The sequence below is a fragment of the Pinus tabuliformis genome, chromosome 7 (assembly GCF_031772625.1).
Source record: "Pinus tabuliformis cultivar Carrire ecotype Pingquan chromosome 7, CPIR1, whole genome shotgun sequence".
Lineage (NCBI taxonomy): Eukaryota > Viridiplantae > Streptophyta > Pinopsida > Pinales > Pinaceae > Pinus > Pinus tabuliformis.
The window spans coordinates 232,781,287-232,853,375 of record NC_142293.1 but is presented as its reverse complement, the minus strand read 5'-3'; the positions used below and the strand labels follow the sequence as shown (position 1 = coordinate 232,853,375).

Sequence of the window (72,089 nt, the reverse complement as noted above, 5' to 3'; positions counted from 1 at the left end):
GACGATAAGTGCCAGTACGGACTTGTGCTCCCACGTACCGTCGAGTATATTTTGGGAGACCACAATAGGCTTAATCCTTTATCCATAGGAAGCCGTGTCTGCCGCCCTATCTATCGCAATGCACTGAACACAGCATTCGGGAAGATTGACTGTCGTACCGTAAAAAGTATTATGCAGTTTTGCGATTGGTTTGGTAATCCCTCTACCTAGATTTCCAGAGCAGTCCCTTTCGTTCCTTTTCAGACTCCTTAACGGAAAAGGTCCATCTGAGCACTTGTCACTTCAGGCTCATTAAAAATCAAAGGCGACTAGAGTCATCTTTTGTTTTTTCTCGACTCTTAAAAATTGAAAAAGCAAGTTGTGTCAAAGTGTCTAAAATTCATCTAATTCGAAAACATACTTCCCCTTTATTTTTAGTTGATCGAGTAATCCGCAATTGTGGAAGAAAGTCAATTGAAACCCCGTCGTTCGCGGAGGCTTACGATTCAACTGTCTTTGTCTCCGGAATCGAAGCTAGTACGGACAAAGCGAACCCGTTTAACCGGTTCCAAATCTCTTGTTAAAGTTAGAACAAGTGTTCCAACAAAATTAGAGACTCCGGTTACTCCAAACATTTCTAGTATCCTTGCCTTTACAGAAGAAGTTCAGTAGCCACAGAAGGACAGTAGTACTAATCCTAGCCTGAGGGTGAACACTTGTATCACTGAACCAGTTCCATCTACAACCGGTTCGTAGAGTGTTGTTCCCCAAACATCTGTAGCTGCAGATTCCATACCTTCTTCGGCACCAGAAATATTCTACGGACCTGATGGTCTACCCCTTCCACATGGTCTGATTGCTATAGAAGAGATTGTGGAAGATCCTCCATCTAGTACTCCATCGCATTTTGGAGTCGGGATCACTCAGTATCCTTCTTCATCAGAAATTAGTCTACCACCAGCGGAAGCTCCTGTAGAATCGCTAGGTAATCTTTTGGATAGACTAGAAATGTCTGAACAACCGTCAACATCTAGGACTATGTCGTCTGACACAGCGATGGCAGAACTTCCTGCTATCACTCCAAAAATGTTCGCTGGTATACCATCTGTCCCAACTAGCTCTCAATCGCTAGAAAGAGCCCACTCAGGGGCGATTTCGACGGTATGGTCTGTTCCTGTTTGTTCATCCGGAATAATATCCGGAAACTCTTATGTTGAGTCTCAACAAATTGATCCATTTGGAGGTAAATTTGGGTAGTCCGGCCCTCAAGGGCAAACTGTTCCCTTAAGTACCGGATTACCACCGTATGGGGGGCAGTATACCCTTTCATTATCCCTTACAGATATCTATATATGGATCCCTCATCCCAGAGATCCAGAGGCTGGAATTTTGCATATTGTAAGGAATTGTTGTTGGTTTCTTGAGACAACATCAGATTGTTGGGTGATCTAAGCTTTGTACGAGGTGAAGAGGGGCTTCCTTGCTGAGAGGATGATGTTGGGTCAGAACAACTGGTTGTAACTCCCTTGGCTCTTTCTTGTTTATCAATAAAGCTATTCAAGTTTTCCTTCATACTCTTTTGTCATTTATGTTTTATGCATTTGTATGGTCAATTTACATCTGATCCTAGATTGTTTATGATTATAGATCCATGTTCTTGTATAGTGCTATGCTACTGTGATCTTACAGGTACTCTGTGAAGCTGGGCGTACAAGGGAGCAAGTAGCGAAAGACTATCAAGAGAGAGAGGAATCGCACTAGGAGATTAGCGCAAGACAAAGGTTGGTCTTCTTTGTTCTTCTCTCATCTATATTTCATAAAGGAAAAATGAAAGTAGCTTTAATTTATTTGTTTCTAAGGTAGCTACCACACCTTAGTGGGATAAGCAGTTCTTTGTAGACACTTTTCCCTGTAACAGACTTGGCCCTTTTCCAGACTATATAATGAAAATGCTACCCGTTTCCTTTAAAAATATATATATTATACCCTAAGAAAATGAACCCTTAGATAAGTAAATCCAAGGGATCAATATTATAAACTCAAGGGATAAATAATAAAACCCCAAGGGATTATAAACCCAAGGGAATAATATTAAACCCAAGGGATTAATATTATAAATCCACATGTATAAAAATATTATAAATGTTAAAATAAACATGGTTGACCATGATTGATTTTCATATTGAGACAATATTTGTCACAATGCAGCATTGGACCATGGTTGACCATGATTGATTTTCATATTGAGACAATCTTTGTCACAATGCGACGTTGGACCATGGTTGACCGTGGTTGATTTTCATATTGAGACAATCTTTGTCATAATGCGGCGTTGGACCATGGTTGACCATGATTGATTTCCATATTGAGAAAATCCTATGAAAATCATAAAATAAATATTATAAACCAAGGTATATAAACCCTAGGATAAATATTATAAACGCTAAAGAAAACATGGTTGACCATGCTTGATTTACATATTGAAACAATATTTGTCACAATACAACATTGGACCATGGTTCACCATGGTTGGCCATTATTGAGTTTCATATTGAAACAATATTTGTCAAAATTATTTTCACAAATTATGAAAATTGTTTTCACAAAAAATATTTTACCTTAACTACACATTAAATTTACCTCGATTTAGACAACCTTTGTCACAATGCAACCATGGACCATGGTTGACCAAAATTGACCATGCTTGATGATGGTTGACCATGTTCGATTTTCATATTGAGAAAATTTTTGTCACAATGAGACGTTGGATCACAGTTGACTATGACTATAAACCCAAGAGATTTATATTAAACTCAGGGATTAATAATATAAACCCTATGAATATGAACCCTTATATAAATAAACTCAAGCGATTCATATTATAAACACAAGAGATTAATACTAAAAACCCAAGGGAATAATATTAAACCCAAGGGATTAATATTATAAACCCAAGGTATATAAACGCTAAGATAAATATTATAAACCCTAAAATAAACATGGTTGAGCATAGTTTATCATGGTTGATTTTCATATTGAGTCAATCTTTATCACAATGCAACGTTGGACCATGGTTGACCATGGTTGATTTTCGTATTGAGACAATATTTGTCACAATGTGACATTGGGTTGGATCATGGTTGACCATGATTATAAACCCAAGGGACTTGTATTAAACCCTAGGATTAATATTAAAAACCATGTGAATAATATTATACCCTAGGAATCTGAACCCTTACATTAATGAATTCAAGGGATTGATATATTAAACCCAATGGAATAATAAACCCAAAGGATTATATTAAAACACCATGAGATATTTTATTTCATAGTAATATTTTTAATTAGAATAATTTCGAATTCTGGAGCTTTGCAACCTGCGAGCCTCGGCTCCTTCCGCAAGATCCGCTCCTTGCGAGCTTTGAAGCCTGCGGCTCTGCCCGCTCTCTGCGACACCTCCTCTCTGCGGGCCTGCCTGCAGAAGACCTGGTTCTGATCTGAGATAGTCAGTCGATTCTCTGGCTAGGGTTTGGTCGTTGCTGCGTGGCTGCCCCTGTGGCGGCCGGCATCAGGCCAGATCATATGGAGACACAGGGCCAACCCACGGATCCGCCCTCTGATCCTGCCTTTGATGCTTTCAATCAGCTCCTGGCCGGCTTGCCTCCGAAGAAAAGAAGTGATGCTTCAAAATTCGTTAAGAAACTCGATGAAATTCCTGAGATCTCTTTGCCTCCGGAGACCCCCATTCAAGTAGCTTTGTCTCTGGTGGATCGTGGACTCATTGGCCAATTCACGGGACTTTGGCCCTCTCCGAAAACTACTGAGCAATGGGTTAATAGGAATTGGGCGCCTCTGATCAATCAAAGTGTTACCTCATACTTTCTGGGGCGAGGGTATTTTCTTTTCGAATTCACCTCCAAAGAAGACAAAGATCTGATCTTCCGAAATGGGCCGTATTTCATGGGTCCTCAGGGACTCTACCTGAACAAATGGACTCCGGACTTTGACCCGGCGGTCGATGTTCCCAAGGCTGTTCCGGTGTGGGTTCGTCTCCCAAATCTGCCAGTTCATTGTTGGAACTGGGACTCCTTGAAACACATTGGTAACTCCCTTGGGAAATTCATAGATCGAGAAAGCAACAAGGATCAGTACGACTGTGCTAGGATTTGTGTAGAGGTAGATCTAGAGGTGGGTCTACTAGAGGCAATCAAAATCAAAGTCGGCAGCTGGTCTCATGTGCAGATCTTGGATTATGAACAACTGCCATTCAAATGCAGGAAATGTCACGTTTATGGGCATTTTTCCAGAAACTGTCCGACCAATGCAGAGCCAGAGAAAGGGAATGAAGAGGGTTGGAACCAAGTCAAGCGAGCAAGAGCCAATCACAAGGGGTAGAAACAGGGTGGACCCTCTGGCAAAGGCAATCTCCAGGCTAATGTCCAGCGTCCCCCTCCCAAAAAGGCGCAAGAAAACAAATTTGACCCTCTAAGCCAGCCGACAGAAGACACACCAGAGGTAGAAACCCAAAAACCAGTCTCTCCAAGTAAAGGCACTCCATCAGCTTCCCCCAAAGAAGTTGAAAACCCCAAAGGCATGGCCTTAGAGGATGAGGAAGAAGAGCAGGAAACTGATGAGTCAGAAGAAGAAGGAGAAATAGGAGAGTCCCAAACCTCGGTAAGAAGATCTACAAGAGGCCATAAAACAGACAAAGAAAAAAGAGAGCAGCAGACCTACAAAGACAAGCTACAGGGCAGCCAACCAACTCTGGAAAAACTGCTAGCCTCAAAGCCCAAGATGGTGAAAAATCAGCCCCAAGGCTCCAAGGGAGCCCACCAGAAATATAAATAATGAAGGTCATCTCCTGGAATTGCAGAGGTATGGGGAGTAAAGTTAAGGAAGAAGCCATAAGAAACCTAATAAGAACAGAAGCTCCAGACATACTTCTCGTCCAGGAGACCAAGCTGGAAGACAAAGTCTTCCTGCAAGCAAGCAAAAATCTGTGGTCCAAAAGTGAAGCAAGAGCAATCTCGGCCAGGGGTGCCTCGGGAGGGATTGGTACACTATGGAACTCCAATAAATATGCAGTCATCTTTGAAGCGAGCAACATTCACTGGTTGCTGCTAAAAATGCAGAATCTGGACACAAAGGAAACCTTCAGCCTCTTCAATGTATATTCTCCAGTTAATATCCGGGAGAAAAAGGATTGCTGGGACACTATAAGACGACAGGCAGACTTGACAAATCTGGAAAATACAATCATTGCTGGAGACCTCAACCTCACTCTTCATTCGACTGAAAAAAGGGGAGGAAGTGCAGTCCGAGATCCGGCAAGAGAATGGGCGGAGGATCTTTTGCAAGATTGGGACTTGCTGGACATCAAGCCCTCATCCGGTAAGTTCTCTTGGTCTAACAAAAGAGTAGGTCCTAGACACATTGCTGCCAGGCTAGATAGATTTTTCATTCAAAGCTCTTTCCTGTTACTTGGTTTAGAACCCAGAATGCACATTCTTGCTAGCAGCATCTCGGATCATAAGCCTGTAAAGCTAGAGCTCCTTGCCCATCTAGATCTGGGCCCTATCCCCTTTCGATTTAGTCCCCTTTGGGTTAAGGAGCCTCTTTTCATGCAAACAGTCAAAGATTGTTGGAGCCAGCCTGTCAAAGGTTCACCCTTCTTCATCTGGGAGGAAAAGCTCAGAAGGGTTAAAGGAGTTCTGAAACGCTGGGCCAAAACCCTGTCCAATCCTGCAACAGAAAGGAAAGCCATCAAAGCCTCTCTTGCCTCTCATCAAATCCACATGGAGAGCGCTACAGTCACAGAGGAGATGATAGATCAAGAAACTCAGCTGCAACAGAGCTACCATAAGGCCTGCTTAGCTGAAGAAGAATACTGGAGATTAAAATCTCGAAACCTTTGGCTCAAAGCAGGGGACAGGAACACGGGTTTCTTTCACAAGCAAGCCCAGGCCAGGAAATGCTTTAACACTATTTCTGAGATCAAGGAAGATAATGACACGCACAAGGAATTCGCAGACATTAAGAAAGCAACCTTCTCTCATTTCCAAAACTTGTACAGTGATGATCAGGAGTCGCTCCAACACCAAGAGCTGCTAGACATTATCCCTCAAGCAATCTCTCCTCATATGAACGGGATTCTAGAGGCCAAAATCACTAAAGAGGAAGTTAAAAAGGCCCTCTTTGACATGGATCCGGACAAGGCCCCGGGGCCAAATGGCTTCTCCGCCAGGTTCCTCCAAGTCTGTTGGCCGATTGTTGAAAAGGACCTTCTCAAAATGATACAAAAGTCTCAAAATACTCAGAAAATAGGAGGCAGCACAAACTCTGCTTTCTTAGCTCTCATACCAAAGGAAAAAGGCGCCAACAACTTCAGCAGATTCCGCCCGATCTCATTATGCAACACTGGGTACAAATTAATCACCAAGGTCATTGCAAATAGACTGAAGCCCATTCTGCCTAGAATAATTCCGGAAAATCAAGGAGGCTTCATCCAGGGAAGGTAGATCGTGGACAATTTCACTCTCATTCAAGAGGCAATACATTCAAGTCTTCTCCAAAAGGAACAAGGTATGGTGATCAAACTCGATTTAGCAAATGCCTTTGATCGAGTAAATCATAGATTTCTTTTAAAAGTCATGTGCAAGTTTGGTTTTGGAGCAAATTTCATAAAATGGATCTGGGCATGCATCTCAGAGCCATGGATTTCCCCTCTTGTAAATGGAAGAGCCACTGAATTTTTCAAAGCCTCGAGAGGACTTAGGCAGGGATGCCCCCTTTCCCCTCTGCTTTTTGTCATCCAAGCCTCTGTCTTCAGCTTTCTGTTAGACAAAAAGATGCAAGATCAAGAAATTAATGGACTGTGTATTGCTAGAGGGGTCAAAAGCATAAACCATGCCTTATTTGCGGATGACACTCTGTTGTTAGGCAATGCCACCCTTTCCTCAGCCTCTAAGTTTAAAGCTGTTCTGGATGATTTCAGTGAGGCCTCAGGCAGCGCTGTTAACAAGAATAAATGTCATATCTTCAGCTGGAACACCTCGCCCAGGATTCTCTCTGCCATATCTAGATGTCTGGGCTTTGCAGCCTCCTCCTCCTGGACCTCATTCAAATATTTGGGCCTCCCTGTTTTTCATAAGAGATTTTCAATCAAAGACTAGCTCCCTCAGCTTGAAAAATTCAAGTCTAGGATCCAAACCTAGGGCTACCGCTGGCTCAACGTTGTTGGCAAGTCTGTCCTTATAAAATCCGTGCTCTCCAGCCTCCCCCTATTCCAATTTGTTGGACTTCTCACCCCGGTAACCATTCTAAACAAAATGGATGAGTTCATGCACAGGTTCTTCTGGAAGGGCGAAAAACAGAACGAAAAGCAAATTCCTCTCATCAGCTAGGAAACTATTTCAAAGCCGCTGTGGGAAGGTGGATTGAATTTTAAAAATATATGTCAACAAAATGTGGCTATGGCAGCAAAGACTATCTATAGGATCATTGCGCCCAAGCCTGGATGGGTCTAGCTGGCCCTATGGAAAAAATATTTCAGAGGACCTCGTTTAAGCTGTTTAGAGAATGTGATCTAATTGCAAAACTCGCCTTTTCTCAAGTTGTATGCAAAAGCAGCCCCATTAATCAAAACGCACTCCTACTGGATCCCTGGAAACGGCAGAAAGATCAACATCTGGACTGACAAAATAATGAATATGGATCCAATCGAAGACAGAACATCCATCAGAGAACTGTGTTACTGGATGGACAGAGAAGGGCTGTGCACACTGTGGGATATCTCTCTATGGTGCGACTCGGTATGGGCAGGCTGGAAACGCATTGAGGTGCCGGTCCAACTGCGCAGTGAATGGTCCACGTTGCTAGAACACCTTCACGGCCTGGCACCCACGCAAATGAGGAAAAAGGATTCGAAAGGCTGGGGATCGAATGACAGAGGATACACTGTTTCCATGGGTTATATTAAGCTAAACGAGAGGCCTTACGTTCCCCCTGACCCAGCACCTTGGCAAGGAGTCTGGCGCATTCCCTCATGGCCCAAGATCGATTTCTTTGCTTGGCAACTCTGTCATGGACGAATTCTAACGTATGACATCTTGCAAAGGAAAGGATTTCACGGGCCATCCATATGCTCGTTGTGCAAAGAAAATGCAGAAACAGATGTCCACTTAATTCTTGAATGCAAGTTCTCCAAGCAAATCTGGCTCTCCTTCACTCACAATCTGGATCCCAACTTCCTGATGCCTTGTTCCACTGTTGAGCTGTTCTCTAATTGGGCAGTCAGATACCCCGGTCCATCTCCTAAAAATCAGGTAATTAAAACAGCATGGGCCATTCTTCCAAAGATTATTTGTTGGCAGATTTGGCTTGAACGCAATAGAAGAATTTTCAGAAGCACTAACCAGAACAGCAAGGCCTTAGAAATCAAAATTAAATGCCATATAAAGGAGTGCTTGACTGATATTAAAGACGATACTAATCTCAGCCAACAGGACATTACTTGGGGTTCACTCCTCGACTTGCAATTCCAACCAGCAGTCAGAAACGCCCTCCCTATTAAAGACTGGCAAATAAGAAAATCTGAAGCTGACTTTCAAGACTGGCTCAAATCGCATTCAAGGCACTCTCTCTTCTTTGATGGGGCAGCAAAGGGAAATCCAGGCAAAGCTAGTGCAGGAGGTGTTATTGTAAATCCATATGGGGAAAAAACCCATTCCTTCACTTGGGGGCTTGGACATGCATCAAGCATTCAAGTTGAGGCTCTGGCCCTCTTTCAAGGCCTCAAGTTCCTCAAAGATTTAAATATTGATGAAGCTAATGTAATTGGTGACTCCCAGATCATTATAAATGCAATGATAACTAATTCCCCAGTGTTGGACCTCAAGCTAGCAAGGCTGATATCTAGAATCAAGGGCCTTGGAAAAGACTTTCAGAAGCTAAACTACTTCCATGTGTTGAGAGATTTTAATAAAGAGGCGGACAACAAAGCCAACAAAGCTGCCCTCCTCTCAGCAGGGGACAAGCAGAAAGACAAAGAAGAATCATGGGACCCCATCCCTTAATATGATCACTGCCATGTTTTAGTGTTTGCTCTTAGTGAAATTTGTTTGTATCTCCAAGTGGGGGAAAATTTCATAAATCGAAAATATAGACCCTATATCAAGGAAGAAGTCTACAAGATTCAGAGGCATGCTCACTCATAGAAGTGAGATGCACCAGGACACAAAAGTACTCTATGTAATCAGTTTTTCGGCATTCAGGCCAAGAGGAATATAAATACCCCATAACCGTTTCTGTCAAAAAAAAAAAACACCATGGGATTATTAAACGAATGGAATGATATTAAACCCAGGGGATTAATATTATAAACCTAAGGTATATAAACCCTAAGATAAATATTATAAACCCTAAAATAAATGGATGGACATGGTTGGTCATGGTTAATTTTCATATTAAGACAATTTTTGTCACAATGCGACGTTGGACCATGGCTACACATGATTGATTTTGATATCGAGACAATATTTTTCACAATGCGACATTGGACCATGGTTGATTTTCATATTAAGAAAATATTTGTCACAATGTGGCGTTGGACCATGGTTGACCATGATTATAAAATCAAGGGATTTATATTAAAGCCAAGGATTAATATTATAAACTCTATGAATAATATTGTACCCGAGGAATACGAATCCTTGGATTGATAAATCCAAGGGACTGATATTATAAACCTAAGGGATTAATACTAAAAACCCAAGGGAATAATATTAAACCAAAGGGATTAATATTATAAACCCAAGGCATGTAATCACTCAGATAAATATTATAAACCCTAAAATAAACATGGTTGAGCATGATTTACCATCATTGATTTTCAAATTGAGACAATCTTTGTGACAATGTGACATTGGACCATGGTTGACCTTGGTTGATTTTCATATTGAGACAATATTTGTCACAATGTGACATTGGACCATGGTTGACGATGGTTGACAATGGCTGACTGTGGTCGATTTTCATATTGAGACAATTTTTTTCACAATGTGATATTAGACCTTGGTTGACCATATATAAACCCTATGATAAATATTATAAACGTTAAAATAAACATGGTTGGCCATGGTTTATTTACATATTGAAACAATGTTTGTCACACTACAACGTTGGACCATGGTTCATCATGGTTGACTATACTAAGTTTCATATTGAGACAAACTTTGTCAAAATTATTTACACAAAATATGAAATTTATTTTCACAAAATTTATTTTATTTTAAATACACATTAAATTTACCTTGATTTAGACAATCTTTGTTGCAATGTGACGTTGGACCATGGTTGACCCAAATTGACCATGCTTGACAATGGTTGATGATGGTTGACCATGGTTGATTTTCATCTTGAGACAATATTTGTCATAATGAGATGTTACACCATGGTTGACCATGACTATAAACCCAAGGGATTTATATTAAACTCAAGGATTAATATTATAAACCAGATCCTAGAAATATGAACCCTTAGATTAATAAACCCAAGGGATTCATATTATAACCCAAGGGATTAATAAAAAAAAATCCAAGGGATTATAAACTCAAGGTAATAATATTAAACCCAACAAATCAATATTATAAACTCAAAGTATATAAACCCTAAAATAGACATGGTTGAGCATTGTTTACCATTGTTGATTTTCATATTGAATCAATCTTTATCACAATGCGACATTGGACCATGGTTGATTTTCTCATTGAGCCAATCTTTGTCACAATGTGACATTGGGTTGAACCATGGTTGACCATGATTATAAACCCAAGGGACTTATATTAAACCTTAAGATTAATATTAAAAACCATATGAATAATATTATACCCTATGAATATGAACCCTTACATTAATAAACTCAAGGGATTGATATTATAAACCCGAGGGATGCTACTAAAACGCCATGGGATTATAAAACCATTGGAATAATATTAAACCTGAGGGGTTAATATTATAAACCCAAGGTATATAAACCCTAAGATAAAAATGGTTGACCATGGTTAATTTTCACATTGAGACAATCTTTGTCACAATGTGACATTGGACCATGGTTGACCTTGGTTGACCATGATTGATTTTCATATCGAGACAATTTTTGTCACAATGCGATGTTGGACCATGGTTGATTTTCATACTCATAAAATCTTTGTCACAATGTGATGTTGGACCATCGTTGACCATGATTATAAACTCAAGGGATTTATATTAAACCTAAGGATTACTATTATAAAACCTATGAATAATAATATACCCTAGGAATATGAACCCTTGGATTAGTAAACTCAAGGGATTGATATCATAAACCCAATGGAATAATAAACGAAAGGGATTAATACTAAAAACCCAAGAGAATCATATTAAACCAAATGGATTAATATTATAAACTCAAGGTATATAAACCTTAAGATAAATATTATAAACCCTAAGATAAACATGGCTTACCATGGTTGATATTCATATTGAGACAATCTTTGTAACAATGCGACGTTGAACCATTGTTGACCATGGTTGATTTTCATATTGAGACAATCTTTGTCACAATGTGGCATTGGACCATCGTAGACCATGGTTGACAATGGTTGACCGTGGTTGATTTTCATATTGAAACAATCTTTGTCACAAGGTGACGTTGGATCATGGTTGACCATGATTATAAACCCAAGGGATTTATATTAAACCCCGTGATTAATATTATAAACCCTATGAATAGTATTATACCTCAGAAAATGAGGCCTTAGATTAATTAACACAAGGGATTATAAATCCAAGGGAATAATATTAAACCCAAGGGATTAATATTATAAACCCAAGGTATGTACACCCTAAGATAAATATTATAAATGCTAAAATGAGCATGGTTGACCATGGTTGATTTTCGTATTGAGACAATTTTTGTCACAATGAGATGTTGGACCATGGTTGGCCATGATTGATTTGCATATCGAGACAATGTTTGTCACAATGCGATGTTGGACCATGTTTGACCATGGTTGATTTTCATTGAGACAATATTTGTCACAATGCGACGTTGAACCATGGTTGACCATAATTGATTTCCATATCGAGAAAATCCTATGATAAATCTTAAAATAAATATTATAAACACTAAAATAAGCATGGTTGGCCGCCATGGTTGATTTACATATTGAGACAATCTTTGTCACAATACGACATTTGACCATGTTTCACCATGATTGGTTTCCATATTGAGACAATCTTGTTTCTATATTGAGACGATCTTCGTCACAATTATTTTCACAAAACTTATTTTACTTAACTACACATTAAATTTACCTTGATTATACATAAAAATTATTTTAATTTGATTTCACGTATACAATTAAAAAAATAAAAAAAAATCCAATCTTAGGCAATGCCACTTTGTTCTTGCACAATTTACTTGAAAACACATTAATTTTTAATTAGAACTTTGCAAGTTAGTAAAGAAATATTTTTACAAAAACAATTAAATTTTGCTGCAAAAATAAAAGGTTTGAAGTTTTTAAATAGTTAAAAACACATTAATTTTTAATTAGAACTTTGCTAGTAAAGAAATGTTTTTACAAAAATAATTAAATTTGGCTGCAAAAATAAAAGGTTTGAAGTTTTTAAATAGTTAAATATTGAGACCGTTTGTTTCTATCATGTTGGATTTGAAACTATTACACAATTGTTAATTAGCTATAATTTTAAGGATGAGAATTTATTTAAAAGTTTAGAAACTTTAGCAAATTTTACTAATTCCTAATATGCAAGTTGTAAAATGTTTAACTATATTTCTACAAAAATATTCAAATTTATAATGATTTTATAGAGTTGTAGAAGGTATTGATACTTTTTAAGATAAAATGATTTTATGTTATGAAATTTGAGTGATTATTTTTTTAGGAAAAAGATATTCCATTTTTTTTGGAAAAAACATGAGAAATGAGCTTATTTACAAGTATTAACCCCTAAAATTTTCCTACCTCTTAATCTCAATTTTATTTAGAGAAAATTTTATTGATAATTAAAATATTGTATTCTTTACACCCTATCTATTTAGATTAATAATTGAAAAATATCGTATTATAAAATAACAAAATATTTCACTAATTTGAATCAAACATTTAAAATAACAAGATATTTCACTAATTTGAATCAAACATTTAAAACATGCCTATTTACAAGTATTAGCCACTAAAATTTTCCTACTTGATCTCAATTTTATTAAGAGAAAACTTTATTGATAATTAAAATAATAGTTGAAAAGTATCATATTATAAAATAACAAAATATTTCACTAATTTAAATTAAACAATTAAAATAACAAAATATTTCATAAAACATTTAAAATAAATATTTCACTCATTTGAATCAAACATTTAAAACATTACATGCTAGCCTTATATACTTAATCCAAATATACTCCCACAATTGGTAAAGATCTTACTCAATCCAAATATACTATTACAACGGGTAAAGATATCTTAACCTACATATATTTTTAATTAAAAAAAAATAAATACAATTATGAAATTCTTAAAAGATACTCCTCAAACTTTTAAACGTTATTGTATTGGTCACAAGATATTTTGGGATGAACCCATTTTCTGATGGCTTAAACTCAGATGATCTTTGATTGAAAAGACCTTGAGCGCCGCAAAGGCAGACTTCACCTTGTCAACAATAGTGTACGCTCCTCCCACAAGAAATCCACTGGCTACCTTGAATAACCTTCTATGCACCCTCCTAGAAATCACAGCCGTTGATGTGCTAATCAGAAGAAGAATATTCGCTGAAAAATCCACTTGACCATTGATAAAAAAAATAAACTGGTGTTGAAATATATATACCTCCAGCTGTTGAAATATATATACCTCCAGCTGTTGAAATATATATACCTCCAGCTTAATTTAGGCTTTTAATTATACTTATATTGAAACTTTTGAAAAGTTAAATTTTTTTTAATTCTAAACTTTTGAAAAGTTAAATCATTTTTTTTAATTATTCTTTCTGATCGATAGATTTCTCACATTGTCCTGAAAATGAATGAATAACATTAATTGGCTAGCAATGTGATTATCCGAAAAACTTACTTCTATATTATGAATCACAAAATTCTTAGATTTTTAAATTTGTGTTAAATCATAATATTTAAAATAGACTTATTTTATATTTTTATATATCATATTTAAAACAGAATTATCGACTTATCTTTATATTTTTATATAAGTTGTAAGTTTATTTTAGACTCTGCATTAAAACGGAATACATGATTTTACTGCAAAATGTTGAAAAATAATATAGATAACACACGAAAATAAAATGCAAAAATTGACATGTCGATCCGATACCCTCCCTGAACAGAAACTTAAATGCTTGGAATTCATGGTGATTACTGAGAAAATGAATATTTTCATATTTGTGCGATAGTGAAGTTCAGTTAAAAACATTCAACCAGTCAAGCATATGCCGAAAAAGAGGGAAACATTAATCGTAACGAGAATAACAGGCAATCATTTATAATATAAGGAGACTTTGCCGCAATCTAGATTCTTCTAGCTATAAGTATATCTCACATCTTCAAAAATATGGTCAGTGTATCAGGAAAGGCTTGGAATCTCGAGATTAATAGGCAAATATTTGTAATAGTGAGAATTAGATATTCGCAGTCATCTATATTCTTCTGGCTATAGGTATATCTCAGATCTTTCTTCTGGCTATAGGTATATCTCAGATCTTTTGGGAATATCCTCTGTATCAGCAAAGGCTCAGGATCTTTGAATAGTTATATATCATAACAACATTTGTATGAGAAGAATCGGTATAACAATACATGTATCTATCCCATTCTTTTACTAAACATGGATAAAAGACTCTACTACACCAGGTGTCTATTGTAGCTACTATTCTATTCTTACTGAATGAATTGTGAAATACTAAGACCTGAGCTTACTTCACAGTAGCCAAAATCAGGGTTCATGGCTCTTAGGAATCCATATTCTCTTCATGGAAGCCAGCCACTTGCTTTTTAACGTGTTATACATATACCATGAGAATCCAGCACGTCCCAACTCATATCCATATACAAAGAAGGTATTCTGCTGAGGATTCACTCCACCAACATCAACCCCCCTTGAAACTGGAGCTGACACAAAAAATAGTGTTATGAGCACTGAGAAAACCCTCGAAAGACGTTCACTAACTGAAGATATATGATAAATTTTAATATAATCGTTACTGTTATAAAAACAATGTTATTAAGGATAGAAACTTCATGTGGCCTTAACTAAAACGAATTGTTGAAATCCACACACGAGACAAATTGAAAAAACTTGCTGGAGAAATCATTGCACTTGATAAGACAGCTTCAAAAAACTCCAATGATTTAAAATATTCCCAAAATTTTTGAATAAGAAGAAACTCGCAATCGCTCATCGCTTACCCAAAACGAATTGATTTGGGTAGAAAAAATTATGTATGTCTACAATTGCTGAAGTGGTCAGTGAAACAAGTTAGTGCAAACATGTTCAAAATCATAGCAAAAGCAGTGCCCATAACATCTTATGTGCAATTGTAATTATAACAAAATACAGGGCATCCTAAGTATAAATGCATTGCAGCTAAGCCAACAATTGAAACTGCTCAATTTTCTACGAAATAATGCTCAACTGATTTTTAAAGGCAGAAGGAAGCATAAGATCAGTGTTTCTATTGCACGTGGTTAAACGACCCGTGCACCAATCCTATCAAGCTTCTGAACAGATGCAGTAGCTTCCAATTGCCCCTTCTTTTGGAACATATCCACCATAGCAAAAGCAATAGCCTTGCCTTTCTCTGCAGTGTCTGTGATTGCTACAGCAGTTGGCCCTGCTCCACTTATAGTGCACCCAAACGCACCTGTTTCAAGTGCAGCTGCCTTGACTGCCATCATTCCAGGAATTAGGGGCCCCCTCTTTGGTTCAACGATAGAATCTGATGATAGTGCGGCTCCAAGGAGACAAGGATCACCCTGAAGGATGGCTGCCACAAGAGCTGCTGCCTGGCTACAGTTTTGTATGTGGTCTTTCATAGTGATACTTTTGGGCAGAACTGCTCTCATTGCTTTAGTTGGAGCTTCAAAGGCAGGCGTTACAAGTACAAAGAAGAGCTCTTTCTCACTGGGGAATGGAAGGGGAATAAGGTCCAGTGGACTATAGCTCCGCACAAGAACAAAACCACCCATCAGAGATGGAGCAACATTGTCAGCATGATAACCACTAACTGCAGCTTCCGATTCCAATCCAGCCAAAACAAGGTCTGATTTTGTTAATTTATTTCCAAACAAACCATTCACAGCCACTGCAGCAGCAGCTGCACTAGCTGCACTTGAGCCAAGACCACTTCCCAAAGGCAGGCCTTTATGAAGAACCAGTGACAAGCCCACCGACCTAACTCCCAGCAATTCCATAGTTGCTTTGGCTGCAATCCCAGCACAATTCTTCATTGGGTTGAGACTGAGTCGATTATTATCCCCATCGATAAAAGAAATCACGATCTTACCAGGTTCCACATCCTCATTCACCTCTACACTGACATGATCCCCGAGTCCCTCAACAGCACAACCCAAAAAGTCAAATCCTGGTCCAAGATTAGCTATTGTTGCAGGAGCAAATGCTTCAACGGACTGAAGAACAGGGGTTGCTTCAAACTGGATCACCTGTTTCAGACTCACTTGCTGTGCATTGCACCGGGCATTGAACGCATGGGATAGGTGCCCATGTGAGAATTTAGTTCTAAATCTACCCAATCCAAAACAAGAATTATTTACTCTCCAATCAGGTTCTAAATAAAAGCAATGGTTCTTTGTCTGAGCAAAAACGCTTTCCATATCTGCCCTGATCAGTAACTCTGCCAAAACTTATGCAAGGAAAAAATCGTGCACTCAAAATTCAGTTCCTTCCGTACTCTTGGGATATCCATCGTATTCAAGATGAACTGATAATGTTGCGCAAATGGCTCCGAATTTTGTTCTCATGGCTCCCAAAATGTCCTGAACTGACTCATTTTCTGAATCCAAAAGTGGGTAACTATCTGCCAATTCCTCAAGTTGTTTTAGGTTCTTCTGTACCCTTGCAGAGAATACAGTTGGTTCAACTTCAATTGCAACTTTCCATATATTGATACAACCCCTGTAAAAACCCAATTCCTCCCCTGTCTCAAAACCAGTCTTCAAACCAACATCTCTTCCTTCTGCTTTACCCAACTCTACTCCGTCTTTGAACCCTTCATTGTACCCTTGCTGAATGTGTTGATCCTCAATATTTACAGAGGATTCAAATATGTCTGCAGAATCTCCCGCTTGCCCAGATGAACCTAGCATGACCAAAATGCAAGCTTCAAAGCCTATAGTCTACAGTCCTATTCCGACTGTGGCTATTTGAGGGCATAACATGCCTGTGCAGAAGAGAAACCGCAAGTCTAATGTGCCTGGAAAGGTGGTCTTACGTCTCCTGCGAACCCTGCAAGCAGCAAGTGTTTTGACTTGTCAATCAAATCTGAATCAATCTTTCAAATTATTTAAAATTAAAACAGATTAAAAATAGCAAGTAGACTATATGGATGAGTTCTTTTGTCTCCGTAGAGTTCACCATGTTCAGACAATTCGTGGGTTTACATATAGAAGGAATGATTAGATCATAAGCCCATCCTTTAGTGGCTTCATCAAATACTTTGACAAAGGAAGCTGCAGGAGCCCTGATGTGCTTACACACCATGCAAGTTGAACTATCAAGCACAAACAGAAGACATCCATCCTAAATATCTATAATATCATCGGTCTTATAGGCCTCTTCAAGAACTGGGACCAGCATTTCTTAGAATAATTTGTGTAAAATTTATTCTGTAATCATCGAAATCTCTACTGCTTAGTAATAAACCAATTGCTGCACTTTAAAAAGCATTTTGAAGTGGTTTGTAGAGTCCATGTTTAATGGTTGTGTTTCCTCTGGTTTGCTAAAGATTTAAATCGGTAACTGCTTTTTCTTGGGAATTTCATTCGACATTTAATAATGGTTATTCATTTCCTCCGTATCCGTCAACTTCAATTGCCAAATACCTAAAAAACTGTGGACTCCTGGGATGGATTAGAGAGGGGGCTCTGGTCATTAGTTCCTTAGGAACCTGAAATGGGAGCACTGGATCCCTTCCGGAGGTCAGCCTGGATACTTTCTTTGGAGTGGAAGGTAAACACGTGCTTTCATTTTCTCTTATCTCCTTTTTACATGATTTGGGCATTCACGTCCTCAAGGACATTGCTATTTCTCCCGCATCCACTTTGCATTCAACTGTTTGGAAAGGTCTGCAGGGACTATTAGCAGATGAAAGGAAAGAATGTATACTTCAATTGAAACTTGCAGGGATTATGTTGACTCCAAAAGAGAACAGGTTGACATAGAGTGGTGGTTTCCATAAAGGACAGGTTAAAGTAAGCGAGGCATACACTATATCACCAAACTGGCTAATGCTCCAGAACACCACTTCAAATGGCTCAACAGGACTTGGATATGGAACGCACCTCAGAAACTCATATGTTTTGTGTGGTTGGTGGTACACAACAGAATTCTGACATGGAATGACCTGCTTAAGAGGGGATTTCAGGGCATTTCAGGGCCCAGGCAGGTGTGGTTTATGCAGGGCACAAGAAGACGTTAACCACATCTTCCTTCAGTGCCCATTCTCGTTTTCAGTATGGCATGGTGTGCTTAACCTGCTGCATCTCAGAGCTGATTGGGATAGGACCGACATCGGGCTCAGTCTCCATCAGTGGTTTGCAGAGTACAAGGAACACAAGACTTTGCCCTTCTTTGTCCTTTGGGGCATATGGAGGGCAAGAAATTCCTGTATATTCGAGCAGGTATTGCCAGATTCCTAGAGGACCAGCAATAAAATTGTGGCATATTATAACGAATTCAGGACCCAGGTGCAGAAGCCACCCTCCAATCAATGCCCAAGGGACCTGTGGGAAGTATACCCAGTGAATTTTTTTGATGGGGCCTCCTCATTCGGGACCTGTGGAAGTGGGATGGCCATTCACTTGGAGTCTGAGCTGTTTTACCATTTCTATTGGTATAGTGGCAAAGGGTCTAACACTAGGGCAAAACTCCTCGCATTATGGGGTGTCCTATTTTGCGCTAAATGGCTCCATCTTGCAGACATTGTAGTTTTTGGAGACTCCAAGGTAGTCATTGAATGGGAAAACGAAAGACATACTCATGAAGACTCCTGGACTCTCCAACTGGAAGCAAAGGATAAGGGTGTTAAATCAAGGATTTTAGAAGGATTTCCATCTCCCACATCTTCAGGGTCCAAAACTGTGAGGCTGACAAATTTCCCAAAGAAGGGTGCAACACAGAACCAGGGAAAATCAGCTTCCAGTTATTTGGACATGGCTGCCTACATAGTTCTGGCCACATCATGTTATGAAGGGACAGGTTTCGCTACAAATACAAATGGCTTTATTTTTGCTGTTTCTGGAATGTTCTTATTAGAACTTTACATTCTGTATCTAAATTTTGATTACCTGGTACTACAAGCATAGCTGTAAAAAATCCTGTTGACAAGGACATCTAGAAGTCAGTTTAGAGATTCAGGAAATGTCCTCGGACATGACTGTAGATTTGATGCTGCAAGATGTTCGAAGGCAAAATACACATTTGTACTTTCTTTTCCATAATGAAAGTGTTTTTTCTTTCTTGGAAGCACCCATTGAATCTTATTCTTGATTTCGTGGACAATATTGTTGATAGATGTTCCCACAGGCTGTGAAATTCAATTAATATTCTTATAATGATCAGTGCAATCCCCATGAATCGATATGAATGAAAGTGTTTTTTCTTTCTTGGAAGCACCCATTGAATCTTATTTTTGATTTCGTGGCCAATATTGTTGATAGATGTTCCCACAGGCTGTGAAATTCAATTAATATTCTTATAATGATCGGTGAAATCCCCGTGAATCTAAATGAATTTTTCAGCCATTCCTTCAGCAACACCCATACTACAATTTTCATACACCCTCATACATGAATGCATCCCCTTTTCTTCTCTCCCTACATGATACATCATGCACTGAAAATTTCATACAAGAAAAAAATCATCTACTTTGATTTTAAACTGAACCTATAACGAAATCTTGTGGAGAAAAAAAAAAAACATTATTCAATCAATTGTAAGATTTGTATCTGCTGATTTGAATAAAACGTGGAACATAATCTTTTTCTCATATTTTCTATAGTTACCACAAATCTGGACAAAGATAATTGATTATTGTATTATTGAATTTTTACCATCTCTGAGATATTTTTTTTCAATATAAACTTCCCCTTTTGGGTAGAGTGGACTCAATCTCCTGGGATGTGTCACTTTGGGTAGATAACAATGGTATGTTCTATGCTTGCAACAATTACTTCAATCTCCTTTTATTAGCCTAATGATAATTTCCACTTATTTTCCAATAGCAATCACATTAACCATTAAGCACATTGACAGTAACTTTAGATAGAACATAAACAATAGATGCAAAATACAAGCCCAGACAAGAGAACACAAGAATTTGGCTCAAGCCGGGAAAAACCCCAAGATGGGCAAAACCCTTGATCAAATCTTCTTATTATAAATATCAAATGTTCAACAGAGAGAAAGAGAGTACAATAATGCAAATTCAAAGTCAAAATTGACTTGCCAATTGATGACCCAATACCACTGTCCTAAACAGCGCTGTCAAATCTGCAATTCTGCCCTCAGTCAACAGCAGTCAAATCAGCCCTAAACAGAAAGTCAACAGAAGTCAAAGTCTGGTCAAACTTCTCCAATACAGTTTGGTCAAAGGAGAGGAACTTGGCCTCTCTGCTGGTCAAAGTCAGCCCAAAACAATCCCAAAACGGTCAGTCAAACTTGGTCAAAGTCTGCACTTCTTGCTGCCGTCAACCCTGAGGTCAACACTGGTCAACTAGCCCAGAAGTCCTTGGTTTGTGTCAAATAATGTGGCCTGCCCAAACGGAAAATCTCCCACAAAAATCACAGTCAAAGGAGGTCAAATACACCCAAGTCAACACTTGGTCAAACGGCAGAAAACTTCCTGATTTCGGGCTCCTGAAATTCGTACTCCCTTCAGCCACACGTGTGAAGAGAACAGCGGCCCAATAAGGTGTACGAACCAATCAGATGAGAAGAGAGAAGAATGTGTGAGTTGATGAGGTGTCAAATGAGGTTGGAGAACGCTCTTATTTATATGAATCAATAAGGGTCAAAAGACATGTCTCTTAGGCTTTATGAGCCTACATGATGATGTGGCCGACCCTTCAAAAATATATTTCTCCTTGTTCAAATTTGGTGATCTTTAAGTCGACTTTGGTCCTCTCGAAAAGAGGAATTCAATGAACTAATTATCTCCATCAAATGAGTTGTCCAAAGTGGAATTTGGCTCTAGTTGCCAACTTTAACACTCCCTCTCAACTAAGAAGAATTCCACCTATCAATATCTGGCCATCGATAATCATGCCATCCTATCATCATGTATAATCTTTGCATCTCGTCTCAACTCCGTTGAACACTAATATAGATACCAAGAAGAATTGACCAAGAGTGAGTCACAATACCTTGCCACTCTCCACTAACAAAAGTCAGTCTTCATAACCAGGGGTAGAACCCCAATCTAACTTGATCCTGAGTGATCAAGTTGTTGAACATCATGCATCTTAGCAATAGGGAGTATGGCAATACACGATGCGTCCATCTGTAGTGCTATGGTCCCTATCCTCTTTTCCCGACTCACTGGCCAGATGAGAGGTACTTCCCAAGAGTCCCAGACTACAAGGGTAAAATGTATCTTGGGGCGTCCGTCGAAGAAGGTGAACCACTCATCCTGCTCATATGCCTTAGGAGAAGGTGAACCACTCATCCTATGCATATATCATCATCCATAGGGGAAGGTGAACCACACACCCTATGCTTTCATATATCATCATCGGGTATCACAGGGGAAGGTGAACCACTCACCCTGTACACAGCGTACCTATAGGGGAAGGTGAACCACTCACCCTATGGTCGCACATAGCTCCAAAAAGTACCCCAAGCCCCCAGGAGCTCCTAGAGGCTAGAGCTCAATGTCCAACTCAAGCAGGAGCCTTCCACGACTCCCAGCCTCTCTTAAGGCAATGAACTTGAACTTACCAAGAGGCTTCGTGAGGATGTCAGCAACTTGTTTATTTGTCCTGATGCATTGGAGCCTTATCGCTCCCTGTTGTACCATATCCCAAATAAAGTGGTACCTAATATCAATATGCTTGGAGCAGTCTTGGAACATGGGATTCTCTAAAAGGTGAATCCCACTTTGATTGTCGCAATAGATAACGGTAGTATCTAGCACGTGCTCAAATAGCACACTGAAGAGCTTCCCCAACCATATAGCTTCACAACAGGGCATACTAGCCGCAATGTATTCAGCCTCGACAGTGCTTAGAGCAACCAATTTCTGCTTCTTGCTCATCCAAGAAATTGAAGTAGATCCCAAAGAGAAGCAACATATTAATGTGCTCTTTCTATCCACCACACTGCCAGCCCAGTCAGCATCAAAATATCCATGTAGCCTCAAATTGTTAGAAAGTATAGCAAGAAAGGCTCAATTTGACTTTAGCATTAGTCAAATTGAGTAAATTGAATTTCCACATCAGCAAAACAACTTCAAGGCGGTTAACTAGTGTGACATGGCTATTGTCACTCAGTTAGATCAGCAAATTCGAGTTAGTGGGCTTGGAGTTCAATCATGCATATGTTTATTGCTAAATTTTAGCAATCTAGTTCAGTTATTTTCAGTTGTACTTAGTTAACTGACCTCTAACAATTAATAGAGTCAATTGAAGGTCAGTTGAGCAGTGAAACAACAGTCTAACTCAGAGATGTCACGTTTGATGAGGAGAAGGCAATGAGATGCTCTCTAGAATGAGAGTTGAGTATCCCACCGAGGCAGGAGCTTCTATCTCCAAAGGAGGAGCCTCAGGATGAGCTTCGGGAAGTTGTGGAATAGCCACAAATGGAGGAGCGGAGAGGAGGCCGAGTGGAGACACCCACTCAACTAGAAACATCTAGAGAAGGGAGAAGGAGAACCAGAGAAAATGATAGATTGTTGCAGGATGCTAGGGAAAATGTGGGCGCCCCTACATCAGTATGCAAGCAGAGGAGGTCACCTGAGAGGTACACTAGTTACATGGCTCTCATGACAGAGCTCATTGAGTTAGAGCCTTCTTAATTTGAGGAAGCAGTTTCTCAACACGTTCATGAAGAACAGTGTATGGGAAGTGGTGTCGAGGCCAAAAGGGAAATCAGTGGTTGGTTCCAGATGGATCTACAAAGTGAAGCATGCAGTTGATGGGAGCATCAAGAAGTACAAGGACAAATTTGTGGCCAAAGGATTTTCTCAGGTAGAGGGAGTTAACTATGAGGAAACATTTGCCCCTATGGAAAGGTATTCCTCCATCAGATCAATTCTTGCATTAGTTGTGCAAATGGGGTGGAAGATCCACCAAATGGATGTGAAGACCGCACTTCTCAATGGTGTTCTTGAGGAGGAAATTTACATAGAGCAACCAAAAGGATTTGAGACGTGATCGGGAGTCACATGTGTGCACACTGAGGAGAGCATTGTATGGTCTCAAAAAGGCATCCTAAGCATGGTACACTCAAATCGATAATTATCTCAGTGGATTGGGCTTCACCAAAAGTGAAGTAGATGCAAACCTTTATCACATTGTGGTAGATGGTAAGTTGTTTATTCTTGTTTTGCATGTTGATGATTTAATATTGACAGGTGCTGAGCAGTTGATCTTCTCTTGCAAAGAGGATCTTGAAAGGGAATTTGAGATGAAAGACATGGGCTTAATGCATTGCTTCCTCAGGCTAGAAGTATGGCAAGGTGATGGTGAATTATTTGTGTCTCAAGGGAAGTATGCTTCTAATTCTCTGAAATACTTCAGAAATTTGACATGGAAAATTGTAATCCTATGGACACACCTCTAGCTACAAACTAAAGGAAGGAGAATGCCACTTCAGGTGAATAGGTTGATGCTACTATTTACAGGCAGCTTGTGGGGTCTTTGATGTATCTTGTGAACACACAAGACCTGACATGTGCTATGCAATAAACCAGCTTAGTCAAGCTATGGTGAGGCGTACCAAGCTGTATTGGAAGGCAACAAAGCATGAGTTATTGTATCTCAGGGGCACTACTGAGTATGGATTATGGTACAAGAGGACAGAGGGAGTGAAGCTCCAAGGCTTCACCGATACAAATTGGGCAGGGAGTCCAATCAGACAAGAAAAGTACTTCAAGTGTTATCTTCAATGTTGGGTCCGCAACTATTTCCTGGTACAACAGGAAGCAGAGGGCTATGCCGCTCAGCTCAGCAAAGGCTGAATACGTGGCTACAAGTCAAGCAGCATGTGAGGCCATATGCATAAGGAAAATACTTGTGGGTCTTTTCAGTCAAGAAATGGATCCGAAGTGATTTATTGTGATAATCAGAATTGCATTAAGCTCTCTGAGAATCCGATATTTCAAGACAGGTCCAAGAACATTGATATTCGGTATCATCATTTGCGGGACTCTGTGCAGAGGAGAATTATGTTGCTACAGTACATTCCAACTAAGGAGCAAGATGTTGACATCTTGACAAAGGCATTATCAAGAGGTAAAGTCGAATTCCACAGGTGCAGGATAGGAGTGAATTCCACAGGTGCGGGATAAGGGTGGTGAAAAATCCCTTTCTTGCTAAGAGAGAGTGTTAGAACTTAAGGCTCAATTTGACTTTAGCCTTAGTCAAATTGAGTATATTGAATTTACACATCAGCAGAACAACTTGGAGGCAGTTAAGTAGTGTGACATGGCTCTTGTCACTCAGTTAGATTAGCAAATTCAAGTTAGTGGGCCTGGAGTTCAGCCATGCATGTGTTGATTGCTAAATTTTAGCAATCTAGTTCAGTTATTTTCATTTGTAATTAGTTAACTGACATCTAACAATTAATAGAGTCAGTTGAATGTCAGTTGAGCAATGAGACAACAGTCTAACTCAGAAATATGTCAATTAACTGATCAATCAGCCCAAAATATCCCAAACATGCATGGAATTCAAATTGCTCAGCTAGAGTGGAGGAGATAAAGGCTAGTGTAACATTAATTGTATACTAGTTGAGTTTACAGTTTTTGCATGCAATCAAGAGATTAATTCCTTGGGAATTGTTCAAGGAAATAAGGACTTCCCTATTGTTTAGGAGCTCGAATTAGCTCAGAATTGCACAAGGATATAGCATGTTGGAGGAGGCAAAAATTGGCTAAGTGTTGGCCAGAAGTTCTCATTCAGCAGAGAGAACAGTTTTTGCTTTTGTAAGTGCTGCTTAGAGCTGGAGCTTGCAATTGTAATAGTTTATCTATTCAATTTATTAATGCAAAGAGGCTCGAGGGGTTTTCCCAATTGGGTTCCCCTAGAAATCATTGTGTACTTGTGGTTTTCTTGTTGCATGTCTATGCATGTTGTTCTAAATTGTGATTTTCATTCCGCAAATTAGTATAGTAGAATTTGTGTCTCCTGATTTCAGTTCGATTTCTTGAGCAATTGCAATTTCTATCAAATCTCTACATGGTATCAAAGCCTTGAAATCACACTAGAACTGGTATTTCTAATTTGTCCCTAAGGAATTTCAAATTTGCAGCTTCAGTGTAGCAGCTTTTCTTCAGATTCAGGAGAATGTCTTTCAACAGAATGAGATTGGAGTAACCCCTAGAGGGTAGCTTGAATTTCATAGCTTGGAAGGACCGAATGGAAGCAGTTCTTCAGATTCGGGAGAATGTCTTCCAACAGACTGAGATTGGAATATACCCTGGAGGGTAGCTCGAATTTCATGGCCTGGAAGGACTAAATGGAAGCAGTGCTTGATGATAATGGTGTGTTAGGATATGTTAAAGCTGACATTGTGAAACCCCATCAGTCTAATGCACAGCAATTAGCCCAATGGAAGAAGGATGTTGCAAAGGCCAAGAGAATTCTTTTGGAAGGTATGAGAGACCATGTGGTCTCAAATCTCCATGGAAAAGAAACACCATTTGCTATGTGGAAGACACTAACTGAGCTATTCAAAAATAGCAGTGACCATAGAAAATTGGCCCTAAAAGACAAACTTTGAAACATTAGGATGCAGAAAAATGATACCATTCCACAATATCTCTCCAAATTCACTCAAGTTCGAGATGAGCTTGGAGGGGTTGGGGAGAATGTTGTAGAAGGTGATCTAGTGAGCCTAGCTCTTCTAGGCCTTCCAAAATCCTAGCATAGCTACCAAGACTCTGTGAATGGAAGGGAAAAATTACCAAATTGGGAAAGGTTGTGGTATGATTTGGTTCAAGAAGAGATCAGGAGAAATACCAAAGATGAGTATCATCTAGAGCAGAGGATGAAGAGAATTTTGCCTTGGTTGGGAAGGGGAAGAAGGGCAAAGGAAAGAAGACCCAAAGCAAACCTGAATCCAACCAAAATAATGGAAAAGGAAAGAATTGAGCAAGATAAAATGTTTCCACTTCCACGAATACGGACATTGTGCAATAAAATGTCCGCACAAAAAGTCTAACAAGAAACCTTCAGGAAGAGCAGGAGGTGAAGCACTGGCTTCACAATTCGAATTAGACTTCACCTTAATAGCATGCATGGCCAACACTATTATGGGGAGTGTGTGGTACCTTGATTTCGGTGCCTCGTTCCATATGACAGGGTGCAAGAAATTTTTCAGTAGCCTGGAGGAGAAGGATCTCTAGATGCATATTGAATCGGGAGATGGCGGGAGGTACAGTACTACAATAATTGGTACTGTCACCTTTGAGAGGGAGAAAGCCTCCACTCTTTGCCTCAAAGATGTTATGTTTGTATCTGGGTTGAAGAACAACATGATCTTTGTAGCAGTATTGGAGGATAGAGGCTATGATGTTATTTTCAGTAAAGGGAAAGCCTTTCTGAGACACATAGCTACCGAGAAAGTGAAGCAAATTGGAGTTCGAGTGAAGAACCTATACAAAATTGAGGTGGGAGATTATGTTGCATTGAGAAGCAAGGCAAAAAAAGTGCAGAGTCGAGATGTTGGAGAACTCTGGCACGGGAGATTGGGTCATCTACACCATGGTGCCTTAAAAATCATGCAACAAATTACCACAGGTCTCCCTAAAGGCTCCCTTGACCAGTAGGATGTCTGCAACACATTGGGGAAATATGTCAAATCCACCTTCCATGGCTGAGATAACAAAGCAGATGCAATCTTGGAGCGAGTCCACTCTGATGTTTGTGGACCCTTCTCTACAGCCTCCATAGCAAAACATAAGTACTATGTAATTTTTATTGATGATTTCTCTAGTAAATGCTAGAGTTTCATGTTTTCCAATTTTGTAGAATTTAAGGCATTAGTTGAGAAGGAGATTGGGAAGAAGGTGAAGGCTCTCAGGAGCGACAATGGAGGTGAATTTGTTTTGAATGCCTTCAAGGATTTATGTGCCAAAGAAGGTATTCGAAGAGAACTAATAGCACCCCATAACCCATAGCAGAATGGGGTAGTTGAGAGGAAGAACAGGAGCATACTTGGAGCTGCAAGAGCTATGCTACATGATCAGGGTTGTCATTGCATCTATGGGCAGAAGCATGTAACACAACAGTTTACTTGTAAAACCAGAGTCCTCATAGAATACTTGGTATGATCACACCGGAGGAAGCTTTCTCTGGGAGAAATCCTGATGTGTCTCATTTCAAAAATTTTGGAGCTTCAATTTATTGTCATGTCTCCAAGGATTCAAGGAAGAAACTTGAGCCTACAACAGAGTTGGGAGTTTTTGTAGGATACATCGAAACTCCACACAATTACCAGGTGTATTTACCTTCATTGAGGATGATAGTGCGGAGGAGAGATGTCAAATTTGATGAGAAGAAGACTATGAGAGGCTCTCTGGAACGAGAGTTGAGTATCCCACCGGAGCAGGAGCTCCTAGCTCCAAAGGAGGAGCCTGAGGATGACCTTCAAGAAGTTATGGAGCAGCCACAAATGGAGGAGCAGAGAGGAAGTCGAGTGGAGACACCCACTCAACCAAAAATATCCAGAGAAGGGAGAAACACAACCAGAGTAATTGATAGATTGTTACAGGATGCTAAGGAGAATGCATACATTAGTACGCAAGTAGAGGAGGACACCTGAGAGGTACACTAGTTATATGGCTCTCATGAGAGAGCTCATTGAGTCACAACCTTCTTTATTTGCAGAAGCAGTTTTTCAACCTGTTTAGGTTGATACCATGGTGGAAGAATATGAATCCATCATGAAGAACAGTGTATGGGAAGTGGTGATGAGACCAAAAGGGAAACCATTGTTGGTTCCAGATGGATCTACAAAGTGAAGCATGCAGCTGATGGGAGCATTGAGAAGTACAAGGCCATAATTGTGGCCAAAGGATTTTCTCAGGAAGAGGGAGTTGACTATGAGGAAACATTTGCCCCTATGGCAAGGTATTCCTCCATCAAATCAATTCTTGCATTAGCTGTGTAGATGGGGTGGAAGATCCACCAAATGGATGTGAAGACCGTCTTTCTCAATGGTGTTGTTGAGGAGGAAATTTACATAGAGCATCCAAAAGGATTTGAGACATATGATCGAGAGTCACATGAGAGCATTGTATGGTCTCAAATAGGCACCCCGAGAATGGTGCACTCTGATCAATAGTTATCTCAGTGGATTACGCTTCACCAAAAGTGAAGTAGATGCAAACCTCTATCACATTGTGGTAGATGGTAAGTTGCTTATTCTTGTTTTGTATGTTGATGATTTAATATTGACATGTGATGAGCAGTTGATCCGCTCTTGCAAAGAGGATCTTGCAAGGGAATTTGAGATGAAAGACATGGGCTTAATGCATTACTTCCTCAAGCTGGAAGTATGGCAAGGTGATGGTGAATTGTTTGTGTCTCAAGGGAAGTATGCCTCTGAAATACTTCAAAGATTTCACATGGAGAATTATAATCCTATGGACACACCTCTAGCTACAAACTAAAGGAAGAAGAATGCCACTTCAGGTGAAGAGGTTGATGCTACCATTTACAGGCAGCTTGTGGGGTCTTTGATGTATCTTGTGAACACAAGACCCGACATGTGCTATGCAATAAACTAGCTTAGTCAAGCTATGGTGAGGCCTACCAAGCTATATTGGAAGGCAGCAAAACATGTGTTACGGTACCTCAAAGGCACTACCGAGTATGGATTATGGTACAAGAGGACAGAGGGAGTGAAGCTCCAAGGCTTCATCGATGCAGATTGGGCAAGGAGTCCATCAGACAAGAAAAGTACTTCAAGTGCTATCTTCAGTGTTGGGTCCGCAATTATTTCATGGTACAACAAGAAGCAGAGCTCTGTGGCGCTCAGCTCATTAGAGGCTGAATACATGGTGCAGCATGTGAGACCATATGGATGAGGAAAATACTTGTGGGTCTTTTCAGTCAAGAGATGGATCCAACAATGATTTATTGTGATAATAAAAGTTGCATTAAGTTCTTTGAGAATCCAGTATTTCAAGACAGGGCCAAGCACATTGATATCTGGTATCATCATTTGCGAAACTGTGTGCAAAGGAGAATTATGTTGCTACAGTACATTCCAATTGAGGAGCAAGATGTTGACATCTTGACAAAGGCATTGTCAAGAGGTAAATTCGAATTCCATAGGTGCGGGATAGGGGTGATGAAAAATCCCTTTCTTGCGAAGAGGGTGTTAGAAAGTGTAGCAAGAAAAGCTCAATTTGACTTTAGCCTTAGTCAAATTGAGTAAATCGAATTTCCACATCAGCAGGACAACTTGGAGGTAGTTAACTAGTGTGACATGGCTCTTGTCACTCAGTTAGATCAACAAATTCAAGTTAGTGGGCTTAAAGTTCAGTCATGCATGTGTTGATTACTAAATTTTAGCAATCTAGTTCAATTATTTTCAGTTGTACTCAGTTAACTGACCTCTAACAATTAATAGAGTCAGTTGAAGGTCAGTTGAGCAGTGAGACAGCAGTCTAACTCAAAGATCTGTCAGTTAACTGATCAATCAGCCCAAAATAGCCCAGACATGCATGGAATTCGAATTGCTCAGCTGGAGTGGAGGAGATAAAGGCTAGTGTAACATTAATTGTATACTAGTTGAGTGTACAGTTTTTGCATGCAGTCAAGAGATCAATTCCTTGGGAATTGCGCAAGGAAATAGGGACTTCCCTATTCTTAAGGAGCTCGAATTACCTCATAATTGTGCCAGAGGTTTTCATTCAGCGAAGAGAATAGTTTTGCTTTTGCAAGTAGCACTCAGAGCTCGAGCATGCAATTGTAATAATTTCTCTATTCAACTGATTAATGCAAAGAGGCTTGAGGGGTTTTTCCCAGTTGGGTACCACTAAAAATCACTGTGTACTTGCGGTTTTGCTCGTTACATGTCTATGCATGTTGTTCTAAATAGTGATTTTCATTCCGCAAATTAGTAGAGTAGAATTTGTGTCTCATAATTTCAGTTCGATTTCTTGAGCAATTGCAATTTCTATCAAATTTCTACACAAATTCCCGGCAATGTATCTCAGACCATAGTTGATAATGCCACGAAGATATCTTACGAGATTCTTTGCAACAACCCAATGTATGTGATGAGGCTCAACCATTATATTGGCTCAAAGTATTTACAGCAATGCATATCTTTGGTCGAGAGTTTACCAAGAACATTAGGGCCCCCACAAGTTGTCTATATTCAGAAAGGTTTTCCAATTCAGGCCTAGCAGCACTTCCACATAGCTTCTTGAAGTTGAGTTCCATCAGAGTAGACACAAACTTGCATTCCACCATCCCACACCTTTCTAACAACTTCACAAAGTATTTTCCTTGAGAAAGGAAAATCTCGCCTGGCTTTTGCCAGATCTCCAGGCCTAGGAAGTAATGCATCAGTCCTAGGTCCTTCATCTCGAATTCAGAGGTCAACTCCCTCTTACATTGTTAAATGAGAGGGTTTGCATTGGTCAAAAAGAGATCATCAACATAAACGACCAAAATAAGAGGTGTCTCCTTTTCGACCTTGAAGTATAGCTTTGGATCAGCATAGCTTCGAGTAAATCCCAACTTCACGAGATAATTGTCAATCCTCTCATACCAAGTCCTAGGGGTTTGCTTCAACCCATAGAGGGCTTTCTTTAATTGGCAAACATGTGTCCTTCTATCTTGGACTTCAAACCCCTAAGGTTGTTTCAAGTAGACTTCCTCCTTAAGTGAGCCATGCAAGAAGACAGTCTTGACGTCCATTTAATGTAGGCTCCATCCTTGATTGGCAGCAAGAAAAATAATAGATCGAATAGCGGTATATCAAGCAACCGATGCAAATATTTCATCATAGTCCACTCCTTCCTTTTGAGAGAAACCACGAGCTACAAACCTAGCCTTCAATTTTTCAACACTTCAATCAGCTCCATGTTTTATCTTGTAGATCCATTTAGAAGTGACCACAGACTTGTCCTTCAGTCTAGGCACCACGCCCCAGACATCATTCTTCATGATCGATTCATATTCCTCATTCATCGCATCTTTCCACACTTGGTGCCTTACAGCTTCTTTGAACGTGCAAGGTTCAACATGAATAATGGTACTCATGGCAGCGAAGTACCCTTGATACATGTTGGGCTTCTTACTTTCACGAAATGTCCCTCTTGGAGTAGCATGTCTTTCAGCGTCTTCGAGAGTATCTTTGAGCCATAGTGGTATTTTCCTTGAGGTAGAGGGATCACGAGGAGGTAGATCAATAGGATCCATCGGGCCACGAACATCAGGTATAGGCTCATACATCGAAGGTTCTTCTTGTGATTTAGCAGCATCATCATCGTCCTTCCTTGAGATGGGGAGATCTTTGGCTTTCCCGAGGGCAGTGTCTTCATCAAAAGTAACATCTCAGCTTACTTCCACATATCTTTAACCAAGTACATAAATTCTATATGCCTTTGAATTTCCACTGTAGCCAACGAATATACCTTTTTTCCCAGAAGCTTCCACCTTAGTCCTTTTTTCTTTAGGCACATGAAAGTATACAAGACATCCAAAGACTCTAAAATGAGAAACATCAGGTTTCTTACCAATGAAGACTTCTTATTCCTATTTTGAATATATCCAACAGTATTGGCAGCTTCTCCCCATAAGAATTTCAATAGACCTTGATCATAGATAATGGCATGGGTGGCTTCAATGATTGTTCGATTCTTCCTTTCAGCAACACCATTCTGCTCAAGAGTGCATGGAACAACTGTCTCCCTCTTAATGCCAGCCTCTCTAGAAAAGTCATTGAATTCATTTGATTCATTTTGGATTCCATTTTCAGTCCTCAACGCCTTTATCTGCTTCCATGTTTGATTCTCCACCAATGCTTTGAAAGCATGGAACCATTTGAACACTCCATCCTTCCTCTTCAAGAAATAGATCCATGTTTTGTGTGAAAAGTCATCCACAAAGATTGCATAATATGTGTATCTTCCTAATGAGGTTATGGGCAAGGAACCAGATAGGTTAAAATGGACCAATTGAACAATATTAGTTGTCTTGCTTTCACTAGAAGGGAATGGTCCCTTTGTATGTTTCCTTGTGGGCAAATCTCCGATGCCATAATTCACATTGAAGATCAGTATTCACTTGCCATAGCTCCCAAAGGACTTCCACCAACTTGATAGAGACCATCAACCCTAAATCTAAGAGTAAATGCATCTTTAGGGTTTCTATGCCAAATACCTACCTTCCCATCAATGAATGCTACCTTGAAGCCATTGTCTTCCATCGCAGAAATAGACACCATGTTCTTCTTTAAATTGGGCACATACAATAAATACTTCTTGTAGATGAATGGTTTGACCATGATTCAAGTGAAGAGTGACAATGCCTATCCCTTTCAAGAGGTAGGTGGCATTATCACCAAGTATAATATTTAGATTAGTCTTCTTCTCAACCAAAATTGAAATGGCCTCTTTATATCCAGTGAAGTGCCTTGAGGCTCCACTATCAATTAACCAACGATCCAAAGTACACGAAAGAGAAGCAGCAGATAAAGCAGAAATGAGATGAAACTCATATTGTTTTTCTACAACATTACTTTCATCATACCTGGCATTTCTTGTCCTTTTGAGAGGTCGACCATTTCCATTCGAGCAATGGGAGCATTTCTCTTTCTTTTCTTATTAAACCTGTTATTCCTTTGATTGCCATTACTATTGTAACTGTTGTTGTTGTTGTCATCATCCCTTGGAGGATTCTTCTTGTGAGGGCACTCTCTAGCATAGTGGTCGAACCTGCTACAATTGTAGCATCTTCATTTTCTTCCTTTGAATCCCTTCTTAGATCCTTGACCCTATTTCCTTGGGGACCAGCGTCATTCTTTGCATTTGCAAAGAAAGCAATAGGTTCATTTCCATTGTATGATTTATCTTTTTCCATCATTTTGGTCTCCTCTTGAGTGCATCTAGCCAATAACTCATTGAAATCAGGCACCCTGTTATTGTTGAGAATAGTGGTGACATATACATCCCACAGTCTTGAAAGACCTCCAAGAGCAATGAGAGTGAGTTCCCTGTCAGCGATAACTTCTCCAATAGATAGCAAGTCATTCTTGATTTGAATTATTCTCATGAAATAGGATTGGATAGACTCCCCCCTTTATCCATCTTGATATCCTTCAACTTGTTCCTGAGAAAGAGGATTTGATCTGCATTGTTGACTTTGAAAATCCCTACCAACTTATCATATATTTCTTTAAAAGTTCCCAAATCAGAAATATAGGCAACCAAATGCTTTTGAATGGAGTCAATCAAAAAAATTTAGCTTTGACCTCACCTTTTCAATACCTCGTTTTCGTAGCAACAGGTGCATTTGAAGAAGGCTCCACCACTTTTCCCTACACATAGTTCAATACTTCATGCTCCTCCAAAGTCAAGACCAAAGTCATCTTCCATGCATGATAGTCAAATTTATCATTGAGCTTGTCCTCAATCTTGAAGTAAGATGTAGAGGCCATGGAGACTTGTCCAATAATCTTTGTCCAACGGATCTCTTAGTGATTGCTTTTCTCTCTTGCTTGGGCTGTTTCCTTACTTGGGCTTTGATACCATGTTAATTTTAGATAACAATGGTATGTTTTATGCTTGCAACAATTACTTCAATGTCCTTTTATCATTTTATTAGTGCAATGATAATTCCACTTATTTTCCAATAGCAATCACATTAACCATTAATCACATTGACAATAATTGTAGATACAACATAAACAATAAACGCAGAAGACGAACCAAGACAAGGGAACACAAAAATTTGGCTCAAGCCAAGAAAAAGCCCCAAGATGGGGAAAACCCTTGATCAAATCTTCTTATTATAAATATCATATGTTCAACAGAGAGAGAGAGTACAATAATACAAAGTCAAAGTCAAAATTGACTTGCCAATTGATGACCCAATACCATTATCCAAAACAGCATTGTCAAATCTGCAATTCTGCCCTCAGTCAGCAGCAATCAAATCAGCCCTAACCAGAAAGTCAATAGCAGTCAAACCCTGGTCAAACTTCTCCAAAACAGTTCAGTCAAAGGAGAGGGGAACTCGACCTTTCTTGTCAGTCAAAGTCAGCCCAAAACAGTCCCAAAACGGTCAGTCAAACTTGGTCAAAGTCTGCACTTCTTGCTGCAATCAAACCTGTGGTCAATGCTGGTCAACTAGCCTAGAAATCCTCAATTTGTGTCAAATAATGCGGCCAGCCCAAACAGAAAATCTCCCACAAAAATCACAGTCAAAGGAGGTCAAATACACCCAAGCCAACGTTGGTCAACACTTGGTCAAATTGCAGAAAACTTCCTGATTTCTGCCTCCTGAAATTCGTCCTCCTTTCAGCCACACGTGTGAAGAGAACAGCTGCCCAATAAGGTGTACGAACCAATCAGATGAGGAGAGAGAAGAATGTGTGAGCTGAAGAAGTGCCAAATAAGATTTGAGGACACTATTATTTATATGAATCAATGAGGGTCAAAAAAACATGTAGTCACTAACCAGTGGTCATCTTTATTCATTTGATAATAGTGTTTCTTCAAATTTGGTTTGCTTTCAAGTTGAATTTGTTGTTTAGCATTTGATTTACTAGCTCGTTTTGCAATTTAGTTTAAATAAGTCTTTGCAATAAATGGTGTGACACTCTAGGCAAGCCTACTGCATACATATGAGTATTGGCATCAATGATGATGCAATAAAACAAATATATATCTGCAATCCAGTTAATATAATATTGCAAAAATATATATACAATTTTTATGTTAAACATGATTACACATATATAATATTAAACTAATTGATAGTTGTTCGAGAAACCAAAAGTAGATAAATCTTCCCATTGGAAGAACCTAATCAAAATGGGAGCAGTTGTAGTTGCAATTTTCATAAACTTGAATGTAGAAGAACTTTGATCAACACAAACGAAATGGTAGCTGTTGTAGTTGCAATTTTCATAAACTAGAATGTAGAAGAACTTTTATCATTTGATGTAGCTGCAACATTCCTTCCTGCACTTGTATTTCCAGGCAGATTGGATATACTCTTCCTGCACTTGTATTTCCAAGCAGATTGGATATACTCTTCCTGCAATTGTATTTCCAAGCAAATTGGATATACTGTCTTCCTCTATTGGAAATAATTGTATCTCCCACCAAAACCTCTTTGAGTCTCTTGAACACCCTTCCCACATTTCTCATTGTTGGTCGTTCTGCAGGTGAGTCTTTTGAACAAAACAAACCAAGATGTAGCAAAGAAAATGTAATACCCCTGGTTGAGTCTCTTAACACCCTTACCACATTTCTCACGGTCGGTCGTTCTGCAGGTGAGTCATTTGAACAAAACAAACCAAGGGTCGTTCTGCAGGTGAGCCATTTGAACAAAACAAACCAAGATGTAGCAGAGAAAATGTAATACCCCTGGTAATTTAATATGAGACTTGTATTTATTTAATTGCTAATTAGAAGAATTTAATATGAGACTTTTATTTATTTAATTGCTAATTAGAAGAAAAATGAAAGACAGGTGATGAGAAATGATGATATTGTTGTTATTTTCAAAAAATTAAATAAGAAATTATTCTTGGAATAATAATCCTCTTAGAAGGTTCGGTCGATCAGATACCGCATTGGGCAGGAGACGATCCAAAAAGCGAAGGCTCACCCTTACTTCAAAGAAACGGTGAGATAGGCGACAGGGAGAAAGAGATCTTTTCTCGCCGGTGCTGACTCGGATCTCGCGAGAGAAACACTATATTATGATTCTTTAGGCCACTCACTCTGGGAATCAAGTACGGAGCCTGCAAGCAGTGCTTAGTAGATGTCAATCGCACGCAAATGAAGTTGCCAACTACTTACCTTCCGGTTCAAAAATAGTGATAAGGTGATAACCTACCAGGAGACCTTGCTATGCCTTATGTAACGTGTAAGGGCCTATTTGCTACATACAGTTCAAGCCCGGGACTTATGTCACGAATTCGCCTAACGCCGGCTAAAAAGAGCAGTTCCATAGTGTTATGGAGTTATGTCTTCTCTTTATGCTATCCCTAGTTACCGAAATGAGATATGTCGATACGGTAGCCAACGTTAGCGAGGTTACCGCATAGTGAGACAGATAGCTCCTGGCAAGGACTTACCAAGCCCCATATTAGACGAAGCGTTTCTTTCACGTATGGGCCATCATTTCGGTCATTAGCCAGGTATCTAAGTGCATAAGGAGAAGACATAACTCCATAACACTATTCTACCACTACTTTATCCCACTCATTTAAGGTGTTAGTTTACTACTTTCGTTATAGGCGGATTTTATACAGTGAAGGTCTTCATTCGTTAATTAGAAGGGCCGACTCCCCGGGGCTATTCAAAGACTTCCCTGGGGCCGGACCTCCCTGGACTTGCCTGGATATATCCGTCGAAGCAGTCAGTAACCACTCTACCTCACCTAACGACTGCCTTAGTGTTCGCGCAACAAGGATACAATAAGGTACGATTAGTGACTCCCCCGACGCAGGAGGGCGAGGTACGGTTAGTGACTCGCCCCAAAAAGGGCGAGGGTGAGGGTGAGCCTGTCGAACTCTCGACCTATGGGAGAGGAATAATTGCTCACTCATTCATATGGGTGAGGAACGTAGAGAAACGGAGTTGCTCGCCAAGGGGCGAGGGCGAGGAAGGATTGCTCACTCATTCATATGGGTGAGGAAGGCCAAGGATAGGATAAGTAGGATGAGTCGCAACTCGTCCGCTGAGGATGAGGAAGGATGGCTCACCCTAATTAAGTGAGGTGAGGACGTGGCTCGACCTAGGGAGAGGAAGTATGGCTCACCTTTAAGTGGGGTGAGGTGCCGTAAGGCTGCTCTATTGCTAACTATTTACCCACCCACCCACCCCAATCCCCGAAGAATGGCTCGACCAAAGGGAGAGGAGAGGACACAACACCTTAGAACATTTTCACCCGGTAAGACCTTTCAGGATGCGCAAGCAGGCTCGACCATAAGCCCCCCCACCCAATAAGTAAATTGAATCTTTATGTTAAGAGGTTGACATGAGATATTAGAATATGTTAAGAGGTTAACATGAGAGATTAATGTCTGATTAATGTCTAACTGTCAGGGGAAAAATAAAAAATAAAAAGGAAAAAGAAAAATCATTTTTCTGTCTTTGGTTCCTATTTTTTGAACTTAAAGGGCTCTGGGAAAAAAGAGGAAGCAGAAATTACGGACCACCTTTGTCAAATATAGGGTTGGAGAGAAATACCCTTTGGTGGACTCTGACCAAATACTATGGGAGATAAATACAGTATCCAGATAACCCTTAGCAGTGGGAGATAAAGACTGGTAAACCCATGAAAGGATTTGCAGGACGCTGCATAGGGTTGTGGAGGAAACAAATGCCAACAAGTCTCCTGGTTTTTACCTGAAAGTTAGAGGGAGAGGTCAGGGGGAAATGACAGGCAAGTCAATTCAAGGCTGGGAGGAACGTGGAAGCCTTTGGCTTATTTCTGAAAGGACTCAGACAAGTATGTAGTCCTTGATTTATTTGTATCCGATGTGTGGCTGAAATTAATATGCAGAAATAAAAAGTTTTCTATTTTTTTTAAATCCTAGAACAGGGTTTGGTTGGAAAAAGAAAATTATGTGAACTACTCTGTGATGTAGACAAGGTTCGCGCGATGGGTCTGGTGCTTACAGGTAAAGGCAAAAGTAGACACCAGAAAATATAACTGCTGCTGAATGACATAAGTATGTTCACTGGAAACAATAATGTTTTAGTTGTTGGAGCCATGATTTAATTTATGGATAGAATATTATTAAAGTGTAAGTTCAGGGTTTTATACCCAGGTTGAACCTATGAGTGCCCTGGACAACACAGCATTACCAGGGCTTCACAGAATCAGTCCAGAGTATGTGAAAGCTAGGACCAGAGATCTGGATACGATTTCCCATTACAAGTAACCGTCGAGAACCTGAATTAGCTGAATGGTAAGATGCATATGAAACATAAATATCTATACAGACACATATATAAGTTTAGTTCTGAGAAGATTCGGCTAGAAACGTGTGCAGACAAATAAAAATTATTATCCGGAGAGGGTACATTTGGCAAAAGAAAATTTTGAATATGTAAATTGAGCATGATCAGAACAAAGAACAAAGAACTGCAAAACTAGGAAAAAAAAAATAACAGTGTGAATTCTATTCCCAAGAAGAAGACAAAAGATTTCTTTTTTTTTTACTAGTGGAAATACATAATAAAATTGCTCAGTTTTCTGTTAAAAATTAAAAAACAACTCAGATACTGCAGCTAGAAAACTCCTTATGACAGCCCTGGAGGCATTCAGTCAAATATCCTGGGGCTACTGAGTCAAAACCTCGAAGGGAGTCATTTGAGATTGAATATATATACATATATATCCCTTTTAAAAAAGGGATCTTACAAGTGTTTCCTATGAGTATTCTTATATATGTACAAACGAGAACCATAGCCATATCTTCGTAACCATAGTAAGGTTTCAGACTTGAAATAGAAGGAAAGCATTATACATTGAAAGTATCTCAAGAGAAGCCATGCATACGGCCGTCGAAGGCCATCGAATCCAAAATTACATATAGATTTTCATAACTTATGGCAGAAAGGAAGGAAGGCAGCAACCTTCTATAATTCTCTCATCAACAATTCTTTTAATTCAAGAAAAAAAAAAAAAAAAAAAAAAAAAAAACCAAACCCTAATGCCACCTTTAGGCTATCATAGAACAAGAAGAGCATGTAGGGTGCTAAATATGTCACGCGGCACCCAGTGAGGATGCCTTGCAAACACCCACAACAATTAAAAATTTTGAGAACCTGGAATTTGCACTATGCAATTTCGAGGAGAAAGCGAGATGTAGAATGAATAACCCCTTGTTCGGAATCGAAGCCTGGAAGCTTGAGCATACCTGCAAGGATCATTCAATGGCTAGATTGGCAGCCATCCTTAGCGCGAAATGCTTGAGGAGGGGAATGAATGTATAAACTCGAGGAATAAAGTCTTACCTGTGAAAAGCACATGGAAAGACGTCCTTCACCTCATAGCCATCTTGCAAGCACAAAATGATAGTAAAAAAATGAGTACAGACCAGGAAATATAGCATTAAATATAGTTCTATGTGGGGCTAAAATTACAAGTTTTATGATGAAAATTACTTGGAGCCTCAATGTAAAAACCCTCCTACTTTGTAGCGACGGTGGTAGCCTCTAAAGAATGGTGGGATCCCAAGGAGGGACACGTAGATGTGACCGTTTAATTCTTTCGGTTTTAAATTAAATTTGGTGGCAGGGTTTTGGTATATGACTTTAATGTGGTTTATTGTATGTCGTCTGTCTCTCTGCACTGACCTCAAGCTTGCAACCATGGGTTATCACTTTCGTCGAGGGTGTTTGGATTTCATTTTTCCTTTGCTATGGTCTGGTTCTGTGGATGCCCAATGCTTTCGTCTGGTTCTTGCGATGGTGGGTAAGTATTGTGCCTTGCTTGTCCCGTATGGTGATTCGCTATGCTTCGCTAGTTCTCTGTGGTCTATTGGTGTCATGCCTCTGTTTGTTCTCTATAGCGATTCACTGTTCTGGTTTTTGGAGGGTTTCAGGTCATTTTCCACCCGCAAGTCTGTTTGTCTCTGTCATTTGGCTCAAGCTTCGTTTCTGCTCTATTTGTGGTGATTTATATGTTCAATGTTGAGTCTGGTGATGGTTCGGCTCTACAAACACAGGTTCCTGCCTAGTTGCTGCACGGGACAACTCGACAAACTCGCTCTCAGGTAATCTTTTCGTTCCAATTTTAATTTCACCCTTTGTTTTTGGGGGTTCTAACGCTCTGGATCCTTGGTGAGCAGGTAGAACGTGGTCATGGCTCTTCTGCTAGTGGAAACCCTCTGTTGCGGGCTCGACTCTCGTCCTCCGTTGCTGAATCGATCCTCCTCCAGATAATAAAAAAAAATCCATCGCTCCTCTTTCAATTGGCTATTCATTGTTGTTTTGGTTTTGTGGCCCTAACTAATCGTTGCCCTGCTCTGTGGTGGTGTGCAGGCCCTTCCAGGGGAATGCTGCTCCACGGCTTCATCCTTGGGATTGTTCGCGGGCTTAGTGTAAACCCAGGTAGGGTCTTTCCATGGCTATAGCGGTTTCTTGCTTGCTTTGTTGCTTGTCCTGTCTGTAGTTACTCTGTTGCTTGTCTTGTCTGTAATTGCTCTATTGCTTGCTCTTGTCTGTAATCGGTTATGCCCTTGGGGTTTTGGTTCCTTCGTGTCTACATGTGGTCTCCGAGGTGTTCATGCCCTCGCTGTTTGATTAGGGTCTAGCTTGTGGACTATAATGTTTTCGGCTTGCATGGGTTTGGAACCCTCCATGATTTCCAGGTTATAGGGTTTGTACAGTGAATTTTGTTGAATGAAAAATGAAAATGAAATGTACAGTAAATGCTTTAAAACGCTGAATATAATAGTACTTGGGTTTTTTTTGTTGAGGAAGAAAAAGGAAATATATATGCTGGTGTACCTCTATTTGGTTCTCGGTTTTGAAATGCTTCATGTTACAAAATGCTTGTCGATGCTTATTCAGATCTTTTGAATAAATGGTTTCACTGTCTTGCTTTCATTTTGATGCCTGAAACATCTATGCACATGGAATATAATAAAAATTAATTTACTTCCTTAATGACAGATTTTGAATTGTTTGCTACTATAGAGATTCATATAATTGTAAATTACAACTTTTGGGCTCTCTCTCCTCTCTTCATGGCAGCCCTTCCATCCTCTCTGGTTTTTCCTTTTCAATGCATTATTAGCAGTTCTTTACAGTTGAGGAACTGTTCCTCAGTTACTTTTCAATTGTTCAACAGTTTCTTCAAACAAGTTCCTAACTAATCCTATCTTGATCTGCTTGCCTAATTTTAAAAACTAACAATGGCTGAGTCAGCCTCAATTTTAAATTAAACAAAAATGAAACAGAAACTCAAAGTGTTTTCCTCTTTGTCCAGAAAAATAAAATAAAATAAAAACATTTCCCAGTTGTCGCCTCTTCACTCGGATGCTCTTGCATCAGGCTCCCGGGGTAAATTAAACTCATGGCTCCTGTCCATGAGCTCTTCAATAGAGTACCCGACGCTTTGAATCTGGCCAACATCTAACCAAGAACTATCTTCAATAGGATGACCCTTCCACTTGACTAGGTACTGCAAATATTCTTTCCTTCGAGTCCGTCTGGCCACTTGGGTGTCTAGGATCTGTTCGATCTCTAGAGGCTTCGCTAGGGGCATTTGTTTAATCCATGAATCATTCTCATTTTGGGTGTCCCGTGTTCGTCTTTCCGAACTGTCTTCTTCATCTGCCGCAATGTAGGGGTACAAATCTGCCACATTGAAAATGGGTGAAATTCCAATACTTGGGGGTAACTACAATTCATAAGCATTCGCAGAAAACTTCTGAAGAATCCTGCAAGGCCCAATTTTTTTCCATTTCAACTTGTTGTATTCACCTTTAGGAAACCTCTCCTTGCGTAGGTGTGCTAATACTAGGTCTCCTATGTTGAATTGTACCTCCTGCCTTTTCAAATCTGCTTTCTGCTTGTATCTTTGGCTATTGTCTTGTAATTTTAATTTCACCTGTTCATGAAGATCGTTGATTGCCTTTGCGAAATCTTCACCATCAGCACTCCTGCGCTCCAACTGACCCAAATCCCGTAACTCATGTACTCCACGTGGGTGCATTCCGTATAGGATCTGGAAAGGACTATTGCCCATGCTTCGGTTGGGCGAATCGTTATAAGCAAATTCCGCTTGTGCAAGCACACGATCCCACTGTCAAGAATTTTCTCCAACCAAACTCCTCAATAAATTTCCCAGACTTCAGTTTGACCATCGGCCTGTGGATGATACGCTAAGCTGAAGTTTAGTTTGGTGTCTAATTTTTTCCATAAGGTTCGCCAAAAATGTCCTGTAAACTTAACGTCTCGGTTCGAAACAATAGACTTCGGCAAGCCATGTAATTTGACTATCTCTGTGAAGAACAAATGTGCTACCTGTGTGGCGTCACTGGTTTTCTTGCATGGAATGAAATGTGCCATTTTGGTGAAACGATCCACCACCACTATGATGGAATCGAATCCCCGTTGTGTCTTCGATAGACCTAAGACAAAGTCTAAACTGATTGAGTCCCATGGTCTGTTCGGAATAGGTAAGGGCGTATACAACCCTGTGTTCTGGTTGTGTCCCTTTGCAACCTGAAACACTTTGCATATAGTCACAAACTTTTGTACATCTCTGCGCATCTTTGGCGAATAGTAAAAGTGGCTCAATTGATCCAAGGTCTTGTCTATGCCAAAATGCCCGGCTAAACCTCCATTATGCTTTTCCTGGATTAAGTTCTCTCTCATAGAACATTCCGGAATACACAACTGCCCTCCTTTGAACAGCAACCCTTCCTGCATATTATAGTCCAGCCATGAACTGTTATCTCTCAACAATGGATTTTGGCAAGCTTCATAAGCTTCCTTAAAATCTGCATCTGCCTCATACAAGTCCTTAAGATGTTCAAATCCTAATACTTGTATCGTACTTTCCTGTAGGATCAAATTCCTCCTGCTTAACACATCTGCCACTTTGTTGGCTTGACCGCTGATGTGTTTCAACACAAACGTAAAAATCTGCAGGTACTCCACCCACTTCGCATGTTTATGGTTCAGCTTATGTTGCTACATAATATACTGCAATGCAGAGTTGTCTGAAAATAAGACAAATTCATTGGCCAACAGATAATGTCTCCAATGCTTTAGCACTTGAACCACTACATAAAATTCCTTGTCATAAGACGTGTACTTCTGCCTACTTTCATTTAGTTTCTCACTGAAATAGGCTATTGGCTTGTCCTCTTGGCTGAGTACTGCACCAATGGCTATCCCATTGGCATCACAACAAACTTGAAAAAGTTTGTTAAAGTCTGGTAATCTCAAAATCGGTTTTTCAGTAATTTTCCTTTTGAGCAGCTGAAAACTTTTCTTTGCCATTTCTATCCAATGGAAAGGTTGATTTGCCTTCTTAATGGTGTCCACCATGGATGCACAAATCCCACTGAAATTTTTAATAAATTTCCAATAAAAACTCGCCAATCCATGAAAACTTTGTACCTCAAACAAACTTTTGGGAGATGGCCAGCTAACTATGGCTGCAACCTTTTCCGGATCCATTTTGAGTTCATTCTCGGAAATCACAAATCCCAAATAAATTAACTCTTTCTTGAAAAAAGAACATTTCTTCAAATTTATCAGTAATTTAATCTGCTGCAATTTTCCAATACATACCTCACGTGCCGAAAATGCTCTTTCTTTGTCTTGCTGAATATAAGTATATCATCTAGATATACAATCACAAATTTTCCAATGAATTCCTTTAGCTTCTCGTTCATCAACCGCATGAATGTGTTGGGGGCATTGCTCAATCCAAATAGCATAACCATCCATTCGTACAAGCCTTCATTAGTCTTGAAAGCTGTCTTCCACTCGTCACCTTCTTGAATTCTGAATTGGTGGTAGCCGCTTTTCAGGTCTATCTTTGAAAAGTACGCTGCTCCACTAAAAAAATCCATCATATTATCCATCTGAGGTAAAGGGAATCTATCCTTGGTAGTAATCTTGTTAATGGCCTGGGAATCCGTGCACATTCGCCACTCACCTCCTTTCTTGGGAGCTAAAATAGTTGAAACTGCACAAAGGCTTAAACTCTCCCGAATCAGTGCTTTATCCAACAACTCCTGCACCTGCTTCCGGATTTCTTCATTATCCTTTAGACTCATCCAGTAGGCAGCCTTGTTTGAAAACTGGCTCCTGGAATAAAATCAATATGGTGACTAATGCTCCGCTTCGGTGGTAATTTGTCTGGTAGATCGTCTACCACAATATCACTAAATTCTTGCAGCATGTCCTGTATCTCTTTAGGTAAGTCAGTGACTTCAGTATGGATCAATACTGGTTTTGGCCTTCGCACAACTGCATACTTCACCTCATCATCCTCCATCTGTCGCAGAAACTCTTTTCCACCTAACAGTAGTGCTTTTGTCCCACTGGTTTCTGCAGCATCCTCTTCCTTCATGGGCACTAGCGTATGCTTTATCCCATCTTTAACAAACTTGTAACAATTTGTTGCCCTGTCATGGACGACCTTCCTATCATACTGCCATGGTCTGCCCAACAGAATATGGCACACGTCCATAGGCATGATATCGCAAGTCACCTTGTCCTTGTACTTGCCAATATGAAACTCTACTTCACACTATTCATCGACCAGCAGTTGGTAACCTTTCTGTAACCAAGACACCTTATATGGATTTGGGTGCTTCAACTTATTCAAACCCAATTTTCCCACCATTTCAGTAGCTACCAGATTATCAGTACTTCCATTGTCTATAATTAATTTGCAGCATTTCCCATGCGACTTGCACACAGTCTGGAACAATGCTTTCCTCTGTGTCTGATCAACTACTTCCTTAGCTGGTTTTAATAATACCTTGTTCAACACCAAGGCTTCCCCGGTTTTTGGCATATTTTCCACCTCCTATGGTGGTGCCTCTGCTTCATCGGGCTGAGTGACATATGCTCCCCTCTGCCCAATTTGTTCATTTTCAGGACATTCAAAGGACCTGTGTCCCCACTTGTGACACTTGTAACACTGATAGGCATTTCCTCTGCCTCTGCCATTACCTCTTCCTCGCTGGTATGACCTTCCTCCTCTGGTGTTACCTTCCCTTTCACTCTGTCCCGAAGTCTTCGAACTACTGCCCTCTTCATTGCTGTTGGCAGTCCTACCTCTGCCAAAGGTTTGTCCCCAACCTCTACTAGAACCACGTCCTCTTCTAGCATTTTTTTTCCTAGCAATCTTTTCCCCCACCTTCAAAGCACTCTGATAAGTTTCCTCTATGGTCTCAGGGGAAAGAATACTAATTTCATCTACGATCTCCATTCGTAGACCATTTACAAACCTCATTGTTTTCTCAAGGGTATCTTCAACATAACCAGCGCTCAGGTTAACTTTATATAATTCTTCAGTATATTCCTTCACGATCATCACTCTCTGCCTCAGGTTTTGTACTTGTTTATAAAGGGCAATTTGATAATCTTTAGGTAGAAACTTGCTCTTCATTCTAGCAACCATCTTGTCCCTTTTTTTAATCAATGGTTTGTTCAATCTCCTCCTTTTTGCCTGTACACTGTCCCACCATAGTGCTGCATGTCCCTTCAATTTGGTGACAGCAAACGTGATCCTCTTGTCTTCGTTGATTTCTTCATACTCAAAATATTTATCTAGTTCACTTATCTAGTCTAACAATGCCTCTGTGGAAAAACTGCCATCATAATTAGAGAGCTCTGGTCTTGGCTTGCTACTAGCCAACAAAACTAACCTCAATAGTTTAATTTCTGGTCCTTCGTCATCTGACCCATCCATTGTGGCGATGTTTTCCTCCTCACTGTCTGATCCGGATTTAAACAGGAACGCAACAAATTATAGAGATAACCATATACACAAAGATGCAGCAGAAATAATACTTCATTTCATTAATGGAAAATACTGAAATATGCTTACAACTAGAAATGGAAATAAACTAGCTAGGGCGATGGTAGCTTATCTCTGAGAAGAGATGTGTGGCTACATGCCTCTGAACTGTGTTACAATGAGGCTCGAAGGCCTATTTATTGTTGAGAAACAATGGAAAACCCTTCACATTCCAAAACCTAACCCTAGAAGATGAAACACCAAATTGTGGGCCCCGTTTTTGGGTAAGTTGGTACATCAATGATGCAGCCCAGGCCGCTCCCAAGCCGCTTCTACCAAGATCCTCCGATCACCATGCATATAAAACTCATTCACTGATGTTGAATTTCATGATTTAAAAAGAACCTTTGCTTGTCTATCACACAGTGCTATAAAACCACAACACACAGTGCTCTTCCTGAAATCCTTTAAAGAAACATATAATTGACGGTCTTACGCGACATAATCAATATGTATATGCTACTATATACCCACAGCATCCTCTTTGCCCTCAGCGATAAGTATAGGTTAGATTTTACCATAGACAAGGCTCTGATATAAAGGTTGATGACTATATATATCTCCGCCCTTCTCTATACGGTTCGGCCGATGCGGATACAACTTGGCGATCGCTCAAACAGTATTCTTCTCAACGGACCGGTACAATTGGATATAGCCTTCTAACATGTCGACAGTTCTGCTTTTCACCGGTCGTTTCAATTGGCTGCTTCCCACTTCCGATATGACGGCCTGTCGGGATATTTTATCACAGTTTATATATGGTCGGCTTCCAAATTCGGAACTTTGTTACGCTGTGGCTTCGAGAGGCTTTGTACGCCGAGCACACAGTTACCAATTCAAAAGACCTCCCCACGCTAATACAGTCTCGGATCGATATGGTTGAAACTTCAATTATAAAGTCGTAGGTCTGCTAATGAAACTCGCAATGGTTCTTGCTATAACCAGAATACACATATAAACTTCCAGGTATGAAATTCAAGGATAAACTGAGGTGGAGATTCAAGAATTCTGCGAGGCAAAGATTCGATTCAAGGCGATGAAAGCCAAGCGGATCAACAGTTAACACACACACAATTGCCTTTGAGGCTTCCTAATTTATTAAACTTAGCATGATCTAAAAATCCTAAAATCACTCAACTAAAGCTCATGCAATGCATACATATGGCAAAAGCATCTCCTCAGCTTTATTTCGTCTTTTTCCTGTTCTAAAATAGAAAAGCTTTCCTTATCACTTAATGGTCCATATCCATTCCTTTTGTGCCTAAAAGCTCTCCTAGTTTTATTTATTTGTTTTGAGAATATCTAAGTAACTTGGAATTTAGGAAACTAATGCATGACCCCTATGTCTATTATTTACAATAATTTCCCCTTTGAGTTGAATGCTCCCGCATCAATCAACTTCCCGGGGTCGCGAATTGGTCGTATTATCTCCGTTTGACGCGCATTATAGGCCGTTGGAAAGATCTCTTCGAGGACTACGACGGAAAAGACGATTTTTTTAAAGAAAAATCGCTAGCGGTAGATTTCCCAAAAAACGTCGTTTAGGACCTCAAAATGGCTTCGGAAGTTTAGGACCCGAAAAACTACTAAAAATAGTAAACTACGCTATAATTAAGGAAACTGAAAAACTAAAAGGGACAGTTGTGGGGGTCCATATGGGATAGGTGGGTGGCCACCAACATCCACCTGGATCACTGTCATCCCCACCTTCCGAATCTCTACACCTTCTTGCTTCCACTGCTGCCAAACGTGCAGTTAAATTCCTAATTTCTTCTTGTAACCCTTCATCTGTTACTCTTCTGATGGCTCTTCCTCGACCCCTTCTTCCTACCTCCATCTTTACTGAGAGAAAGGAACAATCTGCTCTGATACTAGAAATTGGTGGCAATCTTGAGGAGGGACACGTAGTTGTGACCGTTTAATTCTTTCAGTTTTGAATTAAATTTGGTGGCAGGGTTTTGGTATATGACTTTAATGTGGTTTATTGTGTGTTGTCCGCCCTCTATATTGACCTCGGGCTTGCAACCATGGGTTATCACTTTCGCCGAGGGTGTTTGGAATTCATTTCTCCTTTGCTACAGTTTGGCTCTATGGGTGCTTAGTGCTTTCGCCTGGTTCTTGCAATGGTTGGTAAGTATTGTGCCTTACTTGTCCCGTATGGTGGTTTGTTGCGCTTCGTTGGTTCTTTGTGGTCTGTTGGTGCCGTGCCTTTGCTTGTTCTCTGTAGCGATTCACTGCTCTGGTTTTTAGAGGGTTTCAGGTCATTTTCCACCCGCAAGTCTGTTTGTCTTTGTCATTTGGCTCAAGCTTCGTTTCTACTCTATTTATGGTGATTTATATGTTTGATGTTGGGTCTGGTGACGGTTCGGCTCTGCAAACACAAGTTCCTGCCTAGTTGTTGCACGGGACGACTCGGCGAACTCGCTCTCAGGTAATCTTTTTGTTCCAATTTCAATTTCACCCTTTGTTTTTGGGGTTCTAATGCTCTGGCTCCTTGGTGAGCAGGCAGAACGCGGTCATGGCTCTTCTGCTGGTGGAAACCCTCTGTTGCGGATCTCGACTCTCGTCCTCCATCGCGAAATCGATCCTCCTCCAGGGAAAATAAAATCCCTCGCTCCTCTTTCAAATGTCTATTCACTGTTGTTTTGGTTTCGTGGCCCTAACTAACCGCTGCCCTACTCTGTGGTGGTGTGCAGGCCCTTCCAGGGGAATGCTGCTCCACGACTTCGTCCTTGGGACTGTTCGCGGGCTTAGGGAAAACCCGGGTAGGGTCTTTCCGTGGCTGTAGCGGTTTCTTTCTTGCTTTGTTGCTTGTTCTGTCTATAATTGCTCTGTCACTTGCTCTTGTCTGTAATCGGTTATGCCCTTGGGGTTTTGGTTCCTTCGTGTCTGTATGTGGTCTCTGAGGTGTTCATGCCCTCGCTGTTTGATTAGGGTCTAGCTTGTGGACTATAATGTTTTTGGTTTGCATGGGTTTGGAACCCTCCACGATTTCCAGGTTATAGAGTTTGTACAGTGAATTTTGTTGAATGAAAAATGAAAATGAAATGTACAGGAAATGCTTTAAAATGCTGAATATAATAGTACCTGGGTTTTTTTTGTTGAGGAAAAAAGGAAATATATATGTTGGTGTACCTCTGTTTGGTTCTCGGTTTTGAAATGCTTCCTGTTACAAAATGCTTGTCGATGCTTATTCAGATCTTTTGAATAAATGGTTTCACTGTCTTGCTTTCATTTTGATGCCTGAAACATCTATGCACAGGGAATATAATAAAAATTAATCTACTTCCTTAATGACAGATTTTGAATTGTTTGCTACTATAGAGATTCAAATAATTGTAAATTACAACTTATGGGCTCTCTCTCCTCTTTGGATGGCAGCCCTTCCATCCTCTCTGGTTTTTCCTTTTCAATGCATTATTAGCAGTTCTTTACAATTGAGGAATTGTTCCTCAGTTACTTTTCAGTTGTTTAACAATTTCTTCAAACAAGTTCTTAACTAATCCTATCTTGATCTGCTTGCCTAATTTAAAAACTAACAATGGCTGAGTCAGCCTCAATTTTAAATGAAACAAAAATGAAACAGAAACTCAAAGTGTTTTCCTCTCTGTCCAGCAAAATAAAAATAAAATAAAAACATTTCCCAGCTGTCGCCTCTTCACTTGGATGCTCCTACATCAAAGAATTAACAGGTCGGAGAGAAAATATTCATCCTGTAAGGAAGCCGGATAACTCTGTTAACAAACGGAGTAGTCTAAACAACCTCCGTTTAGACTACATAATGATCTGTTGCATCCTGATCCGCCTGACACCTATGTTAGTAATGAAATTTTAATACATAATGATATGTTGCATCCTGATCCACACCTATGTTAGTAATGAAATTTTAATACGTATGTGTAAGGCGATCAATAATTTTACCCATTAAATTCCAAAACCATGGTCCATTGGAAAAAAAAATCAAGGAGAGATTGAAATGGGAAAATGGAGGGTAAAAGTTTTGTTTATATATAAATAGTTAGTACTTGTAATTTAATTTAAATATAGTTAAATTAAAGTAAAAAATAATAATAATAAATAATATAAATTTCATTAATAGTTTATAGTAATAAAAATTACAATTAAACTAATTTGTATAATCAATTTATATGTGTATATAGTTTCATCTACAATAGATTTGTGTACATTGAAAATAATGGTAAAAAATAGACATATATATTGTTTTCATGACCCTAAGGTATATACTTATTGCTAAAAACTACTAATAACATTGACATCCTTAACCATAGGCTAAGCCATTAACATCCCTAACCATAGGTCAAGCCAACAAACAACACCTTGAACACAGATGGGCTAAAGCCATGAAAAACACCTTGAGCACACATTGGCTAAGGTCATTAACAATACCTTTTTTTTTTTTTAGACAAAGTTCGGGTGCTATATATTAATCTGAAAAAAAAGAGAGGGCAGTTTGCCATACATATAGTGTTTCATGAGCATGCTGGATCCAAGGAATTACAAAAAGTTTTTCTTCCTTGATCCTATTCCTAGTATTCCTGCCTCTGGGGCTTCTTAAACTAGTGTAAATCCGAACAAACTGCAGACACCAAAATTTACAACTACATAACATAATTAATCAATCTCTATGTGACTGATCTTCCTGGCAGTGGAAGCTTCTGGATTTGGATCAGGCTCATTCTGTTTAGCGCTTGAAGAGGAAGGAACATCTTGGAACTTCTTGTCCATCATGGTCTTAAGGAACATAATTGATTCTTCGGCATGGCTACATCGATTGGCTAGGCTGTTAAACTGTTCATATAAGGAGCTGGCTCTCTGAAGGAAGAGATTCATCTCAGCCCTATATTTCTCATTAAGAATTCGACATTGGTCCTCCAGTCTTGTCTCCAGACTGCGCACTTGATCCTCCAGAGCCCTCTGTTGAGCTCGCACTTCTTCAAATTCAGCCTGTAGATCTCTACAGTGAAAACATTCTTCTGGACGCTCCATTGTCGCCGATTGGGTCTTGCCTTTGTTGTTCAATGCTTTTCCACAGAAGCTCAAGTCTCTTTGCTTGCTGTAAGCAACTTCCCCAGCTCGCACAGGGCTGCTGTGCGCTTGATGGTTCCCACGGACTGCCTGAAGAAAGGCGGAAACAGTTTTACTCTTCTGCTTGCGGGCACAGGTTTTCTCTGCGTGATGGAGAGGCATGTATCCCGTTCTATAAATAGAAGCTAACCACAAGTTAGAGGAGCGGGAAGGAGCCCTGCATTTCCCGATGCTCCAGCTCATGGTCAAAAACTTATCATGAATAACACAAGTGGTCTGCCGCCAAGGATGTCTTTCACCTGCGATTCGCTTGATTCCCCTGCTCTGAGTAGATCTTCCAATCTTGTTTCTGATCAAAATCTTTCCTACCATACCTGTTCTGCCAACTGAACTGATTGATTGCCTGCTATCATAGATTCTACTATCCTCGGTACACTTGCTGTTGACTGGTTGAGGAATATTCATGGTAACGATTGTAAGGAGGACTTATCGTTACAACACAGGATACCTTTGGGGCGCTCGCAAGCTCTGTTAGCGCACTTGTCAGCCTCCTTATTCAGTCCTCGGAGGATATGGTAATAAGTGACTTCTGCCAATGAGGCGTTGAGGATTTGGTTCCTATGATTTATCTGCTGAAGCAGAATGTTCGGTGAGCTCATTCTCTGCGCCATGAGTCTAATAATAATTGCTGAATCCCCAAACACTATTACCTTATTTATCCCTAGTTTGATCAGCTGAGAGAGACCCTGGTACAAAGCCAACCCTTCTGCCCTGTTGTTGGACAACTCCCCCAATCCCCATTCAAACTGAAGAATTCTTTCTCCGTTAGCATTGCAGATTAGACCCCCTGCGCCGGCTTGGCCCGGGTTTGATTTTGAGGCGCCATCAAAAAATAAATAGAATTTATTACAGTTTCTCAGCCAGCTTGCAAATTCGGTTTCCTTTAGCCTCAGCTTCCAACCCCTGTTTGTTTCTTTCGTTTGAGTCTTTCCTTGATTTAATTCTTGTGCGCTAGTTATGTTCTCTTGGGCATAGCTTACCAGATTCCTCTCTTCCATGTTGTAGCTGTTCATCTCTATCCTACCTTTGATGTGGATTGTGACTGCCTCCAACGCTAAGTATTTTGCCTTGTGACAAATTGCTCTGATGTTATAGCCCTTCTCCTGGAATACCCTTCTATTTCGTGCCAGCCAGATGCGCCATAGGAGGGTTAGAGGAATGGCATTCCATATCCTTTGCGTCAATTTGCTACTTTTCTCTTTCCATGGGCAATTCTTTCTCCATTTATGTATTGTGTCTGCAATAGTTGCCTGAGGCTCCCATGGAGCATCCCCAATTGAAGCCATCTGTCTCCAACATTCATCAGCAACCGAGCAATCTATAAACAAGTGTTGTATTGTTTCCTCTGACCTGCAGCAATTCGGGCATCTTGATTGTCCCATTATGCCTCTTTTCTTTAAGTTTTCCGTTGTTAGAATTTTTCCTTTCAGGAGCAGCCATATGAAGAATTTGACCTTGGGAGGTGCTTCTGCTCTCCAGACAATTTTCCATTGGTTCCATATATCCTGCGGGAAGGTGTTGTCACATAGATGCTGGTGCCCCACTTTGGCCGTATATTGTGTTCCAGTTGGGTCCCAACGGTAACCATCTTGTTTGCCTTTCTGAATCGGTGCTTTGTTGTGAAGGAAGTTCTTTAAGGCAGCGAGGCTGGGTTCTAGCTCCCTAGGGAAAGCCGGGAACTTCCAACCTTTCCAAGCTTGAGATTGGGTGTCCCATTGTGATATTTGATCTAGATACCATATTCCTTGTCCATTTAACCAGTTTATAGCAGGAATTGCCTCCACTTTTGATTCAATTGGTTGCTGTCCTAGAATTCTGTCTGTGGAAAAATTGATGCTACTCCCCCCTCCTGGGACTTTTGAGATGTTTTGAGACATGAAGGGTATGGCTTTCTTGCATAGTTGCCAAATTTTTGAACTTTCTCTACTTGGAATGTTGGTTTCCAGAAGTTGTTGCCTTGAACTGTTCAAGTATTTTGCCTCTAAAACCTTCTTCCACCAAGCTATAGGCCCTGTGATCATTCTCCATATTATTTTAGCTCCAAGAGCCAAGTTCAGCAATTTTGGGGATCTTATTCCTAGTCCTCCCCTTTCCTGAGACTGGATGACATTCTTCCAGCTAACAAGGTTGAATTTTCTTTTTTCCGTTTTCCCTCCTTGCCAAAGGAAGTGTCTGAGAGCTCTTTCCATTTTAAGATGGAAAACAGCAGGGGCTTGGCATAAAGAAAAACGATAAATAGGGAGAGAGGCCAAACCTGATTTGAGAAGAACAAGTCGTCCTGCTGGGTTCAGCCACATGGTGCCCCATTGCTGGATTTTTCTCTTTATTTTATCAAGGATTTCATTCCAAGTGCTAGCTTTCAGCGGTCCCATACTTACTGGCATCCCAAGATAGGTGAAGTGGCTCCAGACAAGCTTGTAAGAGACTCCTAATATACTTGCAATACTATGGATGGTGTGTGTTGGAGTGTTCCAACCATATATGCAACTTTTTTGCTGATTGATCTTTCCCCCTGAGTATTCCATGAATTGGTCCAAGATCTTTTTGAAGCACCTTGCTATAGTGGTGGACGCTCCTCCAATTAGGAGGGTATCATCCGCAAATTGAGAGTGGTTGATGTTCTTTGTTCCTTGCTCAAGTTTGATACCCGTGATTAGTCCTATTCTCCTATGGAAATCCAGGATTTGGCTAAGGGACTCGACCATAAGGATAAACAAGTAAGGAGACAAGGGACAGCCTTGCCTAAGGCCTCTAGAGGATTGAAAGGCAGCACACGGTCTCCCATTTATCAGAGGAGAGATCCAGGGTTCCGATATGCAGGCTTTGATCATTGTGTTGAAAGAGGAGTCAAAACCCATTTTGTGAAGAACAACAAAGAGGAAAGAATGCCTTACCCTGTCGAAGGCATTGGCAAGGTCCAGCTTTAGAACAAATCCTTTCTCCCTTCTGCTTATGCTTGAGTGGATAGTCTCTTGCACAAGAAGGATAGAGTCATAGATGTATCTATTGGGAAGGAAGCCTCCTTGGTTTTCTGAGATCAGGGATTGAAGATGGGGCTTGAGTCTAGTTGACATAATTTTTGTGATTATTTTGTACGCAGAATTACATAGAGATATTGGCCGAAATCGTGAAAAAGTGGAGGGTCTATTTTCTTTGGGGATTAAGGCTAGATAGGTGGAGTTGGTAAATCCCCCCATTTTGCCTTTCTTTAAAACCCAACGTATCATCTTGACGAGATCTTTTTTGATCAGCTGCCAATACTCTCTGTAAAAGCTGATCGGAAATCCATCAGGCCCTGGAGCTTTATCTGGGTGGAGATTCCAGATCGCTTTTTGGATTTCTTCTTCATCAACTTCTTTCTTGAGAGTGTTGTTCATTTCTTGTGTGACTCCTTTGGATAGGTGCTGTAACAAACTTGAGTAGTCCTCCTCCCCTTTATCCTCAAGCAGGAGATTCTTGAAGTGGTTGGTGGCTGCTTCCTTTATAGATTCCTGGGTATTGTAGCTGTATCCTTCACTATCTTTAATTGTGCTCACAGTGTTTCTAGCCTTACGAACTATAGCCTGCTTATGAAAGTAAGAAGTATTTTTGTCTCCCTCCTGAAGCCAGAGCTGTCTTGACTTTAACCTCCATTTTGTTTCTTCGTCCTTTATAGTTTGTCTCAGCTGAGCGTAGAGTTTTTCTTCGTTCTCCTTGGCTTGCTGGGTCAGCCCAAAGGCTTCGATGTTTCGCTGCACTTCCTCCAGATCTTGCTTAATTTGTTTTTTGTTCAACTCAGGCTCTTGGTAATTATTCTTTGCCCAATTTTTTAAGGCCTGTCTAACTCTCTTTAGTTTTGTCTCCCAGATGTTGCATCCATGTCTGCCACACCACGTCTTTCGCTGCAGGAGTACGGTTCCAAATGGAACAGTATTTAAATGGGAGAGGTCCAAGCTGACATTGACTATGCAAAGTGAGCGTGATTGGATAATGATCAGAGGTGGAGACATTGAGGATATTTGACTGACCGGTGGTGAAAGTGGACAGGTAAGATATGCTACGGCCATAAATAACACCTTGGGCACACATGAAAACTTGAACCACAAACAACACCTTGAACCCCCACACATGGCCTTGTATTTGTATCATTTATTCTTAGTGAGAATATGGGCACCACTTTGGTTTTTGGAGAAATAGGAATCAATCTTAAGACTTAACAAAGGTTAGGCAATGAAACTTGCTCATTAAGGCTAAAAAGTTATAGCAAACAAAAAAAGGTATGTATTTTAAGATTTTAATATATCTCAAGACAAAAACATATTAAAAACAATAAATAATATTATTAATTAAAAAAATTACCCATCAGACCTAAAATACTGGGGGATAGAGTGTTTTTGTTAAGGCACTCCTTATATGTGAAGGTGAGTACAAAAAATCCAACCATGTTAAAAATCGATATGACCCCGGGATGAGATCCTATTATATATTATTTATTATAATTTATAAAACCAAAAAAATTAATAAATAATAAGGTTTCCTTTACATTATATTATCATCTTTAAGACTAGATTGTAAGAATGGTTGTCCACACTTATCCTGGATGCTAGAACATGTTTAAGTAAAATAAAAAATGTTTAAGAATATATACTAGTATTTGCACCACATGTTGCAAATGAAAGGTCATAAGGCAACGACATAAGAAAAACTAGCATAGAAGAAAGAAGTCAAAATTTTATGCAATTTTGTTTGTTTACTTGTGTTTCTTTTTTATCATATGTTATATTTCAGGGAGATTCCAACCAAGATATGTTCAAAGTGAAGGTAATGTTCGAAGGATTTATGAACATTAAGATTCTGGAACCTTTCTAAGTGTATGGTTTAAATTAAACATTTCATAACAAAGTAATCTCATATCACCTTAATTCACAATGCAATAGATGATAGTTTTTGTTCATTAGAAATTGGTCTAATTTTATGAGGAAAGCTTAATAGAAAGACTTTAGTAGTAAGGAGAACATTAATAAACTCCCTCATCATTTGTTATATAATGTTGTTAATTTAGTTACTTGTTGCTTCTTATCCTTATTTCACTCCTGTAAAATGAGCAATGTAAACTTTGAAATGAGAAGTGATACGATTACCCATTTTTTTGAGGTAGCAAAAAAATCAACCAATTTTGAAAAGTGTTGATTCAGAATACACCTTTTTTTTAGCATAATTTTGACACGTTAAATTTTCTTATGTATAAAGTATGAACATTTTTTTTAAATGTTAATGATTTTCATGATAATTTTGAAAAGTAAAGTATGAACATTTTTTTTAAATGTTAATGATTTTCATGATGATTTTGAAAAGTGTTGATGAGGCATCAACCCCTTTATCTATTTAATCATATTTTTCAAGTTGTCTAATTCACGGAGAAAAAAATTAAAAACATTAAAATTTGAGGAAAAAAAAAAACAAAATCAAAACATTTTTTTAAAATAATAATAAATATATATATATATATATATATATATATATAAAATAAAATATAACACAATTAAAAACCATGGAAAAATAAATATAAAATAATATATTAAAAAAGGGGAAAAAAGGGACGAACATAGAAATGTGAAAGAATAAAAAAACAAAATTAATTTACAAATGATACAATTTTAAATAAATATGTTAAAACAACAAAAAAAAAATGAAAACAAAAATACAATGAAATATTAAAAAAAAATACATAATTTAAGAAAAAAATTAATTAAAAAAAAAACAAAGGTTAAAAAAAACGAAGTAATTTAAATTAAAATAAAAATAAAAAACATTAAAAATAATGGAAAATCAAAATTAAAAATAAAAGAATAAAAAGATTAGAAAAAATAACAATAAAAAAATAAACATTTATTAAAAAAAAATCGGCCCCACCCCGTGGCCGAGCCAACCTAGGGGGCTGCGGGGGTGGCGGGTGGAGAGGGGTTGCACGTAGTGCAAGCAACAATAAAACATTGAATACATCCTATATTATATGCTAATGTGTGTGGTCATGTATTTGTCCCAATTTCATTCTCTTCCTGGAAAAAAATAAAATAAATAAATAAATAAATTTCAGGATGTCTTTGCAAATGAACATTTTGTAGTATATATGTTTCAACATGCATTAACATATTGGTGTTGAGAACTTCTGGAATCATGTGTGCATTGTCTGAAGAGTTCGACGTTTCAGGTGAACACTTCACCCATCTTCAGGGCCTGGAAGCATGAAGCAGTTTGATGATAGGAAGAGTGCTTGACTAGATTATATAGATAATGGAGATTGGAATTAATTGTTAGAATGAAGAAATAGACGTTAGAAATTTGACTAAAGATAGGGATTGAAAAATTTAATTTGTATAATTTATTAATAAAATTAAATCAAACGAATAAATGAGTTAAAGAAATAAAACTTAAAAATTTAGTTGAAGTTATAATTAAATAATGTATATAATGATTAAAGGTCTAATTAAGGTAAATTAAATTTAAAAGAAATGAGGAGATCATAACTTTATTTGATTGGTCAAAAATCTTATTTGATATATATATATGTCAAAAAATATTTTTTAAAAAGGGGTTCAAACATAATTAAGATTAAAATTAAAATCAAAAGTTAAAAGTTATAGTTAATGAATTAAGAGATGTAAATTAAGAATTCATAACATTAAGGATTTATTATGATGAGGTAAATTTACTGAGATTATAATTTGAGAAAGAGATGAGGTGAGTAAGAATTACTAAGGTCCAAAAATTATTAATTAAATACTTTGAACTTGCTAATTATGTTGGATGGATAAAATGGAGGGGTGATTAATAATTAGAAAAACAAAATTAAAATAAATTTAATGTGTAAAATATTGTAAAAAAAAAAAAACCTTACAAATTGCAATGAAGATGGGAAGAAGATAAGAAATGGATGGTGGGTTTCCAGGATTCGCTTAACTGGTATCCAACATTTCGGTTAAAGTTATTAGGATGCTTTTCAATTTCGAGGGCCTCCCTAATGACCCGACTGGAGCAATATGGGGCAGAAGCTAGGATTTTGGTTTTGTCAAAACAAATGAGATGTTTGGTTGAAAGGGAATGCTCAACAATCGCGGATTTTGCAATGTGGTTGTGGAAGGTATCAACCATTTGCTCTTTCAACCGAGCTTTGAAGGATCTACTTGTTTGACCTATGTAGGATTTTCCACAGGAGTAGGGAATCTCGTATACTCTGGTACCTAACATAGGGTCATTTTTATCCTTAGTTGATCTAAACAACTGACTAAGGGTTTTATTTTCCTTATTTTCCAACATTCATGTCCCCGAAGCCATTAATCTCATTTCCAAACTTGTTGATCCTGGAACTCTCAACCTGATCAATATTTGCCTTACCACAACCTTTTTCATCTTTGACGGGGTTTGTTATGAACAAACAAAAGGCACATCCATGGGCTCCTCCCTTTCCCCTGTCATTGCTAATATCTTTATGGAACACTTTGAAGCCAAAGCCCTTGGAAACCTTCCACCTTAAGCCCAAATGTTGGAAGTGCTTTGTTGATGACACCTTTGTCATTTGGTCCCATGGCTTCCCTGTGCTCCAATCTTTCCTTTCTCATCTTAATAGAATTACCCCCCAAATCCAATTCACTATGGAGCATGAAGCGAACCACTCCCTTCCCTTTCTTCATATCCTTGTCTCCTGCCTCTCTGATGGTTCCTTAACTCACCAAGTCTATCGGAAGAAGTCTCATACCGATAGGTATCTTCATGCCAATTCCCACCACCACCCCGCTAAAAAATTTGTCATCCTCAAAACCCTCGTCTCTCGAGCCACTCGCATCTATTCCTCCCATTCCTTACCCAAAGAAAAAGCCCATCTTTCCAAAGCTCTAAAATCCAATGGATACTCCACTGCCTAAATTAAAAGAGCCTTCCGCTATGATCTCCATCCCCATACCAAAAATCTTCCCTCTCCGCCTCCCTTAGCCAAAGTGACCCTTCCTTACATTCGAGGGGTCACATATCATTTATCCAAAATCCTCTCCAAACGGAATATCAAAACCTTCTTCAAACCCCATAAAACCCTCAATCAGTTGTTCAGATCAACTAAGGATAAAAATGACCTTATGTTAGGTCCCGAAGTATACGAGATTCCCTGCTCCTGTGGAAAATCCTACATAGGTCAAACAGGTAGATCCTTCAAAGCTCGGTTGAAAGAGCACATGGTTGATACCTTCCACAACTACATTGAAAAATCCGCCATTGTTGAGCATTCCCTTTCAACCAAACACCTCATTTGTTTTGACAAAACTAAAATCCTAGCTTCTGCCCCATATCACTCTAGTTGGGTCATTAGGGAGGCCCTCGAAATTGAAAAGCATCCTAATAACTTTAACCGAGATGATGGATACCAGTTAAGCGAATCCGGGAAACCCACCATCCATTTCTTATCTTCTTCCCATCTTCCTTGCAATTCCTAAGTTTTTTTTTTACAATCTTTTACACATTAAATTTATTTTAATTTTGTTTTTCTAATTATTAATCACCCCTCCCTTTTATCCATCTAACATAATTAGCAAATTCAGGGTATTTAATTAATAATTTTTGGACCTTGGTAATTCTTACTCACCTCGTCTCTTTCTCAAAGTATAATCTCAGTAAATTTACCTCATCATAATAAATCCTCAATGTTATGAATTCTTAATTTAAATCTCCTAATTCATGTACTGGAACTTTTAACTTCTTATTTAAATTTTAATCTTAATTATGTTTGAACCCGACCCCCCCCCACCCACCTTTTAAATTTTTTTTTTACCACTCTAATAAAAAAAAATGACCAATCAAATAAAGTTATGATCTCCTCATTTCTTTTCAATTTAATTTACCTTAATTAGACCTTTAATCATTATATGTATTATTTAATTATAACTTCAACTAAATTTTTAAGTTCTATTTCTTTAACTCATTATCCATTTGATTTGAATTTATTAATAAATTATACAAATTAAATCTTTCAATCCCTAACTTTAGTCAAATCTCTAACGTCTAACGTCTATTTCTTCATTCTAATGGCTAATTCCTATCTCAATTATCTATATAATCTATTCAAGCACTCTTCCTATCATCAAACTGCTTCATGCTTCCTGCCCTTGAAGATGGGTGAAGTGTTCACCCGAAACGTCGAGCTCTTCAGATAATGCACACAGGATTCCAAAAGTTCTCGACACCAATGAGCATCTTCCTGAGTGCAAGCAACAATAAAGCACCGAATACATCCTATATTATAGGCTAATGTGTGTGGTCGTATATTTGTCCCAATTTCATTCTCTTCCTGAAATATTTTTCAGGATGTCTATGCAAATGAAAGAATTTGTCATAATGTCCAAGATATATCGAATAATAATCCTAGGTGAGACTTGAAACCTAGCAGGGGCTCTAACAACACCCCACTTTTACCAACTTGGCATTCCACCATTGAGAACCCAGGTTATGGGAAATATAGAAATCCATGGATGTTTGTTTTGATGGCACATGGAAATGGACAACTTCACCAGAAGAAATGGCAGGAACAACATACCACCATTGTGAAATGAAATCACTTAATAACATACTTTCCAATTGCAACACTCTAAAAAGAGGTATTGGGATAAAACAGACCACAGATAATCCATCTTCAATAAGCAATGTTTTCAATTGAGTTTTTCTCACTTATCTCTTTTTCCCTTTCATGAATTTTTGAAACTCTCTCCTTTTTCCTGTTATGATTTTCTAAAATATGCAAAACCCAACCCTTGACTCAACAAATTTGCTATAGATTTGGATAAAGTATTTACCACCAATATTCTTTGTAACACCTTTCAAGCTTCCAGCAAAGTACTGTTGAAGAACTTCTAAGTTGATCGTTTTCTCCACTTTACCTCGCTTCTTCTCAAGTCCTTTCCTGATGTTTGTATGCTCTGGGAATGAACCAAAACAAGAAATATCATTAGCAAGAACAACATAAACTTTCGTATTGACATGAGTTGATTCATGTTCATGATGTTTCAAATCTGATATATTTGATTCCTCAAGATCTGGTTGTTGCTATTGACAAGTGACAAAAGGTAATGGGGTAATGGGATGCTGCCCTATTTGGATTTCATTCTGATCACCCTCACTCCCCACCTGCAAATCTTGTTGGAAAGAATCTTGCCTCACTATTTGTTTCCTCTCTTGGAATTGAACAAACTTGGTCCTTGGAGAAATTTGCAAATCTAGAGATATTCTTGAAATATTATTATAACTTGTCCATTACATATCCTCTAGAAACTCATTCTCAGAGTTGAAGTTCTCAAATTGTTTTGAAACCTTTTTCAAGCGTTTTTTGAAGTTCTCAAACACTTTTTCTAGCATTCATAGACAAGGCAACATCTAATTAGATTAATTCATATGTGAAAATAGACATCAATAAAAGCAAATAGTTCTGGTAGCACCAACGTGAATTAACTCCAACAAGCTACTTTTGTTTCTAGTTGACTTTTCACTCAGTAATCTTGGGCTAAGTTGCAACAAATAAGGATTTTTGCTTTTCCCTTTCTATATAGCAGACAATTTTCCATTGAATGCCAGGTATTGTGGGTTGTGACATGATTAATTTATTTTATTGAGTCCAAAGCTTCAAGGCAATTCTTAAAATAGATAAATTATAGCTTCCTTCAAAAATTTGCTTACCTTTTTTTTTTCTCTGAATAAAGACTACTTCTATTACGATAAGAAAAGTATAGTACAATCAAGCTTGCATGCAAGCTAAGCAGAAAAGCAAGGGAGCCACAGGTGATAGGCTATCCACCTCACGCCTTAGAGACAATCCATGAAAGGGCTAAAGAAAACAAAGGAGAACAAAAAAAAAGAACTCAGCTAAGAGAACTACCCCGAGGGATCATTTCCAGCCACACAACATTTTTTTCCTTTTTTCTTGTTTACTTTGACCCACCAAGTGGAGTTTGGCTGAGGGCTGACAAGCTGCAGACTATTCTGCACTGGCGGCGGAATATCCTTATCAGAATCTGAGGATGAAGAAAAATGAGAATGTTTCTGAGAAAACTGAGGGTCAGAGGGGATTGCTGGAGCGCCCGAGGGAGTGTCCATCAGAATCACATCATTCTGCACATCTGCTTCAGTATCCTCATCATTCTGCAAAACAGCTTCTGTTTCCTCCTCATCTGAACTAGAGAAATCTAGATCGTACATTGAACGGGGAGGCTCACAAGGATTCCAGCGCTTGGATTTGGGTTTGCGATTCAGATTCTTCTTTTTATCGAGGAACTGGGTACATGTACTCTGGAGGTGCCCCGTTTGATGGCAATGGTGGCATCGGAAGGTTGTATTCTCGTAATCCAAGGTTTGAGTCCAGTGGAAATCTCCAATCTTGAGATTAATCTGATCCAGTAGTCCTTTGCTGATATCTATTTCTGCACAAAGTCTGTCGTAGGTGTAAAGACCATTTTCCTTTCTTGAGGTGTCTGTAGCCAGGTAGCGTCCTAAAGTATCTCCAATGGCTAAGAAAACAGATGCATGCCATAGATGAGCCGGAAGATTTGGGAGCCTGACCCAAATGGGAAGCTTGGTGATGACTGCTGTAGAAGGGTCGAAGTATGGAAACCAGGGGGTGAGAAAAAGCCTAGCCGCACCCCAAAACCAAGGGCCTCCCATTAAGGCCTTCTGGTAATCTTCATTTGAGTCAAAAACCACAATGAAGAATCCTTTTGAACATAGGTAAATCTTGCTTTTTTTAGTCCAAGTGGAGTGGATCCATTGGTATAGATCTGTTGTGCGAGGCCAAAGCCCATTGAATCTGCATATGAGTGCGGACTCTGCAAATATCTGGGAGCGATTTTCAATCTCAGGATGAGAGCAGTTGATGGAAGGAATATTCTCTGATTTGTCTACCAAAAACGGCTTTGGAGCCTCATTTGGAAGGGCTGCTTTCGAAGAGGACTGAGGTTGGGCAGCGTCTTTGCGAGCTGCATCTTTATAAGAGAAAGAAGGGGCAGAGGAAGTCTGCCCAAAGGAACCACCTCTTAAACGAAAAGAAGCCCTGATAGAAGCGTCCTTATGAATGTTGTAAAAAGAGAGAGGAAGGGGATTCATAAGCTGCTTACCCTTATATAACAATCTGAGGTAAGAGGAGGGGATCCTCAGCCGGCGTTCGAGTTTTTGCAGAAGATCCTGCACGAGATCTGTTGCTCGAACCCATTGCATCCTCGTTTTGCCCATGAGTTTGACTTGGATCTGAAATGTCTGTGATTCTTCAGACAGATCTGGCTGTTTCAAGAGAGGAACCTCTGCAAGCAAATCTGGCGAGAATGAGGAGCAAGTTCGCTGCTTGCTTCCAGCAGAGAAGGAATCTGGAACATTCCGGCCGCGAAGATGGGATGAGGAGGAGACAGAGATCCCGGGCTCCCCATCATCCTCACTAGGGTTCGTCTGGTCATTCCCGGGCGCGGCATAACCCACGCTAGGGTTCATCTGGGCATACCCTGGCGCAGCAGCAACAACATTATAATGCGGGTTAAACCCTACCTGAATGATTTGCCTTTCCTTTTCGACTTTGATCTGCCCGACCCGAACAGTTTCCTTCTTCGTTTCAACTCTGATCTGCCCGGCGCGCATAACATTTGATTGCACAGTGGCTTTGACGTTACCGGCGTGACTAGCAGGCCTTTGCGCCACCACTTTTCCGTGCCCTACCTGAACACCAGGTTTTTGCACCACCACCGCTTTGTTGTGCCCCGCCTGAACAGAAGGCTTCTGCACGACGGCCTTACAGTGCCCCGCCTGAGCAGCGGGCTTGTGCACAATGGTTTTACCGTGCCCCGCCTGAGCAGCGGTCTTCTGCATAGCTCTGGAACCCTTCCGATCCGCCATTGCTTATAAAATAATCAGGTAAACTAACCAAAGAGCACTTATATCCTAGTGACAAACAAAATTTGTAGACAAATTTGCTTACTTGCTAGCACGTACTCAAATTATTATATACTTTTATTGTTTGTTTCACAAGTATGCTTTCTTTGTTCTTAGTACAAGCCAATGAGGATATGTTTCTTTAATTGATGAATTTGTTTGTTATTATGTTGAGAATGGTAAGTTTTAGATTAGAAAAGTTATTAAAGAGGTTAAATCTAATTATTTTTCAAAACATATATTTTTAAATAATAATGAAAATATACTTCAAAATTTTATTACTAAATTTAAAAATAAGAATTTTTAATAATTTAAAATGTATTTTCAAATATTCAACTAGTTTCAATGTCTTCACAAACTTTACCATTTCAAGAAAATCCATTTTTGACAATCTACCCAATATCAATTACCAAAAATAAAATAAAAAAAATTCTAACACACATTGTTCCATTGGAAGGTGGTCTCCAAGGGTCTTTTATTTGGAAATAATACATTGTTTTCCATGGATTGAGAGGTTGCAAAGGCCCTTCTATGCTTTATTTTTCGTTACATAGAAATAATAAAAAAGGTCCTACCAAATATGACGCAACCCATTACCATGTAACTTTCTGTACTATACATAACCTCATCTATTCTCTGGTTTTTTATTATCCCAAAGACTTATTAAGATATATTATGCTCAAAGTAGCAGTAACTTTCAAAGTAGCTAACTATTGAGAAACTATGATGACGTGAAGATCATTAGAGGGGTGCAGTGGCTTTGTTGGACACAGAATAAAAATACACAACTGACGTCAATTTCAAATGGAATAAAATCATTATCAGTACATCAGAGCTCTTTTCCACAATCGAGTGCGCATAGATTTATATAGAACCTCATTAAAAAAATGGATAACAGTTATGTTTGTCATAGCTTTTGCATAACATATTTTCAGGTGGCCTCAACCAAAAAGACAAATGAGTCTTATTATTTTTATCCAAAGAGTATATTGTGTGGCCATCTAATCTACTTTTAATATTTGAACGCCATAAAAGTATTTCTCACAAAGCTATATGGATATATATGTATGTGTGACTGGAAGAAAATCCAGTTGAAAGATTAAGCAGACTCGGGGACAATAGAGCTATAAGAAATATTTCGGTACCTTGTGATGAGAATACTCTTTTTGTGTGGAAAACACTAGCTTTGTATGTGATGAGCGGAGTCAGTTTCATCATCACTTTTATAGCCTTTGGTTTCATTTTTCTAGTTTGCTTCGCCAGAGGGGACTTAAATTCAGAGCCTCTGCAATGGAAGCTTGTAACTGTTCAATTTCAAAGTTCCTAGAAACTGTAAACCAAATGATGAGATCAAAAAAATGACTAACCTCCTTTTTATAGGCATTGTAGATGATTTTAAGCAAGAAAGTTTTTCTCATTTCCCCTCTATCAAATACATCGATTACACAAGCTTCACGACGAGCATCGCCCTACCATACCTGCAACTTCTTCCGAGCAAATTTAATGTCAGCTTCTTTCTTTCTAGAGATACAGTGAATTTCATATTTTTAATCTCAACATTAGCAGTTTCCTCTAGACTTAAATTCAGAGCCTCCGCAATGGAAGCCTACAAATGTTCAATTTCAAAGTTCCCACAAACTATAAACCAAATGACGAAATCAAAAAAACCATTGACCTCTTTTTTGTAGGTATTGTAGATTGTTTTAAGCAAGAACACATGCAGAGAAAACACTTGTGAATATGAAATGGTTAGGTTGGGTAACTCTTTTTGGCATATCACAGTAAAAATTCAGTGTCTCCTCATAAGCCTCACATACTCAACCACCATTGCAAACTACCACACCCCATTTGATTTAGAAATTTACTTAGGTGGCTAGGGTGCCCCTATCTCCTATCTCCCTATAGAGTACTCTAGTCACATCTTCTTTCTTCTATGATATTGGTTCCTATGTTATTGCCTTACGACGTTTCCTTTGCAACATCTAGTGCAATTGCTAATATTTCAATATAAAGTAAAAGTGCATTCCAAATGCAGATTGACCACATCAAGGCAAAAATACTAATCTTCCCAACCAATATTTGTTTACCAAAATGAGTTACTATAGATTTTTGACAAAATTGTTTAACACATCAAATCTCTCATTTATCACAATCATAAAGGATTTGCCTCATATACCAAAATAGTGCGTTAAACTAATTGAAAATTATGCTTTGTATAGATGTTAAAGTATCATTCCCAAATTCTTCTAAATACTTGGAAAAACATAAATTTTGAATCAGAGATTTATCTTGGATCCATTCGATGGTTATTTCAAAATCCCTAAATACAATGAACAATTCCTTGACATGGCCCTTTTTTTAAAGCATACCAATTTTTTCGTTCACCCATTGTTTGTTCCAGGTCCATTGTTGGATTTACCAACAAAATGATAATTGTCAGAGAGGAATAAGGAAAATCCTAGTTCACAACACTGACAAATCAAGTAAACAACAAGTGACATCTAATAAAAATGGTAAACCCATATTTAATAACTCATAAAATGTTTAAAAAATAAGTGATTTATACTAAAAAGGTTAACCCATATGTCATTGATTCACGTGGAGAAAAAGTCTAAGATATGGAGTTATAGTTCTCTGTAATAAGTGCACTAACAAATTAAGAGACAAGTCCAATATAGAACCGAAAAGTGTGTATTTTCCATATTTTATCTTTCCACGTTAAGAAAGATAAGGAGGACACCATTTGAAGGATTGAGGCATCCTTCCAAGGAAAATAATAGTTGAAAATAATTAATATTATTTTGTATTAATGGAGAAAATGGTTACATAGTTGTAACGTTCTCCCTAGTTTAGGATTAGTTCCTAGAGTTAGGGGTTTGGTTGCAACTTCCTAATTCCTAGTATTGTGTTTAATGATGTAATCTTTCATTGATGAATAATAGAGTTTACGAGAGTGATCTCTCTGTTCTGAGTGTAGTCTCCAGGTGCAGGCCTCACCTGTGAGCTATATCTCCTTCTTTTTCAATTATGTTCACATTTTATCTTGGTATCAGAGCTCAGATTGGGTGAACCTGATATTGTATCACCTCTTGTGACTGAAGGGCCTTTTGTGGCCAGCTTGCCTTGTGGCAGAATTGCCTGTGTGGTGTGAGGTGCCTCTGTGGCCGCGTGTACACAAGGATTGAGCAGGTGGACTGCAGAACACCTGGCTCGGACTAGATTTATTTATTTATTTTTTATTTTTTGCTGAGTAGAAAGGAGATTGGCACGCTTTTCGTGCTGACAATAGCGCCATGAGCGAGATTTGCGCGATTGTTCGTCTATTAATCGCACCAGAGCGCCAAAATACCCGATTGGCACGGAAAATCACGAAAAAATCGCGCCAGCAAATTTTACAACCGATTTTTTCTTAGCGCGGATTTTTCGCTCGGGAACGCTCCAATACCCACGGGGACGCGCCAATCTACCTTCAAGGAGATCTGTGGGAAGCCTCATCTTCGTTTTAGCGATTTGCAAAGGGAGCAGATCGGAGAAGTTGCAGATCTATCCGGGAGAGGTAGATCAGATCAGTTTTGATCATATCGATTTTTGGCTATATTAAAAAATAGCGAATTTGCTCATCGGAGCGCGACTAATTTTGCTGAGTTGTCAGATATTGGCGGATTTGAATCGGTGACAGATCGATTTGAAAGGTATCGATTTTTTGTTACTGTTGAGTCAATTCATTTCTTAAATCTTATCAGAATGAGTAATACGATGGAATCCTACCTCCACGAGTCTGGAAAACTCGATGGATCTAACTTCACGAACTGGAAGTTTAAGATCCAGACCTTGCTTGAAGGTGCGAATGCTTGGTCCATAGTTACAGATGATGAGCAGAGGGTGACTGCGGGGGCGCAGGAGCAAGACTGGGATAAGCGAGAGAACAAGGCAAAAGTTTTGCTAAAAATGTCCGTGAAGGACAACGTTATCCTGCACATCAGAGACTGTAAAACGTCCGCGGAGATCTGGACGACCATTAAAAATTTGTATCAGACCCAGAACACAAGCCGAGTTATGGCACTTAAAAGCAAGCTATTTTCGATGAGGATGAATGAAAATGAGACTGCTACTGCATTTGTTGCGCGAATCAAAGATGTAAAAGATGCATTGGGGAACATTGGAGAGGCGGTGTCTGACTCTGATCTTGTCTCAATCACACTTAAAGGGATGCAAGATGAATTTCAAATGTTCATCACTGGCTTGGTGGCAAGGGAGAAAGCGCCCACATTTGATGATCTGATAGGGATCTTGCTGCAAGAGGAGGAGCGACAACAGAACTTGAACCCCCAGAGTGATGATCTTGCGCTGATGGCGAAACGACGACCATTCAGAGGGAAGCAGCCACAACAACAATCACAACAGAAAGGAGGAACATCGCAGAAGCGTCCACATAAAGGTATGATTGCAAATAATTCTGTAAAGAAATGTTATTATTGTGGAAAGAACAACCATATGCAAAGTGTATGCTTTAAGAAGCAGGTTGATGATGCAAAGAGGAAGCAGGCAAAGAACAGAGGATACTTTGTTGAAGATGATGTTGAAGAAGATAAAGATTTCAGTCATGAATTTCGACTGTTCATAGTCGACCATGCCCTTTCAACATCTGATGAGGACGATATATGGTATGTTGATTCTGGAGCATCCTCTCACATGACAGGTAAAAAGGAATTTTTGATAGTCTTGAGGAAAGTACATATGGATCAAAAATCTATTTAGGAGATGATAGTGGATACGAGATTAAAGGTTATGGGGTTATTCCAGTCAAGTTGCAAATGGAAAAATTAGTCATCTTCAGAATGTTTTATATGTACCTGGAATTAAGAAAAATCTGATATCTGTATCCATGATAACTGATCAAGATATGCAAGTCGAGTTCTTCAAGACTCATTGTGTGATAGAGGAGTGTAGGAAAGAAATATTTGCAACATGCGTGCGTGTTGGAAGCCTATACAGACTAGATGTAAAGAGTATATCAAAGCGAGCCATGGTTGCAGGAGGATCGACAGCCGAACAACTCTGGCATCAGAGATACGGTCACTTGAATTTGCAGGACCTCATGCTATTGCAGAGAAAAGGTATGGTTGAGGGCCTCCCTATCTTTCGTAACATTCAGTTAAATTGTGATGGATGTGCCTTAGGTAAAATGCATAGAGAACAGTTTCCTATGCATGATAGGAGGAATGAAACATATATTTTAGAACTAGTGCACACTGATATATGCGGACCTATGCAGACAAGGTCGCTAGGTGGAGTTATTTACTGATGACTGCACTAGATATTCATGGGTTTATTTTCTGAGTAAGAAAAGTCAGACTTTCCAGTGCTTTAGAGAATTTAAAACCTTGGTGGAAAAACAGTTTGGTAAGAGTATAAAAATTCTCCATTCTGATCAAGGGGGAGAATACAAGCTAGGGGAATTCATGAAATTCTGCAAATCTAATGGGATTGTTCAACAGTTTACAGTGCCACACACACCACAGCAGAATGGAGTCGCAGAACGCAAAAACAGAACCTTAGTGGAGTGTGCAAGGATCATGTTACAAGGTAAGGATTTATCTAAAAGCTTTTGGGCAGAGGCTATTAACACTGCTGTATATTTGAAGAACAGAAGTCCTACCAAGTATCTTAGCTTCAAAACCCCTTTTGAAGCTCTATATGGATTCAAACCAGCAGTAAATCATCTAAGAGTATTTGGGTCAAAAGCATTTGCCCATATACCCAAAGCTGATAGGAAGAAGTTAGATCCTAAAGCTGTGAAATGCATCTTTGTTGGCTATGGCACAGAATTTAAAGCATATAAATTGTTCAATCCTGAGACTCATAAGATATTTGCAAGTAGGGATGTAGTGTTTCATGAACAGGTACAGGAAAGGAAAGATGAAATTGGTGATGATTGGCACATTCCATTGTTGATGGATGAAAGTAGCGAGGATGAAAGAGAGCAGGAGCATAAAGAAGAGCAAAAAGAAGAACAGGAAGAAGGTGATAAAGCAAGCCCATTTAGAGCTGACAAATTTTAGGTAAGTCCCCTACCAAGGAGATCTGGTAGGAAGACTCAATTACCATTAAAATTGAGAGACTATGCTTTGATGTCAAATGTTTTGAACATTGTAGAGCCCACTAATTATAAAGAAGCTAGTCAATTTAAGGAGTGGAGAGCTGCAATGAATAAAGAGATGGAATCAATTCTTAGAAATGACACTTGGGATTTAGTTGAACTGCCTAAGAATAAAACACCCATAGGATGTAAATGGTTGTTTAAACCAAAAATGAATGCAGATGGAAGTATAGAGAAATTAAAAGCTAGGCTGGTTGCAAAAGGATATTCACAACAGGAAGGTATAGATTTTGATGATACTTTTGCACCTGTAGCTAAGTTAAATACAATCAGAATGCTTATTGCTTTAGCTACTAAATATAATTGGGAATTACACCAACTTGATGTCAAATCTGCAATTTTAAATGGTGAATTAAAAGAGGAAACTTACTTAGTACAACCAGAAGGATTTGTAAAGCAGGGGCAGGAACATCTTGTTTGCAGATTGAAAAAGGATTTATATGGTTTAAAACAAGCACCTAGGTCTTGGTATGAAAAGGTTGATTCTTTCTTTTTACAGTATGGCTTTCATAGAAGTTTGAATGACCCAAATTTGTATACCAAGTACAATAAGTAGGGGCAGATTATTCTGATTTCTTTGTATGTAGATGACATGATTATAACAGGGGATGCCGATGATTTGATCAGAGGAATCAAAAGGCTTATGGCACAAGTTTTTGAGATGAAAGACCTTGGAAGACTTCATTATTGTCTGGGATTAGAAGTATGCAGAGATACTGGGCAAACTTTTCTTACCCAAGGGAAGTACGCCAGAAATCTGTTAGAAAAGTTTGGAATGGATCAATGTAGATCAGCAGCGACACCTTTGCAGCAGAATCTGAAGTTGAGCAGTGACGATGACACTAAAGAAGTTGATGCTACAATGTATAGACAACTAGTTGGCAGCTTGATATATCTTACAACAACCAGACCTGACTTAGCATACTCTGCTAGTGTGTTGAGCCAATTCATGTCAAAACCGCTTGAAAGTCACTAGGTAGCAGCAAAAAGTGTGTTGAGGTATCTTTGTGGTACTGTTAATTATGGCATTTTATACACTGACGCATTTGATGTTATTCTAGCAGGTTTTTCAGATTCATATTGGGCAGGTAACTTGGATGATCGAAGATCCATCACAGGTTACACATTCAACATAGGATCCGGGGTCATAGCATGGAGCAACAAGAAGCAGAGTACTGTAGCCTTGTCATCGTGTGAAGCTGAGTATCAAGCATTGTGTGCAGCGACGTGTGAAGCGATCTGGTTGAGAAGGCTTCTCGATGATGCAGGAAAAGAACAAAAGAATCCCACTTCCATAAAAAGCGACAGCCAGAGCACCATTAAATTGGCACACAATCCAGTGTTTCACAAAAACACCAAGCATATAGACACTCAGTTCCATTTTGTCAAAGAGAAGATACAGTCAAAAGAAATTACTATTGAATATTGTAAAACTTGTGACAATTTGGCTGATATTTTTACAAAGCCACTTGCACGTGTGAAATTTGAATTGTTTAGAAGGATGCTAGGAGTCCAGGAGAACCCTTTCTCCATTAAGGGGGGGAGTTGAAAATAATTAATATTATTTTGTATTAATGGAGAAAATGGTTACATAGTTGTAACATTCTCCCTAGTTTAGGATTAGTTCCTAGAGTTTAGGGGTTTGGTTGCAACTTCCTAATTCCTAGTGTTGTATTTTAT

General features: G+C 39.2%; 1 protein-coding gene and 1 pseudogene across 5 annotated transcripts; one reads left to right on the top strand and one right to left on the bottom strand.

Moving 5' to 3' along the window:
- Positions 1-3,561: 3,561 nt before the first annotated feature.
- LOC149246702 (uncharacterized) lies at positions 3,562-4,374 on the top strand. The gene has a single exon (XM_089442290.1). The coding sequence runs from the start codon at positions 3,562-3,564 to the stop codon at positions 4,372-4,374; it is 813 nt and encodes a 270-aa protein (XP_089298416.1).
- An 11,322-nt stretch (positions 4,375-15,696) lies between these two features.
- Positions 15,697-39,829, bottom strand: LOC149246701 (homoserine kinase pseudogene; annotated as a pseudogene). 4 transcript variants are annotated; one of them, XR_016266546.1, is made up of 3 exons: positions 39,679-39,815; positions 39,490-39,581; positions 15,697-17,522 (listed from the first exon to the last, which is right to left on the bottom strand). The product of XR_016266546.1 is annotated as a homoserine kinase pseudogene, transcript variant X1 (transcript). The 4 variants fall into 4 exon arrangements; XR_016266548.1 differs by lacking the exon at positions 39,490-39,581 and having other exon boundaries at positions 39,679-39,829; XR_016266547.1 differs by lacking the exon at positions 39,490-39,581 and having other exon boundaries at positions 39,582-39,741.
- Positions 39,830-72,089: the final 32,260 nt, after the last annotated feature.

Bases quoted from the DNA above. Each gene is read 5' to 3' on its own strand.
- LOC149246702 (XM_089442290.1), top strand. From the start codon at position 3,562: ATGGAGACACAGGGCCAACCCACGGATCCGCCCTCTGATCCTGCCTTT.